Consider the following 64,050-nt stretch of genomic DNA (forward strand, 5'->3'; position numbering starts at 1 on the left):
CAAGGTGAAAGTTGGAGAAACGTAACCTTTGGGGAGCGGAATCCTCTGCGTAGCGGCAGGATAAGGAGGTTGATGACGATGGTCATGCGATGTCTTGCCTTTTCCATGGTTCTTTAATAGGTGCTCCAGATCCTCGCGAGTGATGAAATTCGATGATCCCTTCGCTGATGAGTTGTCTACAGCAGTTTTGTGAACTTCGTCTTCTTCTACTGTATGGATTGGAATTACTTCAGGACCGTCGTCCGAGGATTTATCCTTCTCCTTTACCTTCTCTTGAGTCTTCTCTGACATCTTGTCAGTAAGAGTTTTGAGATAATTACACAGCTCCTTCTGTGTAGCAGCCATGTCAGTCTGGTTCTTTGCAAGAGTCTCTTGCGCTTTGATAAGATCAGCAATGGTAGGCGGTGGATCTCCTCTGACTTCTTCAGGGTGTCGTCCGGACAGTGGATGACCTTCGGCGTGAGGAGGAGTGGTGTCACCACCATCAGTGTTGGAGGTCGGAATTGTCTCCGGAGTATTCTGATTGTTGTTGTTGCTAGTGCTAGCACGGTTTGTGTTAGGATTCGTAACTGAACCTGACCTGAGATCAACCATCTTGTGAAATTGTGAGATTGCAACCGAGAGAATGATCTCCCACTGTAGTCGCCAATCTGTAGATGGGGAAAAACAATTTGCTGGTTTTTAAGGAATTGAGGAGACGACCGTACGGAGGAGACTCCTCGAACCGAGCGAAATGTTAAACCTCACACAGATGCACCGGTGCAAAGGGGGTGCTTTAGATTCGAGAGATCAATCTGTAGTACTTCGGCCTAAATCAAGACAATGACCATTCCAGAGTAAATTCGTTCACAAGAAAGGATGGGTTGATCTGTAGGAGGGTAGCTGAGAAATGTGTGGAATCAATGGTAATCAAAGATTGTGGGTGTGTGAATTCTGAATACGATAAGCTCTGAGTGATTGAAATTGCTCAATTGAGAGTAGTTGCTCAATTGATGAGTTGATAATATCGTGTTGTCGATGAGACGTGAGATTGATGATACCGTTGATGCTGATTCAATCATGATTCAGAGACTTATTTATATTGTTGGAATTATAGACACCATGATTCCATGAAGTGTGACAGTTGATGGAATCAAGGAGTGGGGAAGTGGAGATCGTGTTTGAAACCAGTTGCTCAACATGTGGAGACTTGGTCGATTTTCCACCCACTACCTCGTGAATTCCTTCAACTGATTGCACGACTTGCTCACATTCCATCGTGTATTTGAACACACATGCCGTAGACCGCGAGACCAAAACCCTAAGTAATATCCCCCCAAGTGACACGATTGATGTCTCGTGGTTTGTTAGTCAATTGATGACTTCGTGGTTTGATGGGACGATGAGTCCATGTAGTTGCTGAGTTGAACATGATGTTCTGAAACTCATGAGTTGAACATGTCATGAGACAAAGGTATAGTTCTTACGATGAAGTGAGCAAGTATTGCTCATTCGATGGATCGTTGAATATTGATTATTGAACCAATATCCCTTGGTTTGAGCAAATATTTATCATCTGAGCAAGTGTTGCTCATGTGATGAATTGTTGAATATTTGATCGTCTGAGCATGTGTTGCTCGTTTGATGGATTATTGGCAGCGTACCAAAAATATTAATTAGAATACTGGTCGTTGAACCGAGCATAATTAATAAAATTAATAACCATGAGGTCGTCATAAAATTATTAAGGTTGGAATCTGGAATGATGATCCTTGGATTTAAAAACCCTAATTTGATCAATTGATGATCAATTCATGGTTCGCCGGAATTTCAACCATGGGACGAAGGAGGAAGCGACTACATGGGACCGTGGATCAATCATGTAGTGTCCATATGCTCACGTGAGCAAATACGAAGAACTCAAGAAGAGTTGACGATTTGTTGGTGAAAGAAATGATTAAATGCTGGTTTAATCATTTATTCGAAAATGCTCGTCTGAGCCTTAGATGAGAAAACCTAATTAATTATGACGAGGGGAGGCGAGGGACCGACCATAGAGTCATGAAACCGGCCCTGGGTTGTCCCGTGACCGCCTGACGATCACTTCATGAAAATCCAAAGTGTTTGGGGGAAATTTGGACCTAATACGAGCAATTGTGCAAATTAGGTCAAAACTTGTGAAAATTGATGGGACCGGCTTCCGTAAGCCAAAGAGCATATCTTGGTCGGTCAAGATAGCATGCTCGTGTCCCCAAGGCATCCGAGTCTCAGTCCTGAGAAATTTGATATTTTCTGGCGTGCAATTGAGCATCCATTCGAGAAAATATGTCAAAATTAGGGTTTCGACGAAACTGAGGAAAACACCATGAGATGATGAAAAATAATTATAAAATAAGGAATGAGGAGGCGTGGGACCGCCGTGGTCAAGGCATGGTCGGCCGGTCGTGACCACGGTCCCGTGGTGCCTTTTCCTTAATTTTATAATATTTTGATGATTTTATGAAAAATTCATGAATTTTGAGAAATTTGATGAATTTTGGGAGTTTCCATGAATTGAAGGAGTTTTCATGAGTTCAAGGAAGCAAAAATATTAAAATAATAAAAAACAAGGGCGTGTGGGACCGTGGAAGGCATGGCCAGCTGGCTAGGGCCCGGTCCCACGAGTTTTCCTAATTTTTTAATATTTTTAGGTATTTTGATGATTTGAGGGAATTTTTCCTAATTTGAGAGAAATACCATGAAATCAAGGAATTTGATGAATTCAAGGAAACCTAATAATAAAATAATAAAACAAAGGGGCATGTGGGACCGGCTAGGGCATGGCCAGCCAGCCAAGGCCCGGTCCCACAAGTTTTTATAATTTATTTTATTTTATTATTATTTGATGATTTGTGCAAAAATACCATGAAATCAAGGAGTTTTTTCATGAAATTAGAGAAATAATAATAAGGAACCGTGGGTGTGGGGCCGGATGGGACCAAGGCATGGCCGGTTGGCCAATGGTCACTCCCCGCACTCCTTTCCTTAATTTTATATTATTTTTTATGGATTTATGGAAGTACCATGAAACCGAGGAGTTTCCTCAAGACGAAGGAGATTTGATAAAATAAGAGAATTTTCATCAAATCATGGAAAATAATAAAAATGAATTAAAAATATAAAACTGGTGTGGGATTGACCACGACACGGTCGGTCGGTCGTGTGTCCGTGATCCCAGCACCCTGGTCAATATTTTTAATTATTTATTATTTTCTTCTCTATTTTTCATAGGTTCATCTTTTCGTTGTATTTTTGAAATACTCGTTCGTGCGGTGACTGTTATTGTGTCATCGTTGAATACACCTTCACCATTTGAATCGGGGCTTACTTAGAGGTAGCTCAGACGCACGGTTGTTGATTATTTATTACTAATTGTGGAATTCGGTAGAGAATAATTCACAAAACTGAGTAATAAGATGTTTATTATTAATTCATAGGATCAGCTGAGGATTCGACTACGAATTCAGAATAATAAAGTGAGCATTACCATTCCATGGGATCGTAGATTCAACCATAGAATCAGAGTAATTAAGATTTATCTATTACCATTTATGAGACCAGTTGTGGATTCGATCATGAAATCGGAGTAATGAGATAATATTGATATTCTATGAGATCAAGTCGTGGATTCGATCATAGAATCAGAACAATTGTTATTGCCATTCCATGGGACCAGTCGTGGATTCGACCATGGAATAGGAGCAATTGTAATTAGGAATAATTAACTTGTGGCTCTATACTAGCAGCGCAAGATGTCTAGGAGCATTAATTATCCTGATACAAGCTTGTCGGTAGGTCATATCCTTTATATAGTCAGGGTAAACTTGTTGTTTGTTACTGAAGACGTTATCACTCTATACTAGCAGAGCAAGCTGTCTAGGAGCCGTACATCACGTGATGCTATATAGAAATAATCACTGAAAGTATTCATTATTCATGAGATATGCCGTTGTCCAGTTGTGAGACTACATATCCACATGTACTCTGAGAGAAGGTACTCTCCATTGAGAATTCGATGAGAGACCCGTGTCTCCATACTCACGTCTGATTGCTGAATCAGAGCTTCGTATAATTATGAGTTTACGGATTTATCCTTTGTCGAAAATCCACCATCTACACCTATCGGAGATATAATCTCAAGACAATCTTACAATTGAACTCGTACAATAGAAAATTGCAAGATCAGATTGCTCAACTACAAGTGAAGTAGTTTCTCCTGGCTTCACAATCCCAATGAATTCTTCAAGTCGTTAACCGACAGGGTCTCGAGAAGAAACCTACGGTTAAAGGAGAATCGACTCTTGCAAACCAACTAGTATCACACAGGAGGTATGGGGATTAGTTTTTCCAATTGCTAGATGTCTCCTTTATATAGTTTTCAAATCAGGGTTTGCAATCCAAGTTACCTTGGTAACAAAGCATTCAATATTCACCGTTAGATGAAAAACCTGATTTATCCAAGATAATATCTTTCAACTGTTATATCGAAACTTAGCTTGTCACACACAAATGAAATGTATTCATTTAGGTTTGAGTAACCGTACCTAAACGTGTACACTTAGTTGGTTCATAAATAGTTAACCAATGGTTATCCGTATGAGCACTTTCATATTAACTGTATTCATCTTTCTCATAACTAGTTCAAATGACTCATAAGAACTAGTTCAAGAGTTGTTCAATTGCTTAGATCTTTATACATAGACATAATTGAAACAAAATCGGTTTGATTCATTTGAATCAATTCATGAACAATATAGCCACGGTTTGCAAAGATTGCATTCCTTATTGATTTATTGTTTAAGTTCATGAAACTACCGATTTGAGAAATAACCAGCTTGGGTACGCGTACCTTAGCTACTGGATTTGAGTTGGCTTTTGGTTTCCAGACTCAGTAGAATTTTTTGGGTAGAAAAGTTCCGCCAGTACGCGTACCGGGGTTTTTCTACATTTGCGGTTTCCTCGTTAACAAAATTTATGGTGTCTGTGTTATTTCTTTTTCGCATTATATTTTGTTATATAATTGAAATATCACAGGTTGTGTGTTGAATCGATCAATTGGGAAATCCGACCTTTGGTTGTTGATTGAAATTGATTGATCCTTGATCATTGGTCTTTGGCACCATTCAAGTTAATTTCTCTTATATTCAATTCGCATATTTCTATTTGCTTGAGTAAGTATTGAATCGAGAAATTGAGATATAACTCTTTGATATACTTTTATTAAGGTTGAGTCTAACTGTCTAGTTGATTCTCGTGAAAGTATATTGGAGTTAGTCCATACAGATTGCTAAGCGAAATATTGGGTGAGGTTGTTGTACCCCCACTTTTTCACCCATTTATTGAACGTCCAGGGACTAAAAACTGGATGCAATTCGTTGGCGGGCCTTTTAGGAATTGGAGCATGCTCTTGGCATGGCACACACTTCTGCGCGCATTCTTTAGCATCTTTCTGCATGTATGGCCAGAAGTACCCCCTGGGTAAGTATCTTGTGCGCGAGACTGCGCCCTCCAGAATGGTTGCCACATATTCCTTCATGAGCCTCTGCCAATATCTGTTGTCCTTCCTCGGCTGATATGCATCACAAAAATGGCTCCAAGGCTACAGGTTTGCGGTATAACTATCCCTCGATCATTGAATATCTCCATGCATTCTTTTTCACTTTTGAAGCGAGTTGCTCATCTTCTGGGAGTTCACTGGTTGTCAAATACCGAATATAAGGTTGACGCCAGTCTGAAGCGTTTTCAGCAGGATTGCCTAAATCGTCTATCACTGGACTGTCAACATCCATATTGCTGTCAACGTTTTCGAGATGTTCATGTGCTGATGTAGTTACCCTATCGCCCCCACTAGCGTGTTCGAGAGCCAGAACAAAGTGGCTGTCGGAGATGCTAGGTAACTCTTGGAAATCCATTACAACGAAACGGATGGTATCAGTTTCGACTGCGGAAGACAGATATGCTAAAGCGACTGCGTGTCTGTTTTCCATCTGTGGTCGCTTCCCAATAGAGAATTGGTCGAATTCATTTACCATCCCATTCATACGATCTAAATATAGGGCCATCCTCTCTTCCTTGGTTTTGTAGGTCCCCAGAAACTGGTTAACTACTAGCATATAATCAGTTACCAACTTTATGTTATTCGCATCTAACTATTTGACAGCTTTTAAACCGATAATTGCTGCTTCATATTCAGTTTCATTGTTTGATGCTTGAAAGCCTAATCTAGTCACTTTATCGATCCTTGAACCTTCGGGAGTAAGGATGACACATCCAACTCCAGCTCCACCAACATTTGATGACCCATCAGTAAAGACATTCCATAGTGGCTCAGGTGTATCAACCTCCATTGCGTACTCTCCCCCAGTCTGATTAGTGGTTGACTCTATGGGTTTGTTCAACAACTCCTCTTATTCTTCGGTAACCGTTTATATGTCGTCCACAGGAAAATCTGCTAACAGTGCAGCCAGAGTGTGTCCCTTCTCTACGGTTATGGTTTCGTACTTGATTTCATATTCCCCCAGAAAATTCGATCATATGGCTAGTCGGCTAGAATCATCAGCACGTTCCAGGATTCTCTTCAGCGGATATTCAGAGTAGACTACGATCTGTCTCCCTTGGAAATACGGTTTGAGGCGACGAGATGCATGCAACAGTGCAAGTGCTATCTTTTCATTTTTTTTGTACCGTGTTTCCGCCCCCGTCAAAGATTTACTGACGAAGTAAACAGGCTTTTCATGTGGATCAGTAACAAACAGCACTGCGCTTACAGCATTCTCCGTTGCAGCCAGATAAACTCCAACAGGTTGCCCAGTCTTTGGACTCACCAATACTGGGAATTGACAAATATTGTTTGATTTCATTGAAAGCTTTTTCGCACTGTTCTGTCCAACCAAAATTCACTGCTTTCTTCAAAACGTCAAAGAATGGTTTGAATCGATCCGACGAGCGTGAAATGAAATGATTTAAAGCTGCTAATCGTCCCGCTAGTTTCTGGACCTCCATCTTCGTTCTTGGGGATGACATCTCTTTGATGGCTCTGATTTGCTCCGGATTCGCCTCGATTCCTTTGTGCGTCATCAAGTATCAAAGGAACTTTCCCGAGGATAGCCCGAATGAACATTTTGCTGGATTGAGCTTCATACGATATCGCCTCAAGATATTGAACGTCTTCTGCAGATCGAGAAAATGTGACTCTTTTTGCTCAGACTTTACTACCATATCGTCGATATATACTTCCATCGTCTTCCCAATCAAATCTTTGAACATATGATCTACCAAATGTTGGTAGGTCACCTTACGTTCTTTATCCCGAACGACATTACAGTATAGCAGTAAACTCCTCTGTCAGTCACAAAGGCAGTATGCTCTTGATCTCCGTCGAACAAAGGTATTTGGTTATACCCTGAAAAACCGTCCATGAATGACAGTCTTCCGTACCCTGAGGTTGCATCCACCAAATCTCTGATCCGCAGAAGTGGGTACGGATCACTCGGACATGCTTTATTCAAATCAGTAAAATCGATACAGACACGAATTTTACCGTTCTTTTTTGGAACCGGAACGACATTGGACAACCATCATGGATATTGTACTGGTCGAATAAAGCCTGCTTTCAACAGCTTCTCGACTTCTGCAACAACTCCATCTTTTTGGCTTTACGCCATATTCCTAATTTTCTGACGAACTGGATAGAACTTTTCATTGGTATTTAGCCTATGGCAAGCTACGTTCGGATCTATCCCAGGCATTTCAGCAAAACTCCATGTGAAAACGTCAACGTTTGCCCTTAACAATGTAATCAAACCATCGCGTTCGTGCGCGGGTAGATCTGCCCCTACGAACGTGGTTTTATGCTTCTCATCCCCAATCTGGACCTCGATCAGTTTCTCGACTGTTGGGGGTTCAGCTGTGTCCTCACCCATATATGATTCTGGAGGGAGAGGATTCTGTAATTGCTATTTTTGTTCTACTCTCAGGATATGTTGCCCGCTAACTTCTGATTTCCTATATTCATCCATAGCATTCCCATGACACTTGTGGGCGGCCATCTGGCCGCTTCTAACCTTCACGACCCCTTCAGGAGTAATAAACTTCCGGCATTGATGATACGAGGATGTGACTGCACCGATCGCATGCAGCCAGTCTCGTCCTACGATCGCATTATAGGGAGCACGACAATCCAGCAACAAGAAACTTCCCAGAACGAACTTTTCAGTCATTGTTATAGGCATCTTTAATTTCCCAATCGTCTTTGTAACATCACCACTGAAGCTGATAATTGGATTTTCGTCCTCCTCAAACAAGTCGTGTGAGAGATTCATACAGGAATAGGCTCCTAAAAACAGCACGCTCACTGAGCTTCCCGTATCCACTAGAATACGGTGTACACGGAACATACCAGTCCAAGATGTTATAACGATAGCATCATTGTGAGGAGAATATACACATATCATGTCTTCTTCAGAGAACTCGATCTTTGTGCATCCAAGCTCCAGGATTTCTATTCCATTTCCACTGACAAAATCGACATGATTTGTCACGTACCATTCCTTTAGTTGCCCGGGCTTTCTCCTGGTCTCATCTTCTGATGCCCGTCTGGTCATTAAGTAGATCCTGGCGTGACTGACATTAATAACATGTGGTGTGCTAAATTGTCCCGAGCCTTTCCCTAAATCCTTTTTCACGTACTCTTGCAGCTTTCCAGCGTCTATCATTCGCTGGAATTCGATCTGTAAGGAGCGACAATTCTCAGTCTTGTGACCAATGTCTTTATGATAATTGCGGTATTTGCTTTTATCACGTTGTTGATGGTGGTTTTTAGCTTAGGGTTAAAATTGTAAAACCTTACATCTGATGTGACGTCACTCTGTAAGGAAACAGAGCCATGAGTGTTAACCTCTCCACTGGCATACTTATTGAAACATTCAATATATTTACATGAAATTTATCCAGACTGGCGCATGTAGCGACCATCCCATGTTCTGTAAATTTCGGTGCCTTGCCTATATTCACTTAATATAAGTTTCTTTGAATGCTTTCTATGCTATGTTCCTAGGATGAACCCTTAATGTTGATATGGCATGACAATTCGTGTTCACTCGCAGCAGAGTAGCATGAATTTCCAAATATCAAGGATAAGGTCTTTGCATAAGGTATTCAATAAGAAAGCATGTTGCTCTCTGGCTATGAACTTAAATAACTCTGTGTCAACACATAGAATTCAATCAATCACTTTTGCGCCTTGCGCAGCATACTAGACTTTGCTTGTCGAAAGTAAGCCTAGGCAAACTAGGTAATTAATCCGCCATGGATTAGTAGGTGCAAAACCCTGTCCAGAATCATAAAACAGGGAGCCGTAGCAGCAAAGGGAGGCGTGCCCATGCCTTAGGCCCGCTGGCGCCACTTTTCATTGGCCACGCCCCATCCTAAACCGACCTTGTTTCCCTCGAGCAATCAGATCGCCTCAAACTCGCCACGCGCACATAAGTTATGGCTGGTCCCTTACTTGCCGGCCCCACTTCCCATTTCCTAATCAGGTCGCTCTAAATCCGCCACACTCACACCATAAGTGTATCCACGCCCATGCTTGGTCGGCCCCTCTCCTTCCTACCGACCAATCAGGTCACTTTAAATTGCGCCACGAGCACTAGAGGTATGGCCACGCCTTATGTTTGGCCAGCCCCTTTTCTTGACCAATCAAGTCACTCTGAACTCGTCACCATATATTAAAGGCCAAACGCACCTTGTCGTGCCGCTATACTAATTGGCAAGCCAAACGCGCCCTGCCACAACAACATATTGACTGGCTTTCCAAAAAGCCGCACCAACATGCCGAACGTGCCATGTTGTGCCAATAAATTGAGCGGCACGCCATGCCACTCCGATGCACCAACATTCCAAACATGCCTCTTCGTGGCAACATGCCATAAATAGCGCCCTACATGCTAACCTACCTCATGTTCGGGGCCAACGCCATGATAAGCCCAAATTAGGGTTTTCTAGTCAGAAGCACGACCCTACATTAACCAAAACCCTAATTTTCGCAGCACATGCCACTTCGGCCCCACAACATGCCACGAGCCGTATGGGGCCCAAGAAGCCCTAGGAATGGCGCCATATCATAGCCACCCACGACAACCCTTTCTCATGTGGCCGTTTCCACACTACGGCCTTGCCATAGTTCCTTTGGCATAGCTATGGCACCGTTTACACAAAAAAAAAGTTTCGTCATGCCACGGCCGCATGCCACATGCACCAATTAGGGTTTCGACATGCCAAACCCTAATTTAGGCAAAGTTGCTACGCCAACCAAGCCAAGTAACGTTTCCCAGAGCGTTGGGATTGATGTGGCAACAGGGCCAATGTTTCCACGCCACATGTGGGTCCAACAACAAGGTGCCAAAGTCTAGCGGCCATGGCTATGCCATACGCTACTTCGTGCCACTGGCATGTGCTAATTATGCCAGCCACGCCGCAGTCATGCCGCACGTGCTAAATAGAGTTGTGATGCGCCAAACCCTAATTTGGCTAAAAGTTGCCATGCCAACTGAGTCCAGTGACTCTCCTAAGGCCTTAAGATTAACTTAGCAACAGGTCCAATGTTGCCAGAAGCCATATTTGGGTCTAACACCAATATGCCAAAACAGCTGCCACGGCTACGCCACTGGCATGCCGCTATGCCATGGCTCCGCCAGGCGCCACTTCGCTATACAACAAGATGCAGCCATAATCAATGGCCATCCTTCTTCATGAGATGCAATCTCAGCTATCTAAGTTCGTTAGCGAACTGACAGACTTGTGGCAAGTTTCAGGCGACCAGCTGCCTAAATCTAGTGGCCATGGCTATGTCAGGCGCCACTTGCAGCACCGTTCCACTGGCATGCACGAGCCATGCCAGCCATGCCACATTGCCACTGGCGTACACCAAAACACCACCGCGCCATTATCAGGCGCCAACACAAGGTAGCCATAATCAACGGCTACCCCTTCATGAGATGCGATCTCAGCCATCGAAGTTCACCACTGAACTGACAAACTTGTGGCAAGTTTTAGGTGACCAGCCAAAACGAGCCTAATAGCATTGCATGCTATTTTCCTTCGGTAAGTCCCTTGACTTTGACTTGCCATACGTAGCAAAGTGCTACATGTTTTCCACGAAAACACTCGAGACATCAAACATGTCACAAACTGGGGGATACTCATCAGGGTATTGGTCTGGCGGTTTACAGCGTGTGGCGTGCAATACGCCCGTTACAAGAAAGTGTCATGAAGAAGGGCGGTTAGTAATGGTAAGAAGTAATGGTGTAAACGTTTTCTTCATCATAGAAACATAAATTCTAACGTTGCACGTTACTCCACTCTTCCACCACTCAATCGTTTCCACTTCCTACGAGATCAGGGTACGTTTTGCTACGACTTGTATAAATAGGTTTCACCTATTTCCACCAAACAACAAGTTTTGGTCGGCAACAACACAGTATCTAGAAATCACCTGGTAGCTTTCCATTGTGCTAGCCGGTTTTACTTTCAGATAAAAGTCATAAACAACCATACCTTCAGAATCAGCTATTCTGGCCTCAACACTCTCTTCGCTTCTCTCCCTAAGACCAACCCTTCTCCTTCACTTTGTAACCGAAGCAAGACTGGAACGACCATTTCTTGGTTTAGGCCAGGATTGTACAGATTGATCCCTCAAATCAAAAGTACTCCCGTGAAGTGCAATGTTTAGGGTTTAGATTCGTTTCTCATCCACACACCCAAAATTACCAAAATCAGCAGAAACGGTTTTCACCCACAAACACACGTGTCTCCGCTGGCAAAGTCCGTGGGGGGCTCAAATCCTTGCTTATTTTCTCATATAACTCTGTAAGCCGTATGTTCAATGGTGTCAGCTTCATATCATGATGTTTCTGATATCCAGTTTCCATTCGCTTCCTTTGATTTTTCTCCCGAACTTCACCTCGATCGTTATGATATCCACTCGAACGATTCTTTGACTTGTCTTTCTTCCCATCATTTGGATGATTAGATGATCTGTTAATAACTTCTCTTTTCTCTCGAGCTTTGGAATCATCCTCAACTCGAGCGTATTCTTCTGCTCGATCATATAATTCTTCCAGAATCTTTAGTGGTCTCTTGACCAAGTAACCGTACATACCTCTTTGATCATACTAGTATGCCTGTTTGTAATCCGCGATGACGACCTGATCGTTGGCACCATCCACATCGGAAAACTCTTGCTTGAAGCGTCGAGTAAACTGCCTGATGCTTTCCTCCTTCCGAATTCCCAGAAGGAACAATGCGTGTCATCCATTCCTATCACGTATGTTGTATTTGTAGTGAAAGCAGAATTCGTTACCCAACTTATGGTAAGTCCCGATCGAATGTGTCGGGAGCTTATTGAACCACGTTATTGCTCCACCAGTCAGTGACTGTGGAAACATCTTACACATCAACTCATCGTTGTACTGCCACAAGGTCATGGCAGTTTCATAGTGTAAAACATGCTGATCTGGATCATCTATTTTCTCATCGAATTCTGGCAGCTTGGGAACTTGAAAATTCATTGGCGGCCAGAATTCTCTGATATTCAGTTTGAAAGGATCTCCTACGGCTCGATGCAACCTGTCTATCCTTTCCTCTCTTGAACAATTTTTCGACATTACTTTATCGATCATCTTGCAAAGGCGAACATCTGTTATTGCGCTTACGTCGTCATCAGAATAACTGTCTTCCTGCTCATAGTCCTGATCCTCTGGAATATCAACTTTATATCTTATTCTTTTCCTTTGGGGTCCACTGGACTCTCTTCCAGTTCTGCCTTGTTCCGAACGAGCATAGTAACCGTGCGAAAATTCTCTCTCGCCGTACCGATCTCGAACCTCGTCTTCGTCATTCCTGAGACGTTTCGAGCGGGTGGTAGTTCTGGACGTACTCTACTGAGTTGTAGTTGGTCGTGCTCGGGTTCCTGCTTGCCGGTCTCGTAAACGCCTTCGTCTAGGTAGATATCCAGTGACCAACAGATTTTTCTCTGGTCTATCAAGATTGATCACTTCTCTGTTTTGGTCTGCACCTTGTGGCCTAACTCGACTTCCAAGGCGTTCCCATACAGACCGACCCTTCTGGTTGTTCAGATTACCATCCCTTTGTTGAGATTGGTTCTCACGTTCTAATCTCAGGAGAGCGTTCTCTTTCTCCACCTTGTTCAGATGATAGCAACAATTCTTCCTTTGTACTAGGAGTCGTCGTTCGCCCATCTTGCAGGTCCTGTCGATCGTCATTCTTCCTTGACGGGATGCCGAATACATGCCTTTTGTTTACTCGAACTCGTGAGTTTTCTCCATCTGGTATGGAGTTAACATCCATTCCTTTGTGTTCGATCATCGGTTGTTTTTCGCTTCTCCGATTATTCAGATCTGGGGTTCTCTCACGAACACGATCTCGATCTCGACCACGATCTGAGGTTCTGTCACGAACACGATCTCGATATCATCTACGATCTGGGGTTCTGTCACGAACACGATCTCGATCCGGTCTGTTTCCTGTAGGCACTGCAGGTGCTGATTGGACTGAGTGTCGATGATTGCTAGCAGAAACGATCTTTCGTGCAGTCTGTATTACTTTTTCCATAATCTCGATTCGGGAAAAACACGAACTCTTTTCTCTAATTCCCTTGGTCGGCTCCAATGTTTGTAAGGTAAAATATTTCTACCTCAAATACGAATCTGATGATGATGTTGATATTGATCGAACTGATGCCTTTCTCTCTAAGCGTACAGTGTTGAGGGGGGTACCTTCAAAAAAAAAACTCGATGCTTAAGTTAGCTAGAGTTTTTCATGGGAGTTTGTATAAAAAAAGATTGCATATATGTTAGGGTAGTGAACCCCTGTATTTATATGTTGCGAATTAGGATCTTACTCTAATTTCGAGGTAAGCATGTATCATCTTCATTTGCCATGCATGCCTCCTGGCATTAATCTTCCCTGCATGCCTTCCTGTATTAATTTTCCTTTCATGCCTCCTGGAAATGAACTGGTCAACAAACCTTCTAGACATTTCCAGAATCTTCCTCTAGGGTTATGGAGTTAGCTAAGCAAGAGTCGGTACAATTGGCTAAACCCATGCAGTGGGGCGGAAATATCCACAGGCCAAATAATCAGGGCTGAAACATCTAGCAGCGTTGGCTCGGCTGAACTGACTTGGCTTGGTTCAGCTGGGGTGAAAATATCCTGCAGAACAAATGAATGGGGTGTACAAATCCTGAGATTATGTAAATATGCTAAATCGTGATGCACTGGATCTCTGCCAACTGGCCGGACGAAGGTGGCCGTCGGCAACCTGCTGCTGCTACCGTCACCGGAGAAGGTGACTGTGATGACGTCATGTTGATACAATTAACGGTCCAGTTAACGGCGTCATGACAGAGTTACAAGGGACGTTCCGGATTGGCTAGTTTGCTGACAACGTCATAACATTAATGGAAGATGCTAACAATATTAGGAATATGCCAACGACGTTATAACCTTTGCGGAACATGCTAACGGTGTTGGGAATATGCTAACGACGTTATAACTTTCACAGAAGATGCTAACGTTATTACAGTATATTCTGCCACGCCACCTGCTGACTCGACTTTCATGCTGACGTGGCACGTCGACGTGTCACCTCGTTGCTGATGTGGCACGCCGACGTGTCACCTCGTTGCTGACATGTCACCTCACTGCTGACGCGGCGCTTTATTGCTGCCATGGTGCGCTAACGTGGCAGTGGTGATGAGGCTCCTCATTAGCTTGATTTAGATCTATGCACATGGGCTTCTATGTAAGGTGCTTGTGAGGCCTAGTTAGCCATAATTGGCTAATAAGAGGAGCATATTAAGCCCAAGTAAGTCCATTTTTAGTGTGAAATATTAGGGTACAAACAACCCTCGATCGCCATATGATTATAGACCAATTAGCCTTTGTAATGTTAGCTATAAAGTCATATCAAAAATTATTGCTAACAGATTAAAGCCATTTCTTTCAAGAATCATTTATCCAACTCAAACATCTGACATTGCAGGTAGACATATTCATGATAATGTAATCATTGCTCATGAATTATTGCACACAATGAAGACAAAAAGGATTAACAAGGCTCTAGTTGAACATCGAAAGCATTCGACATGGTAGAGTGGTCCTTTTTGTTAGATATTCTTCATCAGTTAGGTTTTCGTTCTGACTGGATACAACTAATTTAACAATGTAGTACGACAACGAATATTTCTTTACTCACCAATGTCTCTCCTTCAGCTAGTTTTACTCCTTCTCGTGGTCTTCGACAAGGGGACCCTTTGTCCCCTTACTTGTTTCTGTTTATTATGGAGGCTTTTTCAAGAGTATTGCAACATAATGTGGATATTGGACTTCTTCATGGTTTGAAAATTAATAAAATTTATCCTGCAATTAATCACTTGTTTTTTTTTGAAGACGATTGTTTACTTTTTTTTCTAGGCAAACGCTTCTCAAATGAGTCACTTAAAAGAGATTTTTTAAAATTTTGGTGAAGCTTCAGGTCAGATGATCAATATGCAGAAGTCTACAATTTTCTTTGGTAAGCATACATCTAATCTCAGAAAACAAGTATAAATGGTATTCTAAATTTGAAACTGATGGGTATTGGAGAAAAATATTTGGGTATTCCTTTGTTGATGCATAGTTCCAGACAGCAGAGCTGTCAAGGAATTTTGAATAATATGAATCTCAGGTCACAAGGGTGGCATAGTAAAATTGTTAATCAAGATGGCAGGTCTACTCAAGTTAACAATGTCTTAAGTACAATGGGTATGTATCATATGCAAATCTTTAGGTTACCAGATTCTACCATTAATCAGATGGACAAAATTTAACGACAATACTGGTGGCACAACTGCGATAATCATAATCTTCCTCGGCTAATCTCTTGGGAAAAAATGTGTCTTCCTGAACGACTTGGAGGTTTAGGTATGAAGCATCTTGGGAACTATAATTTTGCTTTCTTAGACAAATTAGCTTGACAGTTTCTTCATAGTCAGGATGCTTAATGGGGAAAGATATTGAAAGGAAAATATTTTTCTCATAATGATTTGCAGTTTTTTCCTCCTCCAGATTCAATAAACTCCAACTGGGTTTGGCAGAGTATTTGTGAAGGACTTCAAATTATTCTTAAATATGCTACATGGGAGGTTGGTAATTGCAGCAATATCAACATTTGGACTTCTAAATGGATTCCCACTTTATCGACAGCGATTCAAGATTAGAATGATCTAAACACTTCTGACTATCAATGGGTGTCTCAACTCATAGATTCTCAAACTAGTCAATGGACCATTTCTCTCCTTCGTCATCTTTTCACGTCATCTCAGGTATATTTGATTCTTACTATTCCTATTCAGTTGGACTAAGAAGACAAATTAATCAAGCCGTATACTGCTTCTAGTGTTTTTACTACTTCTTCAACTTATAGAATGTTGTGTCAACAAGATAACATCAATAGTTCAACTCTGAGTCCATCTTCTCAATTCTGGTTAAAGTTTTGGAAATTGGAAATGCCATATAAGTATCATATTTTTATGTGGAAAAGTCTTCATGATGCTCTGCCAGTTAAAGCGAGGTTATTTAGACATATGGGTTCAAGTGATATCCATTGTATTTGAAAATGCGTGGGTCTAACAACCACACCCAACAATTCGTTTGGCAATCTGAGAGGATTTACTCCAATACACTTTCTAGAGAATCAACTAGACAGTCAGACTCAATCTAGAGTAAAGTATATCAAAGAGTTTAATATTGTATCTGTAACTCTTAATTCAATCTGCAATCAACAAATAGAAATTTGCGAGCCCGATTGAATATAAGAGGACGATTGAATATAAGAGGAGTTACTTGAACGGTACCAAATACCAATGTTCAAGTCTCAATCAATGTAAATCAACAACCAAAGTTTGTACATTCTAATTGATTGATCTTAACGCACAACCTGTGATATTTTAATTATATAATAAAATATAATGCGGAAAAGAAATAACACATACACAAGAATTTTATTAACGAGGAAACCGCAAATGCATAAAAACCCCGGGACCTAGTCCAGATTGAACACCACATTGTATTAATCCGCTACAGACACTAGCCTACTACCAATTAACTTCAGACTGGACTGTAGTTGAACCCTAATCAATCTCATACTGATTCAAGGTACAGTTGTGCTCCTTACGTCTCTGATCTCAGCAGGATACTACGCACTTGATTCCCTTAGTTGATCTCACCCACAACCAAGAGTTGCTACGACCCAAAGTCGAAACTTGATAAACAAATTTGTCTCACACAGAAAAGTCTATAGGATTGAATAAATCTGTCTCCCACAGAAATTCCCAAGAGTTTTTGTTCCGTATTTTGATAAATCAAGTTGAACAGGAACAATTGATAAACTAGACTTATATTCCCGAAGAACAGCCTAATATTATTAATCACCTCCCAATAATCTAAATCATATGATGGCGATACTAGATATTGTGGAATCACAAACGATGAGACGAAGATATTTGTGATTACTTTTTATCTTGCCTATCAGAGAAATTAATCTCGAGTCAATTATTTCAATTGTAATCAATAAGATAGAATCGGGAAAGATCAGAACACACAACTACAAGAAAAATAGTTGGGTCTAGCTTCACAATCCCAATGAAGTCTTTGAAGTCGTTAACCTACAGGGTCTGGATAGAAACCTAAGGTTAAAGGATAATCGACTCTAGTTATGCAACTAGTAACACACATGAGGTGTGGGGATTAGGTTTCCCAGTTGCTAGAATTCTCCTTTATATAGTTTTCAATCAGGGTTTGCAATCCAAGTTACCTTGGTAACAAAGTATTCAATATTCATCGTTAGATGAAAAATCTGATTTAACCAAGCTAATATCTTTCAACCGTTAGATCGAACTTAGCTTGTTACACACAAATGAAATGTACCCTCATTTAGGTTTAGCTAACCGTACCTAAACATGTACACCATGTTGGTTCACAAATAGTTAACCGAGGTTAGCCATATGATTACTCTCATATCAACCTTATTCATCTTAACCATAACTAGTTCAAATGACTCAAATGAAACTAGTTAAAGAGCCGTTCAATTGCTATATTCTCATAGAAGTATACAAGAACACAATTGAAGCAAAATCGGTTTGATTCACTCGAATCGATACATGAACATTATAGCCACGGTTTGCAAAGATTACATTCCTTATTTTTATAAATGTTTAGGTTCATGTACAAACAATTTTAGAAAGCAACCACTTAAGTATGCGTACCGGTATGCATACTTAAGTAACCGGATTTGAGTTTGTTTTATTTTTCAAACTCAGTAGAAATTCACGGACGTGAACTTTCCGCCAGTATGTGTACGGGTACGCATACTTTGGTAACTGGTTTGAGTTGGTTTTGATTTCCAAACTCAGCGGAAATTCACGGATGTGAAGTTCCGCCAGCCAGTCTCCATCAACCATTTAGTACACACACACAAGTATGTATACATTTGGTTCCCGGTTTTGGACTTATACACAAATGTGCGAACACACTATATGCTTATATCCAAAGATGGTTACATGATTCTAAGCTCTTTATTTCAATCATTGAAAGATTCTTAGAGGATGACATTAGACGTTTTCACACACTATTAGCATCAAAGCAATTTTCAAGATATTGAAATAATCATTATGAAACATTCCAAGTCTACACCAAATTATTGTATCACACAAACCATGTAAGATGTTACTCGGAAATTTTCTCATGATATAAGATGAACTTGGTCGAAGCGAAAGCTTGCCAATACATATTTCGAGGAATATGTAAGCGAGATAAACTCAGCTCGAAATCTCAAATGTGTATATAGAAAACTATATTGTAATACGACTTATGTCTCTATATAGGAGATAGAGTAGAAATAGACTTTCCAAGTGATAGATGAGTTCAAGTCTCCACATACCTTTTGTCGATGAAGTTCCACAAGCTTCCCTTAGTAGTTCTTCGTCTTAAAATGATGAACGCCGTGAAAACTAAGCTCAACTACACAATCTATGTCCTTGTCTGAGACATCTATAGATAGGCTAGAAATCAAGACTTATAGTTTTGATCACTAAAATTGATCTCAACTATTCCTAACTATCCTAGACCGATACTTAGTCATAAGTATACTAGAAATCAAGACTTATAGTTTTGATCACTAAAATTGACAAACATGCTTGAGATAGCAACGCATGCGAGTTCGACCGAGCAGTGCTCTAACAATCTCCTCCTTTGTCAATTTTAGTAACAAAACTATCAATACATATGGATTACAAAATAAATAAAAATTGTAGCTTCTCATCCAAATGCTTGATCTCCTTGGCATCTTCAACACGATTTGAAAACTTCGTCACTGACAAGTACTCCATGATTCTAAACGTGTTCAACTCAGCATCATAGTTATTGAAGATCCGTAGCGATAACAATGAGAAAACAAATGCTCTCAATCATTGTTATACAGTGTTATAGTATTATTACACAACATTAAGGTTCAATTGTATCACAACTTTGACAACAATACTATGGTGATATGTATCCCTCCCCCTTAGTCAATACTTCATCTCAACATGAAAACCACTCCCCCTTACATAATGATCCGAAAACCATATGTATTTGTAGTATAAAACTACACATTAATTCTCCCCCTTTTTGTCAATATAAATTGGCGAATGTACGAAAATTAGTGGGATCCGCATGAAATTTTCTTAGAGATACTTCATGACCAAAAGAGAATACCATACCAACTTATTTAGATGCAATCATAAAGCCGAAGCTAAATGCATTCATCAAGGAGTTTATAAAGATACAAGATGACCCCTATAATATTCCACAGCCGCACTCCCCACAAAGATTTGGCAATTAAGCACAAGTTCAAAAAGAACTCTCCCCCATAATATGTCATTCCCAAAGGAACAACAAAGGAGACCTTGCTTTTACAAGAAAAGAAGGATTTCTTTGGATATAACCAAATCACATGAAAGACATGAATTTGTATCCAAAATTTCAATTGAAATAACCACAAGAGACCCATGGTTAGTTCAATTGGAATACACAACTAAATTAACCACAAAAAGTGATCAATTCAATTGGCCATGTTCATCATAATAGAACTTACGGAGCAACACAGTATATGCACAAAAAAAATGTGATCTGAGATCGACCAATACTGCGGAATACACAAGGATTCATTCTATTTTCCATCACTATTTGCACAATGACATACATTAGACATAATCCTCGTAAACAAAAGTTTTATTCTTTCTTCCATCAAATAATAACATAAAAGGATTTAACTTATGTAATGTCAAAATTTCATTCTATCTTCAATACTTTCATACCGACATAATAGAGATAACTTTTGAACAAGTATGGGATAGTCACAGATTCACGGACGTAAACAACATATCCCATAACAATTTTCAATACATAAAATCATAAAGATTAAGATTGCAACAATCATCATCCAAAAAACTTAGAATTTAAATAAATAAATATAAAAACATGAAGATGAAAACGTTGGACATAGCTATGTGTACTCACAATAATGGCTATTCCAAACCCTAATTATTCTTCTAAAAACACAAGAAATAAATTCTCATAAGAAGATTTACTAGACATAAAAAATAAAAGTTCTTTGAGAACCTCATACCTTTCAATGAATCCATCATAGAAGGTATCACTGATTTCCTTTACTCTCTTGATCGTAGACACTCCATGTTCGTGAGTTAGAACACCAACTTTTCGATCAACAACCCGAGCAAGTTTTCTAGCTTTCACACAGTCCATGATGAGCTTTTTCTGATTCCGTATCAGCATGTTTTGGTTTGTAAGGATCCTGGATTGACCATCTAAGAGTTGGTTTATTTTCAGTTGGAGGTTTGCAAACTCGACCTTAGAATCGTTCTGAAAACGAGTTAAATCCTTGACGGAATCACCAATCCGGGAGTTGTGATCCTTCCTTGCGAGCATCTTCTTTAGAACCAGCTCTTGAATCGACTCACGTCCTTGAGTGTCTTCCTTCATATCAAGATGCATAATTTCTTGAGATTTTGCAGAGTTCTCCATATAATTTTTGTTAGGGATGGAATAAAACAAGATAGAGTATATGTATATGTGTTTGTAAACAGGAGAATGAAACTCTTATTGTGGAAACCCTATGAACTCACTAGAGGAGGACACAAATGTTCGTGGACCGGTAGCAATAAGAACACAAACAACACAAAAAGAAATATTATACAACATACTTGAGCATTTCTCAATCATCATTCTTGCAGCTCCCAAGCTAGATATAAGGATGAGAATACCTGAAATCATGTGGTAGAGTGAGAAGTAATCCCACTATGATGATTGAGGAAGGAGTTGTAAACATCATCTGAATGTTTGACCTTTGTGCTCTTTGCCGTTTTTCGGTTGACTTTCATCCCAGATGAGTAGGACACAACCTGTTTAACATATCAGTCAGAAGGATTTCTCTGAGGACAAAATCTGAGACCTCTTGAGATTGGTTCAAGAGGGTCAGGATTCAGAGAAATCCATTTCATAGACTTAGATTTACCAGACTCATTCTTATAAACACAGGGAATGTGTTCATTAGTGGCACAAGAATTTATACCATTAAGATGAACTTGTAACCTGTGACGATTTCTAGAAGAGAGATCATTTTTATAACAGTTCCAGTTTTCTGCATGTAAGAGATTCACTGTAGATGTCGTCAGACGATTTACTCAATTGACAGTAGAAAAACGCAAATTATGGAGATTAGCAATTTGTTTTCTCCTGGCAAAACAATGAAGAGCACAGTGATTCTTTTTCCCACAGAAGGAACAACATCGTGGATTTGAAACATGATTTCCTTGACCCAAACCTTCTGCCTGCACATGTAAATTTTGCAAGTGCTTCACCATAGGTAACTCCTTGGAGGAATTTTTCTTTACGCTGAGTAAAACCTTGTGAGTATCAGGAAAAGGTGTAGAAGACGACTTAATCATCAAGACAGAGTTTTCCTTTTTCAAGGTGTTACACTGTTCTTGGGAAAGTTTAAGAGATGAAACTAGATTCTCTTTTTCAACACGATAGCTATTTATTTCTGATGAATGAGCATTGACTAAACGTTTTTCTCTAATCGAGTTTTCTCTAACAATATCTTCAAGAGTGCTAATCTTTTCACGCTGTAAAGTAGTTTCTTGAACCAATTGTTCGATGTTGTTAGAGACAGATTCAACGAAAATGTAGAGTTCACGTTCCCTTTCAAGAGATTTCTCAAATTCATCAATAAGCTGATCATTCTTTTCTTCAAGAATCTTAATTTTAGAAGCTTGAAGGTCAACACAATTTTTTAATGATCTGGTGAGTTCCATTTCATATTCCCACATGAGCTCACAAAACTTGTTTTTTTCCTCGGGATTCGGAACAATCTACTAAGGAGCTATCCTTTGAGGCAAACCCAAGTTTTTGGTTGTAATCGTAATCTGTGGAAGACATATCGATATGCGTTATCTTGTGAGATACTTCTTAGGTCCTTACAACACAGATTGCTACAAACACAGACTTATAAGGTCTTTAATGTGTTTTCCTGCTCTGGTACCAATTGAAAATGCGGGGGTCTAACAACCATACCCAACAATTCGTTTGGCAATCTGAGAGGACTTACTCCAACACACTTTCTAGAGAATCAACTAGACAGTCAGACTCAATCTAGATTAAAGTATATCAAAGAGTTTAATATCTTCTAACTCTTAATTCAATCCGCAATCAGCAAATAGAAATCTGCGAGCCCGATTGAATATAAGAGGAGTTACTTGAACGGTACCAAAGACCAATATTCAAGTGTCAATCAATGTAAATCAACCAAAGGTTGGATATTCTAATTGATTGATCTTGACGCACAACCTATGATATTTCAATTATATAACAAAATATAATGCGGAAAATAAATAACACAGACACCGGAATTTTGTTATCGAGGAAACCGCAAATGCAGAAAAACCCAGGACCTAGTCCAGATTGAACACCACATTGTATTAAGCTGCTACAGACACTAGCCTACTACCAATTAACTTCGGACTGGACTGTAGTTGAACCCTAATCAATCTCACATTGATTCAAGGTACAATTGCCCTCCTTACGTATCTGATCCCAGCAGGATACTACGCACTTGATTCCCTTAGTAGATCTCACCCACAACCAAGAGTTGCTACAACCCAAAGTCGAAGACTTGATAAACAAATTTGTCTCACATAGAAAAGTCTATATGATTGAATAAATTTGTCTCCCACAAAAATACCCAAGAGTTTTTGTTCCATCTTTTGATAAATCAAGGTGAACAGGAACAAAATGATAAACCAGACTTATAATCCCGAAGAAAAACCTAGTATTATCAATCACCTCATAATAATCTAAATCGTATGATGGCGAAATTAGATATTGTGGAATCACAAACGATGAGACGAAGATGTTTGTGATTACTTTTTATCTTGCCTATCGGAGAAATTAATCTCGAGTCAATCATTTAAATTGTACTCAATATGATAGAATCGGACACGATCAGAACACGCAACTACAAGAGAAATTGTTGGGTCTGGCTTCACAATCCCAATGAAGTCTTTGAAGTCGTTAACCTACAGGGTCTCGATAGAAACCTAAGGTTAAAGGAGAATCGACTCTAGTTATGCAACTAGTAACACACATGAGGTGTGAGGATTAGGTTTCCCAGTTGCTAGAGTTTTCCTTTATATAGTTTTCAAATCAGGGTTTGCAATCCAAGTTACCTTGGTAACAAAGCATTCAATATTCATAGTTAGATGAAAAACATGATTTAACTAAGCTAATATCTTTCAACCGTTAGATCGAACTTAGCTTGTTACATACAAATGAAATGTACCCTTATTTAGGTTTATGTAACCGTACCTAAACGTGTACACCATGTTGGTTCACAAATAGTTAACCGAGGTTATCCATATGATTACTCTCACATCAACCTTATTCATCTTAACCATAACTAGTTCAAATGACTCAAATGAAACTATTTAAGAGTCGTTCAATTGTTATATTCTCATAAAAGTATACAAGAACACAACTAAAGCAAAATCGGTTTGATTCACTCGAGTCAATACATGAACATTATAGCCACATTTTTCAAAGATTGCATTCCTTATTTTTATAAATGTATAGGTTCATGTACAACCGATTTTAGAAAGCAACCACTTAAGTATGCGTACGGGTATGCGTACTTAATCAACCAGATTTGAGTTTGTTTTATTTTTCAAACTCAGTAGAAATTCACGGACGTGAACTTTCCGCCAGTATGCATACGGGTACGCATACTTTGGTAACTGGTTTGAGTTGGTTTTGATTTCCAAATTCAGCAGAAATTCACGGACGTGAACTTCTGCCAGTATGCGTACGGGTACGTATACTTAGCCAGTCTCCATCAACCATTTAGTACACACACGAGTATGTATACATTTGGTTCCCGGTTTTGGACTTATACACAAATGTGCGAACACACTATATGCTTATATCCAAAGATGGTTACATAATTCTAAGCTTTTTATTTCAATCATTGAAACATTCTTAGAGGATGACAATTGCCGTTTTCACATACTATTAGCATCAAAGCAATTTTCAAGATATTGATATAATCATTATCGAAACATTCCAAGTCTACACCAAACGATTGTATCTCACAAACCATGTAAGATGTTACTCGGCAAATTTCTCATGATATAAGATGAACTTGGTCGAAGCGACAGCTGCCAACACATATTTCGAGAAATATGTAAGCGAGATAAACTCAACTCGAAATCTCAAATGTGTATATAGAAAACTATATCGTAATACGACTTATTCTCAATATAGGAGATAGAGTAGAAATAGACTTTCCAAGTGATAGATGAGTTCAAGTCTCCACATACCTTTTGTCGATGAAGTTCCACAAGCTCCCCTTAGTAGTTATTTGTCTTCAAATGATGAACGCTGTGAAAACTAAGCTCAACTACACAATCTATGTCCTAGTCCGTGAAAACTAAGCTCAACTACCTTTTGTCGATGAAGTTCCACAAGCTCCCTTTATAGTTTTGATCACTAACATTGACAAACATGCTTGAGATAACAACGCATGCGAGTTCGACCGAGCAGTGCTCTAACAGTATTCTCTGTAATTCATTAACTGTTGAAGATGTTGATCACATGTTCTTACATTGTTCTTTTACTCAAGCTATCTAGAGATACTTATGTCCTCATCATTATACTTCAATGCTGCAATATTCTTCAGTTCTCTCTTGGGTTCAAAGTTGGCAGTCTCGAGATTCTTAGATAAACATTCACAATACCCCTCATCCCATACATATTATAGTTGGAATTTTGCATTTTATCTGGAAACATAAATGTAAAGTTATATTTAGTAATATTACACCTAATCATACCACTGTCATCCATCAAGTTAATTTTTATCTTACAAAACATCATTTAGATAAGATATTGCATCTCAATTATCATACTCACCTGCATTTAATAGATCTATTGTGAATGATACCTGGAAACCACCCGCTATAAATATGTTGAAAATTAATATCGATGCTTCTTACAGTCATAATTCTTTAGTTGCCGGTATTTGAATAATAATTCGAAACTATGCAGGACAACTTGTGGTTGGAATATCAACAGTAAGAAGAGCTATAAATATTCATCAGATAGAAGCTTGGGAATTATTAGAAGTTATGGAATTGGTAAGGTCTAATGGTTGGTCTGATGTTGTGTTTGAAACTGATAATGTGAATATCATCTCTTATGTCAAGCAGCAGTCTTCCCTTCCTCCTTGGCAGAGTATGCCTTTACCCAGATAATGTATAAATATATGTAATATTAACTATGTTTGGTCTTGTGTTTTTGTTTATAGAGGTTGTAATAAGGTAGCTGATGCTTTATCTAAATCTACTAAGAAAGAACATCTTTGTGGGGAATGGTGGTCTAATCCACCTGACATGTTAATTCCTTACTTAACAATGATATACAAAATATTTTTATGTAATATAAGTTGTGCCTTAGTTCAAAAAAATTAGTTCAGGGTCAAGGACATGAGATGAAAAAGAAGACGCATTCTCAAATTACAACCGTTTATTATTTTTATTATTACATGTTTCTCAAATTACATATTTTTGAGATGAGATTCATCCACGTACACTTTTCTACTTATGATACGAAAAGGTAGAGTTGTTTTGTTCTAATGCAATTGTTTGTATTTTCCAAAATACATTTTTCATAAACTAACTGGATTCTATATAAATGTATCATCCATGGAACTAATTTTGACTGTTTATATGCAATTAAAAATCTTAAAATGCAGAATGACCATGGAGCCGGATAAACATAAAAAGTATTGCATCTTATTATGCTTATATGCACAAATTGAGAAAATTTTACGATTTATTAATCATTTTAATATATTCGCAAACTAAAAACTAACTTACAAAATTCGAAAAAAAAATAGGAGCCTTCGCCCGCATAGACAAATCAACTTTATGAGTTTTGATATACAAATTTGACCCTATGATTTTAAGTTTTATCTCCATCCCTGCTTTCTCGTACATATAAAATTAACGTAAATATAGATACATTCGTGCAGTGCTTTGTTTTTCGAAGGGAAAGGCAATGCGTTGCGCTTACCTTGCGCATTTTTAAGTATTTTACTCCATTTATCTTTATCACAATTGAGATGAACGAAATCGGGAATTCATGATAATGATTTTTTCTAGCCTACCCCGATATAGAATCCTGGTTTCATCGCTGACTTTTAGGGATAGCCGGGGCTTACGCCCCGGCGTGGTTAGGTGAAGATTTGGTTTAATCTGAATCATGATATGATATATATAGGAAGTAGTTTCCAAACTTTGTGATATAAGTTGGGGATCCATCTCAAAAATAGCACGCCAGCTCCGATATGGTGATGGATCCGTATACTATTTACCCCTGTATTTGCAGTTTCTCATGCTTATATTTGTGTTAGTTGTATTTTTTTTTTTGTTTATATATGTTGTCGGAAATTATATGTAAAATATGACTAATTAGGAAAAATTGTATGTGTTTTCATCCTAAGTTGTATAATTTCGACATATACCAGACCTCAATGGAAGACCTTAACCTGCAATCTGTGCGTAAACAAAACATTAGATGTGGCTCCCTAATATTTTCTTCGTCGTGAATTAGTTATTACGTGAGAGGCAAAGTGATGTCATCAATCAAGTTACTATTGTAACCTGTGTTAATAGTGAGTCTGGCATAAACAAAACATTAGATAGGGCTTCCTAATATTTTCTTCATCGTAAATTAGTTATTACGTGAGAGGCAAAGGCGTGTCATCAATCAATGCATAAGTTACTATGTCACCTCTGTTAGTGGTGAGTCTGGTGACAAAAGCAAAGAAGTTTCAAGGTAATGACGTGTTATACAAATGCAGAGTGAAGTGGCTCATTGACGTGTGACACCTTTAACACTTCATAGAACCGGGAGGTAGAGAATTTAACGGATTATAGTGAGCAACGCATGCTGAAAAAATAATAAGTTGGTGTCTTTTATTATGGAAGCCGGTAACGAAGGGTAGAGGAGTATTTGATACTAAAATCTAATTGAATTAGGAAATAGATAATGGTTAACTATGATATAAGTAACTCGGTAACAAAGGCCAGCCATGTTTAGTTTTGTTTAGGTCGGGCCAGCGCATTATCTTTACCGTCCCTCTTTATTAAGAGATATAATAAACGTCCAGATCTGTCCTAAAGATAAACCTACAGATTGGTCGGTCCCTGCCATCCGCGACCTATTTTGGATGGTCGGATCTGTCCCATAGACGGACACCACTTCTTTTTATAATATATATATATATATATATCTGTGTGTGTGTGTGCGCGCGCGCGCGTGTGTGTGTGTGATACATGTGATATCACATGCGCTGTAACTTAGTGCAGTTAACTAATTGCTAGAGAAATGCTCGGTTGAACCCATAGACATTGGTATATCAAGTCTATTATCAAATTAAGATGCAAAAATTATTTTTTTATTTAGACTACTAAAGTCGGCTTCTGTTTGGATTAGTATAGGTATGAAAGTCTTAGGAACTTCCAAGTTACTTACTCTTAAAGATTGAAGAATTGAAGATTACACGAAGACACCAATTTGAAGATGATCATATCTATCTATATATTTATCTATCGCAGCATAGTCAAGGATTACAGTAGATGAACATATACAATAAATTCATATCACAGATAAGTTACTGGTAAATATCTAGTGAAATTTTGATTTTGAGTCTTGACTTGAAGCTTTTTGAAACAAGTGAGTACAATTTGTAAGACCTTGTGCATTTGAGTTCGCGATATAAAACAGTTTTGTGAGTTTGGAAACCTATATTGATTTTGAAAGTTACTGAAATCCAATACCACTTTGAATTTGTGAACCAAATGAAATTTTGAAGTTTCTAAACACGGAAACTCATTTGAGTTCGTGAACCTACTCTGTGAATTTTCGAGCCTAAAAAGTGCAATCAAACAAATTTTTAAATCTAGGTCCATACACTTTGTAAATCATCTTTGAATTATTATCTATCAAATTCGTTTTTATTAATGAATATAGTAACATTCAATGTCGCAACACGTGCACACAAATGTTCTCATATACAATTATTGTTTGTGATAACCGAATGCATGGTTGCTAAGTTGAATATGGTCATAATTTTCTGATAGTTGTTCACGACCGATTTTGTGTCATTCTCATTTGTCAATGCATCATTTTGAGGTTTTATAAAAAAAAAAAAAAAAATTATATTGCAAACAAGAAATTGTTGTTATCATGTTGTGGGGACTTATTTATCCTTATGTTGTCTGTAGAGAATGTTACAGCCATTTGCAATATATATCTATAGACTATGCATATAAGTCACATTTATATACACCATGTCATATATTCGACCAAAGTTGTAAGATTACAGGCTACAACCTTCCTTAGTTTAGTATGAAACTTTTGTTCTATTATATTACATTATACTTCTTTTTAATTTTGAAACGTAAAAGAAAACTTAAATTTCGCTCGTTAAGCATGTAAGCATGAAAGAACAAGTGCAACACAATAACAAGTATAACATCACTTCTTCTATTGGAGTAAAATAATAATATGACCCATAATTAATGTCGAACTTCGCAATCAAAATTTCTTGATATCAAGAGAGTTACCGATTTAAGGATTGGCTTGGACTAAAGTTGAATATTATGAATATATTTAGTTATTATCATTAATGGTGCAATTTTCACCTGGAGCGATTTTATACTTGAAGTCTTCAAACAGAGGAGATTTATGCAAATATTTATGTCGTTTGAGATCCGATTTTTTTTTTTTAATATTTTTAGGTGTCATATCCAGCCAAAGTATCGAAGATTCCAAAATAACAATTGGTTTTGTGTAATGACCCTTATATTGACCTTGCAAGGAAACAAGACACCCTCTCGGTACACATGCATGAATGCATTCAAGATTGCATAATAAATCAGAAAAAGCATTTACTTGTTTTGCAGGAGTAGTCAATCAATATCTTTATAATTTGATTTCATAAAAACTTGGATCAAAATAATTGACTAATGTTTCGCAAAATATTTTGAGATTCTTAAATGTGGTACTTTTTTGAACATACAAATGCTCTCATTGTGGCATTAGACGACAACCCATAACATAAGATCCTACGGGCTGCAGAACTGTCATAATATGACTGGAGCGGTTATTCTTTATGTATTTTTTTTATCTACGACCATTATAAAAGTAATAATTCTACGTTGACAACGTTTTCTCCCGAAATTTATCATGAAGGAAGATATATATATATATATATATATATATATAATGATAGTTTGAACATATGCTCTATCATTGGGATATGTGTCGGGCAAATGGGTCTCTCACTATTCACTTGGATATTTTTATTTTTATTTTGTTGAAAAGAGGAATTATTTATATAGGCGATCAGTCAAGGTTTACATATTTGAGGAAGTAGCATTCCTGGTCTTTACAATTGGGTTAAAAAAACATTTTTGTAACCAATTCCCAATTATAAGCATTAACTTTTGACCGACTTGTTCGTTGGTTCTATATCCCCTTGATAGCGTCGATATTCCTGCGAGTCTCGAGTCCTGTTTTGATCCTTGTCACCTGCATAATTTCAACACAATGTTGGTTATTTATTAACTTTGGTGTTTTGGTCCATAGTTGGTGTAGAACACAACAGATATAGCTACCCGGTGTTTGTTATTGGTGTAATGGTGATAAATCCGAAGTATGAAGGTTGTTACACCTTTTTCAATGACTATCCACAAGAATAACCTAAATTTTGACGGATACTTCCTTGTCTTAACATTAAAGTGATCCCTTGGTATTGCTGGTGATTATGTAGCTGAGTGGTTGGTGGATTGGTCGTTGTTGATGCTGTAGTGAGGTGTATGTCTCATGCCCTCTCCTTCTGTGCTCACCTGTTGTCGTTGTTGATTATGATAAACTTATATAAAGGACTCCCGATGTTGATGACTCACATTACCTAAAATATCCTTAATACTTCTAACATACTTGTTTAACAACATGAAGAAATACTAAACCTAACCAGCAAGTAACCCACATTACTGGATTATTCATGAACACGAAGGGAAATACTAGTCTAATTTCCGAGCTTTCCTTAGTAGTGTGCGTAGGACTACGCAGATTTCAGACTGTCAATGGTTGCATCTTTTGACAGTCCTGCCGTATGGTAATCGTTCAGCTTGTGAGAGTCGGACCTTGCCAAACTCTCACATTCTTCAGTGACGTCATGTGTTGATGGGTCTCCCATAGTTGAACCTTTTCTCTCTGCATTCTCCTTGGCTTCAGTTTTACGCATATATGTATCTGGGTCTGGAAAATGTGGTTCGATCGTATTACCTTTAGTTGCGATCATTCTCTTTATGGGATAATAATAAACCACATGGTACCCAATTTATGTCCTACATCCTTCTGTCCAAATGTTTCTACGTGCCATTCCAAAGGACCCTTATCACTTCCTTTGTCAGAAATGAAAACAGAGACATGAACAAGTTGTTTCCCTGAACCAAGAAATGTCCCCACTAGGAATATTGTGACCCGAATCTATTTTACACGGAGTCGAAGCATGTGGGTCTTGATGACTGAGTTATCTTCTGATTCCTCAACTCGGGTTGCCTCTAACTCGGACAAATTGCTCAGCAAAAACAGTGATCCAGAAATTAAAATCATTTTACCTGTAAAAAACTTGAGTAGGAGTGAAAATTCTTTGGCATCTCCTACATGTTCAGAGCTTTGGGGTTGATTTCCTTCGATTAGTTGGAGTTTCAGATATATTCCCGAAGTTTTCAGACAATCACCAGTTTGCGGATGAAGAATTATTAATATGTGTATTTCTTTCCAGTTCTTCTTCCAACCTATATTCCATGTGTGGATCAACATTATTCTTTGTTTGATGATTTACAGGGGACTATATATCCATACTCTTAATCCTCTTTACCCGGATCGGTTTGGAGATCCAGTTTTGGATCCTCTTGAAGGCCAACTGATTTATGTGAAACCCATTATAGATAAACCGATAAATAAAGCGACTAATATGATGAAAACTAAAAAAACGATGGGGAGATGATATTTCAGAGAATAGGTAGCGCCTGGAAGTAGGTAATGTTGAATGAGATTTTATGGAAACTGTTTTTATTGATTTTGGCATAGTAGGGTTAAGAAACAAGAATATAAATAAAACAATAATGACTATGAGGTAACTGCGACTCAGATACAAATCTATTTTCCTATAACAGATAGGAGTATATTCGGCCAAAATGAGTAGAATAGGACCAGAAAATAGTCAAATCTAAAAGAAACAGGCACGATGCTAAAATAAAACTTGTAGAAACTTATAGGAAGGAAAAACGGAGGGAGATTCCAAGAACTCAACCTAGTTTCCGACTTCTGGAAGAGTCAGATATTCAATTACTCTACCAACAGTCGAGTAACTTAAGAGGTATGAAGAATACATGCCTTCTGATTCCATCAGTTATAACGTTATCTCAGCTCAACCACATCGAATTGAAAATCCATCTTGATTTAGGATCGAATTAGCTGATATGTTAATATACAAGTTGAGGCTGTGAGGAAGAAAAATGAGAAAGAAGAATGTTAATGGTGAATCGGTTACAAACTCTCAAAAAATCGAGTTGCAAAGCAAAACTCGATAGAGAGAGTTACAAACCTAGTTAGCAATTCGGTGCATCCTATTTTTCCCAAGATCGGTTATTTTTCTATCCACGTGGCTTTTCAAAATTCTGCGCTTTACAAATGCCCTTGAAAACTGAAATCGGCCTAATGGGTGGCTCAAAAACATAGTCACTGACATGTCAGCATGATTTATCCACGCGTACACAAAACTTCATACCAGCTGCATATATCCCTGTACTGGCCATGTAGAGAAGAAAAACAAAAATCCTAAAGGCACTGTGGTTATCTGGTACATACGTACTCATTATACGTGCTCACACACAGGAAGAAAAGAAGACAAAGAAAAACTCAAAATCTCACCAAAAAGCGTCTTCTGTTTCTGTGTGTAGACAGACAGACTCTTATTAGAGAGACCGAAAAGAAAAAAAATACTCATAATTTTTCCTGTTCAAAGATCAAACCTAAAAGAACCCCAAAATTAGGGCTAAAGTTTTCTCAGTAATCCCCAAATTTTTTGGTAAACTGAAGATGTAATTTCGTCAGGAGGAAGAAGTTTTTTTCTGTCTTTTATCAATTTAATTTGTTTTTAGGGTTTTTATATTCTATTATTTTGGATAATTTTGAGATGAAGGATCCTTCGGATCGAACAAAAGTTGTGCTTCGGCACTTGCCTCCTGCGTTAACACAGTCTGCCCTAATGGAACAAATCGATGGCCGCTTTGCTGCGAGATACAACTGGATTACTTTTCGTCCTGGAAAAACCAGGTTCTTATCTTCTTCTTCTCCGTCTTTTTTTTTGTTATTTTTTTTCAGTTTAATATATTATTTTTTAATTTGTTTTAATTTTTGTGGAGTAATTTACTTCTGGAGTTTGTCTATTATTGTAGTAAGATTGTGTTTAGGGATTGTAGATGAATATAGTGAAAACTTAATTGAATTTATCACTTTTGTAAGTAACTTATTGAAGTAATTGGAGTTATTCTAGGGTTTTAGCAACTTGAAGAAGAGTGATTTGTGAGTAATGTGTATTGAGACTTTAGTTTTGAGATGTACCAATTTTAGCTGTGTGGTTTGATGAGATTATTTACATATTTATCTGTCTGTTCTTTCTCTATACTGTCCAGTTTCTAGTTTTAGCATAAGAATTACATGCATGCATCATTTGATGGAGCTGACATTTGTTATCAAGGATATGTTCCAGCAGCTTATGTTTTGAATTAATTTCTGCAGCCATAAACATCAAATATATTCTCGAGCTTATATCGATTTTAAGAAGCCGGATGATGTTGTTGAGTTTGCGGAGTTCTTTGATGGCCATGTGTTTGTCAATGAGAAAGGTAATAAGCTAATCCTTCTTTTTTGCTTCTTTAGCAGTAGTTATTTGTTAGCAGCATGTGGAATGTGTTTCACTACTCCTTTATGGTATGTGCTCTTGTTTTATGCTACCGTGGATGTGGTTTAGGGGGTTAAGTTGATCATACAAATAACTTGATATGAATGCCAAGCATTTAAATTGCAAAACAGTTGGTTTATTGATAATGTTTTGAATATTTTTTTTTATATCAAAAGTACATTTTTTTCTTGACCGTCTGATTTATTTCGATAGACGGCAAGAGATATTAATATTAAATTTTCTGTAATATTCTACTTTAGCTTTTCGGAAAGCAGGAATAATTATCAACAACTATGAACTGTCATTATATTAAGGAAAAATTTGCCGTGATTGTTACGGAAGTATGTCTACTGTTACCATAACAAACTGTCATCATTCTAGGAAGTATTGTACCTTCGTTTTGACGGAAGGGTATTGTACTGTGGTGATAGCCATCATTCTAAAACGTTGTTTTAAATTAGACGCAGTTTGATAGTTTTCATTGTCAAACAAAACTATTAATGCTCTTGAAAAATCGCTGACTTAAGCCAACACTACTGTGGAGATATGGATGGAGTTTTTCTGTGACAGAATGCGTGAGGCTTAAACCTCATGACACTGGGGTTAAACTTTTCAACATAGTAGTTAACATGAGTTATTTGAAATGAGAACAAAATAGGGATCAAAGGAATATGACATTGGTTTCATATGCAGGACCATGTTTATTCTCCTTTTATTCTTCCTTATCTGTAAGAGTGGGGTTATGTTGTAAAAGGTATTAATGCTTACAGCCTAAGTCGCTAGGGTTTTGTTAAAGAATAAAATGCAAAGTGAATAATCCGACTCTGACTAATAAATGCATTCTTATATTAGTCGTGTGTACCATTGTGTATTTCTATCATCCTCATGGTCGCAAGGCGATCATCTTCAGCACAAGTTTGGAAACAGTTGTGGATTAATTTTCCTAGACCTTAGTCTATGTAAATGCCTCAAGGGGATTTCATGCTCCATAGTTTACTCCTCTTTGAAGCAAGGTTCTGTCTGCACTTGGTTGTATAACACTGATTATTGATATTGTTTACTAACTGTTATTGTTATTCAGTTCAAACTTCTACTTCTATTTATAATGGTAATATTATTGCAGGTGCTCAATTCAAAGCTATTGTAGAATATGCCCCTTCACAACGGGTTCCAAAGCAATGGTCCAAAAAAGATGGTCGTGACGGGACAATATTGAAAGGTATCAATTTGAGTATTCATTCATATATCATTTGGAAGTAATACCTCTACTGTGATGGTTGGCTCGCACATGTCATATGGTTTTTGTATTTTAACAAAGTTATCTTATGATTGACTAGATGCTGAATATTTGGAGTTTCTCGAACTTCTGGCAAAACCTGTTGAGAATCTTCCCAGTGCAGAGATACAGTTGGAAAGAAGAGAAGCCGAACGAGCTGGTTAGTTTCAGTACTAAATTTCTGTTCCAGATAATTGTTCGATGCTAACATTATCATTACAGAAACATGCAAATATATTTTATGATTACTAATACATATTTTTCTACGGAAATATTCTTTATCGTCTTATCGGATCTCTAGGTGCTGTGAAGGAGGCTCCCTTTGTTACCCCTTTAATGGAGTTTATTCGCCAGAAAAGAGCTGCGAAGAATGGATCTCAGGTGATACAGAGTCTTATTCATCTTATTGCGGTGTTCTTTTACACAGAGACACCATTTTGCTACTGTTACTCTGGACAGCAGAGTTTAAGTTTTCTCTTTTACTTAAGGTTGTATATATTTGGCAGGGGCCATCATCTAATGGGAAGCCGAGTAGAAGATCTGGTGGACCATCACCCAGTAATTCAAGACCATCTTCCAGCAAGCAAAGGGCTGAAAAGAAGAAGGCATCCTCGATGGTACATATCTTCCTTCCTGATACTGCTTTTGTTTTTCTTTCTCTATTTTTCTTTACTGTATAGCTAGTTGTGCCAATAATAAAATTTGATTCTATCTATTGATGGATTAGTTCCATGACTTCATTTTTCAAGGGTTGTAAATGTAATGCTGGCATGTCGTTTCTGCTGGTTTGACACTGAAAATAGCTTGGAAATAAGGATTTAAACAGATCAGCTGCTTAGGAAGCAAGGTGTCATGATGCATAGAATAAAGTAACAAGGGATACTGATAATTTCAAACATGCATTTCTCTGTTAGGCTATTTGGATGAACTTATTGGATGTCCATGTACTTATAAACTAAGTCTTTAACTAATAAAACTTCGTGACAGTGCCGTATATCTACAGTAATAACAAATATAGGTTAATTCTGATTAATGTTGTAGAGGTAGGTGCAAAAGTGGTAGCTTGGTAGTTTCCGAACTGCCTTGCCCCAAAAAAAGAACACCAGTTTAAACTATATATGCGGCTAAGTGCCAACTAGATACTGTTATAAGGCTACTGTTTATGGGGCAAGCTAATTGTGGTTAAGTGTTATTATTTATATTTAAGACTTTTTTTTTTGATTACTTTTTAGACTTGTAATTTGTAGTTACTGTATATTAGTTACAGTTTTACATGATATATACTGGGGGTATGTGCTATTACATGGCACCGCAGCTACAATGTGTCGCCTTGCCCCAAATAATGTAGATGCATATGGAATATATTGTCCGTATGTGATGAACTCATGAACTAAGGGAGGGATAATTAAGAGGAATGAAACTGTAATGATTAAACTTACTATGCCACTAGCACTAGCTAAAATATGATGCTTGACTTTAGAATCATGGATGAAGTAGAGAGATCACTTTTTTGGTTAATATTGTCACCGAGGTAATTCAATATATATAAATGTATACCAGTTGAGACAAGTTACTGATGCCTCGTTGTGTCTTCCTGTTGTTAACTTCTTGTCATTTCTGATCTTCTGATATCATTTGTTTTTCTATTCCTCTATTATTAGATGTCAGTTCATACCCATTTTCCTTTTTTGTTTCACAGTATGTTTTGAGGGACAGTCCGAAGAATACGAGTGTTAAGGAGAAACCAAATTACATCTTGGTGCCAAGGCGAGACAACCAGCATCGTTCAGACAAGTCTACTACTGTAGAAAATGGTAGGTGTACAAACATTTTCTCTGTTGTCAATCAACATAACTAAAACCTAACAATATTATTTTGGGTAGTTAGATATTTCTCATAACAGAACAGTTTAGTGGTTCTGCTAAATTCAGCCTCTTGGGAATCAATTACCCAATAAATTAGTGGCAGTTTTTATGAATGCAATTGATACGAGTAATATTATAGTTGAAAGTAGTTAAGTAGCTAATTGAAGGTTGCATGGAGTGATTTCTCAAGTACTGATACACATTATGAGACTGGTATACTGCTCTATCAATCGAGCAAATATCTAGACTGGTATACCACCATATTAAGGTTGACTTAAAGTAATATCAAGGTGGAAAGGTTGCTTACTGAAACAGTAAGACCTAAGATTAGAGGTGCAGTGACTAATTAATCAACAACATAAACTGCTCAGCGATGTCTCTACAAATCTTATCTGAATTGGAATTTTGTAAATTTTTTTCATAGAGATGTTCGATTCGTTGTTGCTTGTAATGACAATTATAATTTCAAGACGCTAGGAATAGGTCTTGTCTATTACAATCTAAAATGAAAGGTAGTAGCTGATTTAGCTACAACTGAAATTGCTGAGCACTTTCTTAAAATCTTACATGAGCTGGAAAAGAATAAAATCTTTCATTTTTTCTCTTTGACAAATATCTCTTTTGTTGTTTTCTTGATAGTGCCTGCTAATATGGTCAGAGCTTTGTTATTGCTATATTTCTCGTGTTTAACTGCATGAATGGTAAGCCTGTTGGCTTGTAAAAGATGGAGATTATTCACGTCTTTGTGCGCTTGCTTCTTGAACGTAGTATTGTTTTCTGAAGCTTAGAGTAGGCTATACTAAATATAATTATTAGTACTGTTGTCACTGTTATTATTAGCACGGCTATATATTATTGATATTGTTATTAATTTCTATAATTATTGTTAATGTTGTTGCCAACATTTTCGTATTGTTAACATTAGTATAATGTGTGCTTTATATTTCTAAAATAATCTTTTTATACGATATCATCTCTTTCGCGTTCTTGCGATGTAAAATTTATGGTGTATCTATTCAATGAAATTGCAGTCCCAAGCACTGCAGATGGAGCTCCTGGGACTGTTGTTCCACTAAGGAAGAAAGTCATGCTTTTGAAAGGGAAAGAGCGAGAAATTACTCATGTGAGCTTTGAAATTGTATTGTTTTCGATGCTTCTACGGCCAGAGTTGATTGTTTCTTTTATCTCTGTTCTTTTACGCTTATAGTAGACTCTCACTTCCAAATTCTTTAGTCATTGAATGTCTTACAATTGCGACCATGAGTGGTTTCCTAACTGAACACATTATGATGCAATTGACAGGCTTCTGGAAGTGGTTCTCAACCACTAGTTGTAACTTCTCCACTGAAAACTTCGCCTGGTGCATCCAATTTCAAACAGAACCAGCGACGTGACTCACGTGAGGCAAGTGCGAAAATTAGAACCATACTGTCCAATAAGGACGCACATTCTGAGCAGCAACTCCAGTCCTTAACTTTCGAGAAGGATAAGCGACCACCTCGGCCAAACAACATGCGTTCAGTTTTGAAGGGCAGTCTTTCTGGTGGTTCACAGGCTGTATCTGGTTCAGATTTCGATTCAAGAAGGGTTGCAGATGAGAAGGTTATTTTGAATGATAACCATGGTTTCGTCTCAGGTAACGAGAAGCAAGAAAAACGCACTAGAAATAAGGATCGACCTGATCGTGGAGTATGGACTCTTCGTCGTTCAGAAGGTTCACATGCAAGTGATGAATCCTTATCATCTTCCTCATCACAGTTGCTGTCGGAATCTGTGGAAGGGATAACAATCACTCAACATGTACCTGTTCATGGAATTACCAATCCTGGGGATGCAGTGGACATTGGGTTCAGTAACAAGCTCAGTAGCAAACCTCGAAACCTGGAGACAGCAGTTAACAATTTTCAGGGTGTTAATTCATCATCTGCCTACGACCACCCACCAAATCATGGAGAAATGAAAGTGGACATGCCTAGTACTAGCCGAAGTGAAGTTAAAGCTTTCGGAGGTGGTCGCAGTGGTTACTCTACTATAGAAAATGGTATAGATGTGCTATAAAAACTAAAGTTCATTACTTATTTCTTATTTTAGCTCTGCCGTTTCTTTGGTTTGATGTCTGCAGCTCACCTTAATTACTCTGTTCAGGCTCCCATAGACATTCTGGTCGCCGAGGATCAGCACATGCGGTGAAGGATGTTGATGGATACCCGAGTCCAAGTGATGGGAAGCCATCCAAAAGAGTAGTCGCCGCTAACTATGGTTCTCATGAGGTGCAGTAACTATTACTTTTAATATTGACTTGTGAGTTATTGATGTACTAGTAGCGCGACTTACACACTTATCTATGTATTACTCTTATGATCATTTTTTATGTATGCACAGAAGCGAGTATGGGTTCAGAAGTCAGGCTCAGGTTCTTAGTACTACAAAAACTGGTATGTCGACTATCATCCAGAACAATTTTTTGTTTTTGTTTTTTCCTTTTTATCTGATTGTAGGTAATTCCATGATTAGGCTTTTGAGTTTTTCGTGTTCATAAATGCGTGCATGTTGTCATGTCTTTTACTTGCTCTATTGGTTGTGACTGTGATGCTACTCTTTACTATTAGATTATTATTATCCCCGGCGAAGGAAAACCATATTTCTAGATTATTATTAGATTGATCTTCACTCTGATATGGGAGTTCGCCACAAATACCGAGGATGCAGGTAACTGTATTCTCAAAAGGGTATACATATTCTTCAAGATGACTAATTATTTTTAAGATCATCCACCTTCCATGCTTTCTGTACAGACCGATTATACCGCAATGCTGTTAGGTTTGCGATTCATTTGTTATGCAGAGTGTTACTGATACTTATACATTTGTTTGGGGTATGGTCTCCTAAAAGAGTCATTAATCTGGCATCCTTGTTTTTTTTTTCACGTGCTTTTTAAAATGATAACAAGCTGTTTAGTGATTTTTTTTTTTTAAATTGGTTTTTCAACTTAGTCATCTCTCCCTTCTATCCAACACTAGTCTATATACGTAAAGAAGGATGCTACTGAGCTGTTTAGTGATTTTTAATTGCTTTTAGAAGTTATGTCACTGGAAACTAGATGTTTATGGTGTCCAGAGTCTTCATTGATTCCTATTAGGTTAGTGATTCTGCTCGAGTTTCTGTTTCAAATCAAACATCACACATTCTCACTGCTTTGAGCTGCAATTCTGGACCTTCAATCCAGGTAATTGCTGGTATTGAGAACATAATTAAACAAACATGTTTGGTTCAACCGGATATGCTGGTTCATAAATCATGCCATTTTTCATGTGTGCATTTTGCTTGGTTTAGATTGTATGGTTTTCTAAATTAATTGCGAAAAAACCCTTGCTATTGTTTCTAACTAATATAATTGCTTCAGCTTTTGACGCGAAGTTGGGACTTCGATTTTGGGTGCTGAAGTGTTGTCTCTTCTGCCATTTTTCCATAAATCATCGTTGGGTCTTCCCTCATTTTGGAGTGACCCTGTTGCCGTATGTTCTAGTCTTTCAAGATCTGGAATTGGTTTTGCTTGGGAAGGTAAATCTCCGTGACTACTATAGGTCATTCCGGTGGTGAGCTATAGAGACAGGGAACTATCAGTTGAGGATCAGAGATCACGAGACTGTTGCCCATTTTGTGGATTAGAGGTTCTATACTTAGCTCGACCAAAGATGAAGACAAACATAAGAAAGAAAATTATTTATAACCATATATATAACAAGGTATATTTTCAGTGACTTCTCCTTGAGACAGACTTGGTGGAGCCTCGGTTGTTGGATGATATGTTAAACTAGTTGGGAAAAAGCTCGGCACATCCACGATCTGACTCAACATTGGTGGGGTTTGGCGAAGGGCAATTCCTGGTGGACTATATTGTTGTCCTTTTCGCTTTAAATCTGTGAATATAACCTTTTACAACAGGGAGTAGTAGTACTGCTCTTTACTTCTCTCACCCATGGCACGTAGTTATATATATAATTTGTGGATATAATATATATTATGTTTCATTGCGAAGCCAACACTAGATACGTGGGTTTGTAGTTGTTGATGGTGAATAAGAGTGACTTTATCCGTCTTGGGTTTTGAAAGTTGTATGGGATGTGTTATTTTCCCAGCTTGATCTCAGTTTGCATTGTCGTGCTTTTCGCCTTTCTGCTCTTCTTTTTCTTTTTCGATTTACTGCGGGAGTGTTGTGATCTCTGATGACGCCAATTAAGCAGAGTATTTACTGTCGCAAATGCATGGTACCCAGTTACAGTGGGAGATACAAGAGTTAGCCCTGTTATGATATCATGATCTGGTCATAAATGCAATCAATCTTGAGCTGTTTCCTGGCCAGTTGGTTCAGTCTCATTTTCCTGAGAATGTGACAGTGTGGGTTTCACAAGGGGTTTATTCTTCAAGATACTCTTGTGAGAGACTCCTATTCTTCATGTGAGTAAAAACAGGCACCCGCGGTGACAATATAAGTGAACCAAATTTGAACCATGAAAATGCAACAAACTTTTAAATTGATTTTTCTATTGAGTAAAACATTAACATGAATTCCAAACCATATGCGGTGCCCTTTCCTTCTTTACGGATAATCGTGCTTCCCTTCCCTTTCCATCACTACGAAACTAAAGTATTATTTCTACTTGAAGAAAAAAATTAGGACACCTCTTTTTCAATTCCCACAACTGACGACATTCAAAGTTGGATAAAAAATCGACACTTTTCACCATTCTCTAATGTACACCGCCTTGGTAGCTGTGGAGTCTGACATTCCTTGCTCTGTTCGCGCAAGAAGCCAGAAATGTGTGTTTGATGTCTAAGGATTTCTTGAACTATGGGATCTGGGCAATTTCGAGTAAAATTTTGTGCAATGACTGTGGCTTTGAGAAGAACGGACAGTGGTCACTGCCTTTAATCTTGAAAATTCCCTCAGGGGGGTTTTCCCTTACTAGCTTCTCTTGGACATCTGCTGAGAGTGCATTATCATCAAGTGTTTGAACGAAGAACTTCCTTGCAGTGCCATAATTCGCAGGGGACAGAGAGAGCTTCTCCATGAGTGGTCCAAGAGGAATCGGTCTCATGGAAACTGCAGCCAAAGCAACATCCTGAAATAGATAGGGATTAGTCAAACACATTGCATACTAACAATAAACAAAAAGAAGAAGAAAAAATCCCATTCTGCAGAATGCGGAGAACCTCTTATTATACCCTGAGCATAATTAAAAGAGAGAAAAGAGAAACTAGCGACCAAATACTACCACATTTCACATGTTTTTACACCTGAATGTGAACTAGTTGTCCTAGACTTAAAAAATCCGAAAACCAGAAACTGCTTTGTATGAATTGATACCATTCATGATAATTTGGAATATAATGATGTCCACATTAACAAAGCCCAGTCCTCTCAATATCTACTATTATGAAGTGAGCTCAAGCTGCCAGATTTATGTACATTAAAGCAGCTATAACTTGATATTCCGGACCTATCTGAGAGGAAACAGGAGAATCTCCAGCGAGGAAACATCCATCACTAATTATGTCTTAAGCAGTTGATCAACTTTACAGTCCGATACTTAACAAGGTCGATGACCCTGTAATCATTGGGTATTCGGATGTTTGACTAAACGGCCAATATATTATTCTGATCAGCTCAAACGACATAATGCTTTGCTGATGCTGAAGCAATACCTGGATCAGTAATTTCACCAGACACATTTGATTTCTGGACCATAAGCTGATATCCTTATTATGTTTTCAACACACTAATAATTGGTACCCAAACCACAATGTCACAAGATTAACTTAATTTAAACACAGTGCATATTATTCCACAGACTGGTAGAGATTACTGTAGAAGACCCTGAAGCATCAGAGCTACCAAGCACCGAGTGATGGAGAAAATAGTGTTATACAGGTAAAAGTGTAAACAAAAGAAAGAGTGAGGTCCTATAAAATTAGTGCTACCATACACGCATTCTTTAATATGAACAGTCAACAAAAGAGACTCTTCACATATCATCATTGAAAGCAGACATAGCAAAAGGCAGATATGGGCTATATGTTTATATCAATACCTTCGTAGGAGTCTGGTTGAAATATAACGCCTTCATTTGCTGTTTCTCAAACATGAGACTAGTAGGAGGCTTGTCTTTACCATTAGCATGCACCACCGACTGTGATTCCTTCAGAAATATTTCAACCGAACCGAGCTGCACGTTTTAATTGCGTCAGAACCACAGAGCAGGAACGTTACACATCGAAAATGCAACACAAAATCCCAACATTGCAAGCCCTTGCTATGGAAACCAAAATTAACATCCAGCTCTATTACATAAATTTCCTTTTTTTTTAAAGTCGACCAACCGACAGATAAATGATTATCCCGTTTGATAAGCACTAGTAACAAATTTTCTTTCTCTCTTTAAGTGCGTGATTTGCTGTCATTCATTAAACTGTTTGACACTATCTGACCTGGTCAAAAGATAAAACTAGACAACTCACCTGCTCTGCGAACACATCAAAAGGCCTTTGGCCATCCAAGACCATAGTAGCACAGAGAAAAATTGCTTTAGAAACCTTGGTTGGATAATGTTCCAAAGCATATGAGATACTTGCACCTCCACAACTGTGACCAACCAAAATAACCTGCAAAGGAACAATATATATGCACAACAATCTCCATGAGCATTACAATGTCTTTGGGAAAACACAGGAACAGCGGAAAATTATATATACAGCCATTCACCTTTTCATCCTCGGGTAAATCACGTAGATAATTAATCAAAGGCTTTGAGTAGTCTGCTAATGTTCCTACTTTATTCGAATCTGTTTGATCAATACCAGATCCTACAAGATCTAAGGCAATAGGAAGCAGACCCACTTCTTCCAACGAGGCAATCGTCTTGTACCAACACCATGCTCCAAATCCTTCTCCATGGACAAGAACAAATTTCTTTGTTTTGAAATTCTCAAGATCTACTGCCTGCACATTACAAGTTACTTAACTTAATCTCACCCACTGAGGATTGGACCAAATACTTCGATTTTGAAAGATGAAACTAGTAATTGAATGTATGCCAGCTGCATATACTTCGCCAAGTAACAAAAGGAGTAAAATACGAAGTAGCTTAGCACAAGTTTGAGTAGAAGCAGCCAAGATAAGTACACCAAGTGAGTCCTTAATGGTTGGATTTTGAGTCAATTATCATTTTTACTACAATTCGACATCATTGTTTTCACCTATGAGAGTTATCTATAATCAGCAGTTGGATTGGATGGCCTTGTTCTTTGACTACGAGTATTATCTATAATCCGTAATTCGATTGGAACCTTCCGCCTGAGAATTATCTATAATCTGCAGCCGGCGTATAATTCCTTTTTGTTCACTATATAAATCTAAAAATAACCTGTGCATCAAAATTTACAAGCTAATTTTAGTCCCTAGTAGACTTAGAAGAAAACACTCCTACCCCAGGAATTTTATGCTTTGAGTCATATATTCTACAGTCCCAACTCCAAAGATGTAGTGGACCATAAAAAGTTCATTTCTAGTCTCCAAATTCAAAAATTTGTATCGTTATTCAGTAAGAACAAACTGAAACTATACGAATCCAGATATCCAAAAACAAAACAAAAACAATTGAAATTAGCAACTTAGAGATCTAGTAAAAGTGAGAGAAATGAGTAGGCACCTGTTGTTTATCATTGGCAAGAGAATCCCCTCCAGGATTGAGCCTTCTGGAACTAACTGATCCATGTCTTCTAGACATTGAAGCACCACCTTCAAATCTTTGAGATAACTGATGTTGTTGAATAGCCATTGAAAGTGCTCTTCTATGAAGTAATTCCTCTTCAGCTGGCATTTTTCTCTGAGATGTTCTTCCAACATTGCTTCTACTCCTATTCTTTGATCCTCCTAATTCTCTTATATCCTTCTTTGTCATGCAAAAAAATCCATTACCCATTCTTAAAAAACCTAAATTATTTCAAACCCACGATTTATTTTCTCCAAATTTCGTCAGAACCAATCAGGAAGTATAAATTTGCATTCTTGATGAAACCCTCTGTTTTGTTTATAGATTTAAGTTTGAACAAGAAGTGAGGAAGGAATGAAGGAGAAAATCGGGAAATGAATCGAGAAAATATAAAAATTGTTTCTTTCTAATAATCGAATTCTGAAAGTCTGAATCTTTAACTTCTTCTTACCTAATTTGACTGTTTTTTTTTTCTCTTTTATTCTTCTTTCTTCTCTGTCACTGCAGACAAGATCTTACGAAACGTCACTCCAGAAACAAGTAGTATTCCATTATTTCGTCGTTCTTCTCTCGTGGGAATTATTGGGATTGGATTTTCACGGTCTTTTTACACTTCATCCTGTTTAGTTTAGTTTTAGTTTGTTTCTAGAATCTAAAAATACTGGACTCTGCTAACTTGCGCACGCTCGCATTTCATTGACTTGGGTTGGTGACACGTGAAATGAGAAAGGTTGCACGAAAAGAGGATGAAAAGGGATCCAAGTACAAAACCCACGAAAAGAGGATGAAAAGAACCCTAGGATTCTTCAAAACAATATCCACAATCATCCTACCATTTCTATTTGATTTTTTGGTTTTAACCATTTCTTGTGAAAGAAGATGCCGGTGGCTGTAGTAAAACAAAGATGTCTTCCTTAAAGAACCCACGCGGCTGGACGTAATACGTTGGCTGATGAAGTAACCAATTTTTCATATTTTCTTCAAATAAAGAAGAACAAGAAATGCTATATATTGATAGAATGGATTTTGGAAACTATATTTTTCAGAAGAAAAAAAAAGAGAAAAAATGATATATATTGATAGAACAGATATTGGGAACCGGAAACCTAGTAGAAATATTTCAAGATCATAATATAATAAGTCAAATTACAGCATTTCCCGTCAAGCATGGTTTTTAAAAGCGTACGTTTCACGCCACGGAGCGTACACTTCGTTTCAAATTTCAACATTTCGCTCTGAAGCGGTCATGTGAAACACATCTTTCATGAAGTGTACGCTTCACGCTTCGGAGCGTACGCTCGCTTCAAATTTCAGCAATTTGCTCCAAGGCGGTCATGTGAAGTGCGCTTTTTGACTTAGTCAACTACTTTTCCGCCTAATTTTTAGAGCTTTTAAAAAAATATGAATGTTTTAAGGGGGAATCAAATACACCACCTCTCACTCGCATGGAGGAGGTTGAACTGGTGTGCACACTCTTTGTTATTGATAATAATTAGACTTATATAAAATTTATATAGATATTATCTTCCTAATAAATTTATAATTATTAGTTACGACTAATTTACTTATAAGAAAACATCCGCTTCAAAAATCAATCATGAAGCGACGCTTCACGCTTCGACATACGCATCGCTTCCTAAGAATAAAAAACGCTTCACGCTTTCAATATCTTGCCACCAAGTCTTGCCTGACAACCTCTTCAGAATTAGAAACACTGGTACAAGACTTTAAAAATGACCAATCATTAAAGGGTCAAACTGGTTTTGAAGGAAAACAATTTATGTCGCTGCAGAAAGTAATAATTAGATCGGATCCAACTCAATGTTTCTCGGAAGAATAACATGAACTGGAGTTTTTATGTTTAGATTGCCTGAGGAAATCAGGGTAACAATGAACCAAGTAATAATAATAGTATCAATATTCAAGGAAGTGTCAATAATACCAACGATTAGAGCTGCACAAGACCCGGTCCATTTTACCTGTACGGGTCCGGAACCGAAAAAACCGGTCTCGTACCGAACCGGAACCGGAATAGCCGGAATAGGTACAGGTACTTAAAACTGAGAACCGGAGTAGGCCGGTATTGGTTCTGGGGTGAGTCCCGGCCTGTCCCGGACCATAAGTCCCGGTGTATAGTAGCCGTAGATTTTTCGATTAGGATTAATCATGGCCATCCGTGTATAGATGTATATCAACACCATCAGTCATTCTTTTTTTTTTCTCGGACCTGAAGAACAGATTCACCATCTCTATGTCCATCACTCTTCTTCTTCTTCTTCTTCTTCTTCACCATCATCTTTGTCTCAATCAGATTCACCACCACCACCAATTACCAACAACAAGTCTACAACAGGTAATCCATCCATCCAATTTTGAGTAATTTAATTGATCAACTTAGGGTTCTTAATAATCAATTGCATGTCTAATTAAACTGTTTAATTGCATATTTGAATCTTGAAATAAGGTTACAACGATGAACATATTGATGAGAAGATGGTGGTGCTACTGCATAAATTCAACAAGAGATTCAGATGGTTGTGGTAGAAATTGATATATGCTGTTGAAGGGGTATTCGAAGTCAAGGTTGAGAAGATCTGTTGCTGATAAGAAACCAAAATTTTGATGTGTTAGAACTTAGAAGATTGGATTGGAACTTTGAAGACGCAGAAGTAAGGGTTCTGTGAGTGTTTGAAGATTTTTGGTATTCTTCTGTGAAGGGATTGAAGACACAGGTGTAAAAATTCGAACTTAGGGTTTCGTGATTGGGGATTTTGTGTGCTTAATTTCTTTGTTAAGTTCTTCTAGGAGATTAGTGGAAGGGGTTAGAAATTTTTCTATGAGATTGCAAAGAAATTTTGGTCTTCGTTGATAGAGTTACAGAGAAATTTTGGTCTTCGTTGATAGAGTTACAGAGACAGAAGAAGATATTATGTATGTGAATCAAAATCATAGGTAAAAACCCGGTCCCGGACTGGAACCGGACCTGTCTTATCGGTACAGGTACAAGTACAAGTACAGGTACATGTACAAGTACAGGTACATGCACAAGTACTCATAATAGAGAACCGGTGAACATAAGGTACAAGTACCGGGTTCCTAGGAAACTCCGACTGTACCGGCCCATGTGCAACTCTACCAACGATAATCTGAATCGATCTTGAAAGGTCCAGATAAGAACGAATCAGACTGACTCGGCTTGGGAGATGTAGTAGTGGATGATGAACTTGATGATGATCTTGATAGAGATGTTGCTGTCTTTTAGCTTGAATTATTGTTATTCTTGTTGTTGATGGTGATTTTTTTCCAAAGAGAAATGTTATCTTCCACTCGAGACAACTCTTCAATTGATTGAAGATAAACAACAATAACCCAAAGCTGGAAAAATCCAAATCGAAAACAAAGTTAATAATCACAAATCGAAAACAGAGTTAATAAACAATTAAAACTATCCTTTCTTCTCTCCCCAGAGACTTTTTCTTAATAAACCCATTGAAACCCTAGCCATTTGAGCGTTCTCATGCTCAAATCGACTCAGAGTAATTAAAGAAAAAATTAGGACTTGTTCAAATCCATAATTTCTTATCAACTTGTAGAAAATATATAGGAAGAACAAGTTATGGGGAAAACGAGCTAGACTTAATGTACAAAGAAAAGTTTAGCGAGGAACTATTCAACTCAACCTAGCCGAACCTATAGTCTTAAAATCAAGTTTTATGGAAGAGTTTACATAGGGATGTTCGGCTAGGAAGCGTGCTAATGGACCTAGTCGAACCTGGGATATTTGGACGCGAAATTGACTTCTAAAACAAAGAAACACGACCCCGAAAGGATTCTAAATCCTATAAAGATAGAAACTTGAGTGTTGAATATTGTATGTTAGAACATTGCTCGGTTAGACCCATCAAGTGTTGGTATGTCAAGGTTGGTTGTCATATTTTGTTTCAAAACTCAAGGTCGCTTGAATAAATTACTAGAGTCAACTTCGTAAAGTTAGACTAGAAAGTATAGAAGTATTACTCTGAAGACCTGGAGAATCTGAAGTCATATTGACATCAGCTAACACATCATCCTTTTGTTCGAAGTTAATAATACATGGGTTGGCTTGTTTCCGTTTCTATCTATATTACTTTCAAGTCGTTTAGATTGATAGCATGGCATGCGAAGTTAAATTTATGAAACTCTAGTATTAGAGAATTGATCATCTTATTATGATCAAAGTGTCAATCAAGAATATACAAGTTGTATCACAACTTATATGTATATCGAATTATGAAGTATAACACATATCTTTTGAATTTCGTAATTGCGACATATATACTATCTTTTAACTTGTTACTATATTGTGTAATGAACTTAGGATTAATTCTATGCCTAGAAAACTATGTTTAACTACATGAGTTTAAGGAGGTAGACTTGCGAAACCGATATCGTAGTTGAAAGGAATCAATGAGATTGGTGGTCTGATTCTTATTGAGGATCTATAGCAGCCACGATCCCTATTGAGGATCTATAGCAAGACTGATCCCTACCTATTGGGGATCTATAGGAGAACTGATCCCCATAAAAAGTTATATTTCCGGTTTGACGTATTCTATAGGGTTTTTGTTATTTTCGGAATACGAGTTTGATATTGAGAAAAGTTCAAGATGTCGACATACTAAGTAATTTGAACATGTGTTGTTCAAAGATATTGCTTGATACTCAAGGTGAGAACCTAAGCCGAATTTTTGAGAATCTTTTTTAATTTTTTTTTTTTTGAACTTTTATGTTTTACTTTTCCAGCAAGTAAAACATATCTCTGGAAGATATTATTAGTAAAGTATACTTGTATGCTAACTAATATAAAGTTGTCATCCATGAGGGATCTCGGTATATTAGTTGGAATTTGACAAAACCGAAAATTGGTTTTTATTACAAATTTTGAAAATATTTTTGGTTATGGAAATTCCTTAGTGTCCAATCTACCTTGGTCTACAAATAGTAGAGTTTGTTCTTCTTACAAACTTTTCCTGTCAAAAGCACTTCATTTTGTAGTCACCGCGGTAGCCGACTAATAATATTACTTGTGATACTATCTTGGAGATGAGAGTAACCTAATTAGGAGAAATCTCTTATGTCCACTAGCTTAAGGACTCTTGTGGGATCAAGAAGCGTCTAGATAGCACTGTTGGTAGGAAGCTAGAATTTACATTGTTTTTAGTTTTCGGTTATTTATTTGGTTGAATAACGGTTTTTAAACTTTGATTGCACCTAGTTTGATTATTCTTGAGAGCTTTATCTTTTGACATAAGGTTACCCACACTAGATCAAGGATTGACGGTGGTTCATATCTGTCTTTAAATCTGAAGATAAACTTATGATCACCCATTGCTAACAGACTCCTTCCAGTGCATGATCCATCATAAGGGGAATCAAGTTAAGTTGTGCAGGTACAAAGAAGACATATGAAGATTTGAAGACAAAATTTCTTATTGGTTTCTGATCTTTTTGATTCATTTCGTGCACATACTTGCTCGACTGATATTCGATTAAGATTTTTTTATCTTTTGATAAATATCCTATTGCTAGTTGTGTAAATCGGCAAGATATCATTTGGTGGTCTTCTTCAGGATCCGAATATGATAATTTGTAAACCTAGATCTAGTTATCTTGATAATATAGATCTTAGTTGATCTAATTGAAACAAAAAAGTTTATTAGATTAAACATAAGAGTCTTTGTTTGACTTGACTCAACTAAAACTCTGACTTAATTCTTGAAATTGTGAGAGAAGTTAACGAAAAAAGATGAGTCCTTTACTGTTTCGGAATACGATCCAAAAGAGTTGAGTGCAAGAAGTCTTCATGACTGGTAAAACAACTTAAGATAATGGACTCTATCTTAAGAATCACGTGTGTTGGCCAGATTGGGTAAAGGCGCAGAGATACTGAGGAAACTAGGTTACAAGGGGTAGTTTACTTGGTCTCAACTATACAAAGTTGGTAGTAATCTTTGTATAGCGGCTTAATTCTAAGAGTATTCAAAACTGGGCTAGGTATCGGGGTTTTACTGCATTTGCGGTTTCCTCGTTAACAAAATCTTGTTGTTATGTTATTTATACTTTACTTCCACATTATTCAAGTTGTCTTTATAATTAAAGTAAATACACTTGTACGTAATCCAAGCACTTGGGTTTGTTCCCTATAATTAGGTTCAGTTTCAGACTTAAACTATATACCAAGTATATACCTTGTCGGTGTTATCTTCTTGATAGTCTGTGTCTATATTAGATCATTCAAGGTATCTGTCATACATGTTGATATCGAATATATTGTGGTTCACTTGGTACCCTCGTCATTTCATTGAAGGCTATAAAATAAGACATCTAATACTCAAACAAGACATATTTATCTCTCACATTAAAATCCATATTCCAAAACCTAGGATTTACCATTTCTTTTTTTTATGTTTTCTTTTGTTAGGGGGGTGGGGGTGGTGGGAGGGAGGGGGCGTTCTTCCTCTTTCTTTTTTTACTCTGTGATATGAGTAGCTAAATATTTTTTTAAGTAAAGAAAAATTCAATGTTTTAGGTGTGAAGATTAATTAGTTATACATGTTAATTTGGAATTTTCATCATTTTATCGCTTGTCTTAATCATACTAAGGTTTATGATTAAGTTCTAGATTGTTTGGGTGCACAACTAAATTAATATTTGGTTATTCCTTTGCTAGACACTAAAGAGTTAAGTGATCCATAATTATTGAAGCGTTCGACTGAGTTATACCTCGAGAGCGTACTTCATCAGATTGAGTGACATAATCGTTTAATCCCCATTAAATAACTAAAACCTCTTCCTACATCAACTTTAATTGTAACTAGAATATCATCAATCAAACCAACTAGTATCAACAGAGTATTAGTAACTAGAAATCATACAAAATCACTACAACAAATATATACATTTTTCCTTCTTGTTATCATTCTAATTCTTCTTCATTTCCATTTTGTTGGATTTTTTTAGAAATCTTTATTAAACTAACCCCTTTTGTTTTCTTCATTACAATTTCTTTGACGATAAAAGACTTATATCTTCCTATACTCAAAGCATAAAAACCACCAAAATAACCCAGAGCAGCACTTATTGTGGCAGCAGTTCCTACTACTATGAAGGAATACTGAGCAGTAGAACCTATATTATCTACAACTTGAAATGGCTTTGTGAAACCAACAGCTTCAACAACCCCTTGAATCACCTATTTTGATTTACTTATAGACCAACTGGAAATATTAAGCTTATTAGCCTCTAAGATCTTAAATTCCATAGTGTCACTCCATTTTCTCCCCATCTTCAAGAAACCGCAAAAATGAAAACAATTAAGCAGAAAAAACTTATAGTTATAATACCAGAGCGCGATCTTGAGTAAGGGAATACAATTTTTAACCCACCATATTCTTCACACCATGGGTGATGAACACTTGATAATCATTTGCTTATGCCCGGTTGATTTTGTTTTTACTTTTACTCCTAGAAGATACTCAATAATACCGTGTGTTTTGTGAAAAATAATGTTCACTTCTTCAGAAGACAAAAAAGCATGTTCACAACCACATGACCACTGGCTATTTTAGCATTAACTTTTATGGCATTATATACCTATAGCCAAAAAAGAAAAGATAAAATTGTTAGGCAATATTTATTTTCATGTTGGTAGTTCTTTCACTTCACAATTATAGATAAATGTATAACAATAAGAACAAGTTTGATCCACAATTTTCTCTTTTTCGTGCCGAACTGAACTTTATTCCCCTTCTTAGGTCTTTCCAATACCATATCCATTGATTTCGGATGATTCACCTGAAGAAGAAAAGAAAATAGAAAACAAGAGTAATACAAGTTAATATGCAAGAAATGTAGATAAAATAAGAATGAAAATGACATTAAAAACACGTAGATCAAGCACTTAACATTCCGTCTAGAGATTTTGGGGTTAAACTGTACTCAACTAAAGTAATAAGGTTAAGTATTTCACTGATGTTGATATTAATTGTGGGGGTTTTTTGTTATAATTTTCAGATAAAGTTCATTCTGCATTTAAGTAGCCGCCAACTAAAAAGTTTGAGTTTATTGGTTTAGTGAAAGACAAGATATAACTTATATTACTAATTAATGATGATGATTTTTTCTATATGTGGCGTAATGGTTATATTGAAGATAATAAATATGTGCATCTATATATGAATATTAGTGATAGAAACTAATGAAAGGTGGTGGATTCTCTCCATCTTCTGGTGTTACTGACCCAAGGTCACCACCTTCTAAGTAAAGAGTATAGGAGTCAGTCACATTAATCCTGGCAATAACATACACACTTGGTTTTCAACACCAACAAATAAGAGGATTAGTAAATCTTCTAAGGAAATCAGAATGATTAGGAAAAGTCATATGCTCATATCTAGGTTTATTGAATCACAAAGCAGGAATAATATGACTAGTACACTAAAACTCTGATAAACTAATAGTCTAAGAACTTCTAAATTCTATCAATCTAGAAAAGTATTAATTTATCGATAAATTAATAAGTTATTAATATATCGAACATGCCAAATTTAAATTTTCAAAAATAAGCGTGTAGATCATTTTCCTACAATAACAAGTATCTAGAGATCTTATTTTTCAATAAATAATGGCATATAGTGCATACTATGTATGTAAGTGTATACACTTTAATGTTAAAATTAAAACAATAACAAGAACAAAACAACAAGATCACTCCATAATTTCTCAACATACTACCCAAAAAAAGCAACAACTAGAGATGAAGACCGATGTTATATAAACGTGAACAAAAAACATACATATTTACTTTCCTATTTAATAAGTCATCAAAATATAATAATATGACATTGTTTATTGATTTATATATTAGTTGGCACTATTGGAAACTTTATATTTTTTTATCATCTTATATATTTAACGAGATTATTGACTTAGCACACTGGCCCAAACCGGGAATGGTGAACAATATTTTTTTAGCGAAGTTATTAATTTATCACAGATTAATTTAACGAAGTTCTATTGTATTATCGTTCAAATGATAAGGGTAGAAGTGTAATTTCAAAACATGTGTAATCCCACACATGTAGAATAGCTATTTAACGATTTTTGGAGTAGACAAAAAGTTATGCTTTTCTTGGAATACTCCAAGGGTTTCAGAAAACCGGAACAATTCTCATGCTTGCTCCACTAATGTGTCCATACACCTTCGTTATTACCGTAGAACGCATCGAACCACATACTTTTCATGTCTCCTCTATACTGACTAACAAATAGGGGGATCTTTGTAATCGAACAACATACAAGTGCATCGCTGACTTAATTACGGAACAACACACATATCGTTTATGCTAAACTCCTTCCTTTTTCTAGAAATTAATGGTACACATAATGAATTATAGTTGCAAACCGAAGCTGGCCACTGCAACACCATAATAAAATTTGGGTATGGAGAAACTTGAACCAGATCTTGACTAGAGATTATAAAAGAAACTACAGGTTGTCTGTAAATCTAGATGATGATTATGAAGTTGGTCAAGGTGAAACACAATTAAATCTGGATGATGACTACAATTTATTTGTTGCTGAAAAATAATATGAAAACATTCAACTTGACAATGATGAGGAAGTATGTGTTATCCTCATGATGATGACAAAAGTCTAGTACATATATTCTGATATTAATGATAATACAGTTGAGAATTGAGTTTCCCACACTGAAATCAGATAAAATCCTAACAACCGGCTCAACACGATGTTTGCACCACTTTCGAAAATCCCAGTGACGCTTCTTTACCATTTCAATCAAAGTTATATGCTCACAGTCATCTGGTCTTCTCAAATATCTTTAAAAAAAAAAGTTCGAATCAGCTATCCCTTGCTCTACATCCTCATTACTTCTGTTCTTCCACTTCGGCAGTTGAGAGGAGAAAAACCTACTTTCACTCAGATTTAACGTAATGAATTTTCTCGACAAGTCTAACATATTCCAACCCATAAGAAAGTGGCACACCTCCTGGGTAGATACATCTCTTTCCGATGCATTCTTAATGAGCTTTCTCTTTACAACATATTCTGAGTCACGACCAGGTCGTAGTAGATTATCAATGATTCCTCGCAGAATGTCGATGTAATTCTTTGAGGCTGGTTCTGCCTTGCTACATACTTGGCGATATAACGGGTAACAGGTTTCGTGGTTGTCACACCAGACCAGTCAATGTTTGCTCTCCATGCTTGTAGAACCGTGCGATTGTTTATGAACCACTACTTCAAGGATGATCATTTTGTTGATTATTTGCTACCTCCTCAGCTGCACAATGCAAGTAATGTTGGTAGTATTCTACTTTTGAAGTATTTTTTACTATCATTTGTACATAGTTGTGTTTGATAATATTTATTTGGTTGTGTTATTTTGTATATGAACAACTAAATCAACAAGAAAATGAATCAGCTTCTACTGATCTATCTTGAAAAGGATAAAGTATTGCTATAAGCGATAATGTGTTGAAGCGTCGCTCGGTCAAACTCACAAGTTTTGGTATGTCAATCTTGTTGTCAATGTTAGATGAATATTAATATATCTTGATTATATAGTCTACTAAAGTCAGCCTCAGACTATAATAAGAGCATGGTAGTTGAGTATCTGAATTCATTGAATAGCCCTTGAAGATTGAAGACTGAAGGAAAATGAACACATCTGCGAGAACTTCATCAACAAAGGTATGTGAAGACTGACTATCCTACTCACTCATTAATTCTACCATTCTATCTACTGAGACAATGTCGTACGACTTTAACATAATTGATAAATTGCAAAGAAATCTTGCCTAAAAATTGCAAAATCTATTGCCATTTCTACCAAGTCTTTTTTGGCAATATTATCTATTCATACCTAATAAAAATTATATAGGAATTTCTCAACCTTTGTTTCTTGTGAAGAAAGAGCACCAATCATCAAAAGGGAAAACTGGTTTTGAAGCAAAACCAGTATTGATCATCGCACAAGAACATGCAAATAACATGTAGTGGAGTTTTTAAGTTTAGATTTCTTAAGGAAATTATGGTAATAGCAACCCAAGTAACAGTAACAAGAAAGTATCCATAACATCAGTGGTAATCTGAATCGGTCTTGAAATGTTTGGATCAGAACTTGATGATGATATTGATCGAGATGTTGTTCTCTTTGTTTCCATAGCTTGAGTTGTTATTAATATTGTTGATGGTGATTTTTCTCCATAGACAAACATTGTCTTCTACTTGAGCCAACTCCTCAATAGATTGAAGACCAACAATAATAACCCAATGCTACAATAACACAAACCGAAAACAAAGTTAATAAACTCAAACAGAAAACAATCAAAACTTTTCTCTCTAAAAAACTGATGTAGTACATCTTTCTCTGTATCAACAATGGTTGTTGATCCTTTTCTTCTGTATCAACTTTAACAGTTTATCCCATGCTTATGGATCAACTATGACAATTGATCCCTTACGCCAGTTTAAGTTTGTTTGCTTTGTAAGTATTTCCTTTTCTAGTTTACGTTAAACTCTTTCATTTTATCAGCTCATGTAAGCCTATATAAAGGCTAGGTCTCTTATTTACAAGAACACATCTTATTATTATTATCAAAATTGATTATCAATCTTTACCTTTAGAATCTTGATCCTAGAATCAGTTTTCTATTAAGTTTCTGACGAAACTTAAGTTCATCTTACAACCTTAGCAACCAGTTTGCTATATATTTATCTGTGCTACACTGGTCGGTATCAGATTCAGCGTTTTTAGATTTTTATCTAGAAACAGATCCTTTACACAGCTTCCGCAACAACTCAAAACCCTAAAATTTCAAACAACCTACCTTTTCGTTTCAATGGGAGAAAAATTTACACAAACTGATATTGATGCCCTTGTCAAAGCATTTTTGAAACCATTATCAACAGCCCTCATCACAGAGCTTAAACCAGAAATTGAAACAAGTATCTCTTCTATCGTAGAAAAGAAACTTGAATCACATGAACACTATCTTGTTAAGTTATTGAAACATACAGGTCTATATGAGGAAGGTATGCCAGGTTTAACTGATGATAAGGATGTCAATACTGAAGAAAATAAATCAGAAGAAACAAAAGACGATGACACAACTAAAAGTAAGAAGAATCCTTTTGTTCAAAATAATTCTGTTCCATAAGAAATTTCCAAGTTTCTTACGTTCGCAAAACAATTTGAGAGCTTTCTTAATAGTCCTTATAAGAAACCTGCAACTGTGATAATAAACAGTGATGAAGATGAAGACAAGGCTGAAGCAGAATTAGAAAAAAGCTGGGAAGACGAAAGAAGATTGAAATATAATTCTTTTGGGTCTTTACCAGATTATAAATTGAAAGATGATATACCCAACTTCCATGGTGGTTTACATATATAAGAATTGTTAGATTGGTTTTATTAAGTAGAGTCGTTTTTCAACTTCATGGAGGTACCTGATTCTTCTAAAGTTAAACTGGTTGCATATAAAATGAAAGGTGGTGCTGCATCTTGTTGGGACAAACTTTGTGATGATCATAGAAAATATCTCAAACCTCCTATACGTACTTGGAAAAGAACGAGACACCTGTTAAGAGATAAGTTTTTACCTAAAGATTATATGCAACAACTGTTTCTCAAACTGCAAAACTGTCGACAAGGAGCTAGATTGGTTGAAGAATATGTAGCTGAATTTTACAGTTTAGTTGCTCGTAACCAACTGAATGAGACTGAAGAGCAGTTAGTTGCGAGTTTTATCGATGGTTTGAACAACTTAATTCAACAGGGGATGACACAATCCGTGTATAATATAGTTGAAGCTATACAACAAGCCATTAAAATTGAAAGGTGTGTCCTCAGTACTTCTAGACAAGCAAATCCACGACAAGCTCGTTATCATCATTATTATAAAGCTTCCATACCATATAATTCTTCATATGGTTACCAAGGTGAAAAGGGTTCAACAGTCGTTGCTGATCCATATTCACAGGGGTCAACTGTCTTTGTTGATCCACATGACAGAAGTGCAAGCCAACCAAATCAGCAACACCAAACAACATATGTTCCTACAGACACTGCTCCAGCGATGAATATATCATCTTCTAAGCTACCTCAGGCTAATCCTCAACGAGATTTTGCTCGCAATCCTAGAGGTAATCAATTTCAACAAAACTTTCCACCATTGTCTAAACCCTCCTATCCTTATTCAAAGTTTCGAGGAGATAAATGTAACAAGTGCAACTAAATTGGCCATATTTCTAGTGATTGTCGCAAGTTTCATGCTTACATTAATGAAGCTCAAGAAGAAACACAAACAGAAGAAGAATTAGGAGATGATGAGTTTAATTATTTACAAGAACATGAGACTTATGATGCTGATTTTCTTGGAGTAGTACGACCAATATTAATCATTGAACCATGTCCTACTCAAAGACATAGTATTTTCAAATCTCATTGTTTCATTGAAGAGAAACTTCGCAATATGATCATTGACAGTGGAAGTACAAAAAACTATGTTTTTGCAATATTAGTTGAGAAACTTGGTTTACCTGTTACTCTTCATCCAAAACCGTATTCAGTTGGTTGGATAAACAGCTCTTCCACTCAACATATAGCTCATCAATGTTTGGTAAAGTTTTCTTTCCCTGGATATTCAGATTATGCTTTATGTGATGTTATTAACATGAATGCAGCGAGCTTATTATTGGGAAGACCATGGCAATATGACATTCGTGCAGTTCATAATTGTTATGAAAATACTTATACCTTTGTTCATGAAGGATTTACCAAAGTTTTGTGGCCTTTACAATCTTCTTCTTCTCTCAAAGAATCAGCAAACAATAAGACAACTGCGTTAGTAGCTACTATTGTTCAATCTTTAAATACTCATTCTTTGAGCTCTCATGAAGTTACTAAACCTATGGTGGAGATTCCAGACAAGGTAAAACCTTTATTGTCTTCTTTTAATGACTTATTTCCTACTGAGTTACCAAATACTTTGCCTCCATTGGGAGATTTACAACATCAGATAGACTTTATACCTGGACCTTTTATTCCTAATCAACCTCATTATAAGTTAAGTCCTAAAGAGCATGAGATATTACAAGGTCAGGTTGATGATTTGTTACTAAAAGGTTTGATAAGACTTAGCAAAAGTCCTTGTGCTAGTCTAGCCTTTTTAGTAGATAAAAAGGATGGTGGACATCGTATGTGTATAGACTGTAGAGCTTTAAATAAAGTTACTATACCACATAGGTTTCCTATACCAAGAATTGATGATACGATTGATATGCTTTCTGGTGCTAAAGTCTTTACCAAGCTTGATTTACATAGTGGATATCATCAAATACGTATTCGTGAAGGTGATGAGTGGAAAACAACATTCAAGACAAAACAAGGCTTATATGAATGGTTAGTAATGCCTTTTGGTTTGTCTAATGCTCCTAGTACTTTTATGCGCCTCATGAATCAAGTTATGCAACCTTTTCTTGGAAAGTTTGTCATAGTATATTTTGATGACATACTGATTTTTAGCAACAATGAAGAAGAGCATATTTCACATTTATCTCAAGTCTTTAAGGCACTGCAGGACAATGTTTTGTATGTGAATCTAAAGAAGTGCACTTTCTTTACAAACAAAGTCACTTTCTTGGGATATGTTGTGTCAGATACTAGTATTTATGTGGATGATTCTAAGGTGAAAGCAATTGTAGAATGGCCTACTCCAACATCTATACGAGAAGTACGAAGTTTTCATGGGTTAGCTTCCTTCTATAGAAGATTTGTGAGAAATTTCAGCACAATTGCAGCTGGTTTGACAGATTGTTTGAAGCATGATACTTTTGCATGGACTGAAGAAGTAGATAAGAGCTTTAATCTTCTCAAAGAAAAGTTGTGTAGTGCACCTGTTCTTGCCATGCCAAATTTTGATAAACCTTTTGAGATTCATTGTGATGCTTTAGTAGTTGGTATTGGTGATGTGTTATCTCAAGAAGGACATCCAATTGTATACTATAGTGAAAAGAATTCAGATACAAGGAAGAAGTGGTCTACTTATGAGTTGGAATTAATTGCCCTAGTTCAAGATCTTAAGAATTGACATCCTTATCTTATTCACAGTGAGTTCGTTGTCAACACTGATAATCAAGCTCTCAAGTTTCTGAAAACTTCAGCAAAGGTCAATAGGATGCATGATAGGTGGTTATCTACTATCAATCAATATACCTTTTCCATTAAACATCAGAGTGGAAAAATTAATCAAGTTGTTGATGCTTTGAGTATGAGAACTCATCTTCTAGTTACTCTTAAACATCAGAGTTTAGCCTTTGATTTCCTGAAAGATTTATATAGTGAAGACAAAGAATTTCGGACACTCTGGGAAAAGTGTGGTTCTTCAACAGGAAGTGTTGATGATTTTCTCATTCAAGATGGTTTTCTTTTTAAGGAGAATCGTTTATGTATACCACAATGTTCTTTACGTCTTCATTTAATCCAAGAATTACATGGAAGTGGTCTGGGAGGACATTTTGGACGTGATAAAACTATAGCTTTGGGTGAAGAACGTTATTTCTGGCCATCTCTTAAAAGGGACGTTGAAAGGTACGTACAAAAATGTATGGTTTGCCAATAGTCCAAAGGGAATATTCAAAAAACAGGTTTATATACTCCACTTCCAATTCCAGATGCTCCTTGGGGTGGATATTAGCATGGATTTTGTGCTTGGATTACCATGTACTTCCAAGGGGAATGATTCTATTTTAGTAGTTGTTGATCGTTATTCAAAAATGTCTCACTTCATAGCCTGCAAGAAAACTACAGATGCCTCCAACGTTCCTTACTTATTTTTCAAAGAAGTGGTACGTATGCATGGAATTCCCAAGACAATTACTTCTGATAGAGACACTAAAATTTTAAGCTAGTTCTGGAAGTCTTTATGGATGTGTTTGGGAACTAAACTTCAGTATAGTACAACTGCTCACCCTCAAACAGATGGACAAACTGAAGTAGTCAATCGATCTTTGGGAAATCTGATTAGATCCAAAGTTATTGGACGAAAAGAGAAGCAATGTGATAATTTTCTCCCAAACATGGAATTTGCTTATAATACTTCAGTCAATCGATCCACAGGTAAGACACCTTTTGAAATTGTTTATTCTAAGGTTCCTAATCATATTTTAGACTTGGTGGTGCTCCCTAAGATGCGTAAATCAAATGATAAGGAAGATAACTTTGTTGAAAAATATTCACTTATACATCAAGAAGTTAAATCCAAGCTTGCAGAATCTAATAACAAATACAAAGAAGATGCAAATCAACATAGAAGACTTAAGAATTTTGATGAGGGAGAATTGGTTTTGATTCATCTCAGAAAGGAAAGGTTTTCTACTGGTACTTACAACAAGACCAAGATGAAGAAATATGGACCATTCAAGATTTTGAAGAAAATCAGTGATAATGCATATGTTATTGATCTTCCATCAAATTGGAACATCTCTAATATATTCAATGTGCAAGAAATTTTTACTTTTCATGGAGAGAATGACGTTCTTTCTATTCATTAACTCGAGGACGAGTTTCTTTCAAGAAGGGGGGACTGATGTAATACATCTTTCTCTGTATCAACAATGGTTGTTGATCCTTTTCTTCTGTATCAACTTTAACAGTTGATCCCATGCTTATGGATCAACTATGACAGTTGATCCCTTACGTCAGTTTAAGTTTGTTTGCTTTGCAAGTATTTCCTTTTCTAGTTTACGTTAAACTCTTTCCTTTTATCAGCTCATGTAAGCATATATAAAGTCTAGGTCTCTTGTTTACAAGAACACATCTTATTATTATTATTATCAAAATTGATTATCAATCTTTACCTTTAGAATCTTGATCCTAGAATCAGTTTTCTATTAAGTTTCTGAGGAAACTACAACCCTAGCAACCAGTTTTCTATATCTTTATCTGTGCTACACTAAAAACTTTCTTCCTATAATCCCACTGAATCTCTAGCCGCTTAAGTCTTTTTACTCTTTGGATCATATATATGAGCAGAAGAATCTCAACCTAATTCTATCTTCTTAATTTTCTTTATTTGCTTTGACTTTTACCGTTTTTGTTTAGATTTGGGTTTGAATCTGTCAGTATTCAATTTTACTTTTGTTCCCTCTTTCCTTAAACTTATTGTTGATTTCTTCTTTTAAGGTTGAAAATTAGAAGATCAAACCCAAGTCTAAAGAAAACAATAAAGGTCAAAAAAAGAAAAAAAGATTAAGAAATTGATAGAAGTTGAGACTCTCCTGCTCATATCTGATATCCAATGAAGTGATAATGCTTGACACAACTATGGATTCAATTCTTCTTCGGGGCTCGTTGTAAGCAAACATCCATGATCTTCACAAACTACTCAACATCTCAAGTATTGATGCAATGAAAGGAAATTATTTAATTTTAATTATCTTGATTATTTTTTTGAAGTTTTGAAGCTTTGCACATATATAAGTTTTTTCTTGTCAATATTATTTGTTCATGAAAAAATTTCAACATTAATATACGATTCATCAAGCTTTGTTTAGATTTTTTTTTGTTCGATATTTGTATTAAATTTTTGTTATTTTCTCATTTGAATTAGCTTTGGATTAAACTGAAAAGTTTTAGTAGAAGATTGTCTTTAGTTTTCCATAACTATGACATTTGGTTTAATAGTCAGTGAAATATGAAAGATTAAATGACGTGTCTCAAATCAGAAAAAAAAATTACCTACCATAAAACGCATAGAGAGACGTATGTAAGGGGGTATGAGACATATATTCTCCAGATCTCAAGAATCCTAATCCAAAAATATATATATCAATTTTTATCTTATTTAGTGTTTGTTGTACGCATGATCTTCTTTTAGATTGGATATTTTATCTTGATTCATTTATGTTTGGTCTTGATTTATTATGTTTGATCTTGATTTGATTACTGCATTTATCTTGATTTTAGTTATTTTTAGTAGGATTTTTTTTTAAATTAATTAGAGATACTATGAAAATTTAACTCATATAATAACTATGATTTGTTTGGTTCAAACCACCGACAAAGTTAGTGCGGAGATGAAAGAAAAATACCTGTGAGAAAACAAAAACAACTTTTGGTAAAGCTATTTTCGGATGCATGTTACATATCAAATTACCACACATAAAATTTTGCTTCTTATCCCTTGCTTTCGGTACGGGCAAAAGAAAGAAACATTAAGGCCGTGTTTGATATAGTTTTTAAAAACAGTCAATTTTAATAGTTTTCAAAACATACTATTTTTATCTTGTTTTTTTTCTTCGTTTAAACTAAAGAAGGTGTTTGGTATGACACTGAAAAATTGTTTTTTCTTATGGTGTTCGTTCGGGCAATTCATCAAACATTATTCACCGCATATTAGGGTGATTATTGGACAACTAAAAGAGAGTAAAAGGAGCGACATCAAATGGGTACCTCCCAGCCTGTGATCAACCAAAATCCATTATCAATTATTTACTTGTTGTATTTAGATCATGCATGAAAGATCGACTAATAATAAAAGTTATGTAATTGTTAAAGTGTTACTAGCGATGTTAGGTTAGATATGAAAGATATGATAAAAATGAAAGGGTAGGGCGGAAAATTGGTTGTAGCAAGTAAAGGTTCTAAAAGAATCAAAACACATTTGAAAAAGAAAAAGAAAATAATAAAAACCACGTGTAATGAACATACTTTCTTCTTGCTAATAAAAGGCCCCGAGTGGCATGTTGATATAAAAACGATAAATTATTGTTTTCCAATTTTTTAATAAGAAAGAGAGTATTATGCCCGAAAGCAAAAACTCACCAATTACATGACATTTAAGGTCTGCATAGCTGACTCCAACATTATGCATAAACCTTTGCGAGCCATCTATGTTGGTAGCATTGTCGTTATTATTATCACTTACAAAATGCATAATCCTGTAAATACCTTTTCTTTTCTTAATATATCCCTTTCTTTCTAGAAAAAATATAAAGATAATTAAGTAAAAGGTTTAAGTTTGAACCTTTCGAATTAAAGTTGTCTAAGATACTGGAATTGGAATTTAAATTAGCTAAATTAACTGCCAGTGGAGTTTTAATCCTTAGTGATTTTGACCAGCTTTTCCAGAACAAAAGAGATTGCTTCAAAATTTCCATCTTTCATTTGATGGTATCCCATGTTGAATCTTCCTTGGACTTCTTACTTATATTCATTATTTTGAGATTGTTTTCGTTTTTCGTTTTCTAAAATACAAAACAAGTAAAAAACGTTTTTTCGACTCTTTTTTGCTTTCAATGTTTTTAAAAACGGAAAACTACTTTTAAAATCTATACCAAGCACCGGTT

The 64,050-nt window shown here is 36.7% G+C and overlaps 3 protein-coding genes across 3 annotated transcripts; 1 reads left to right on the plus strand and 2 right to left on the minus strand.

Moving 5' to 3' along the window:
• Nucleotides 1-7,973: 7,973 nt before the first annotated feature.
• LOC113359631 lies at nt 7,974-8,732 on the minus strand. The gene has a single exon (XM_026603230.1). It carries the CDS (start codon nt 8,730-8,732, stop codon nt 7,974-7,976), a length of 759 nt encoding a protein of 252 aa, XP_026459015.1.
• A 23,934-nt stretch (nt 8,733-32,666) lies between these two features.
• On the plus strand, nt 32,667-41,039 carry LOC113356528 (regulator of nonsense transcripts UPF3-like). Its single transcript, XM_026599687.1, has 12 exons — nt 32,667-33,099; nt 33,565-33,671; nt 34,851-34,946; nt 35,065-35,163; nt 35,305-35,384; nt 35,510-35,620; nt 36,703-36,817; nt 37,900-37,991; nt 38,171-38,909; nt 39,014-39,138; nt 39,251-39,303; nt 40,272-41,039. The coding sequence occupies exons 1-11, from the start codon at nt 32,960-32,962 to the stop codon at nt 39,287-39,289; spliced, it is 1,743 nt and encodes a 580-aa protein (XP_026455472.1). The 5' UTR covers nt 32,667-32,959; the 3' UTR covers nt 39,290-39,303; nt 40,272-41,039.
• A 332-nt stretch (nt 41,040-41,371) lies between these two features.
• On the minus strand, nt 41,372-45,245 carry LOC113356529 (putative methylesterase 12, chloroplastic). Its single transcript, XM_026599688.1, has 5 exons — nt 44,578-45,245; nt 43,632-43,868; nt 43,388-43,531; nt 42,961-43,095; nt 41,372-41,991 (listed from the first exon to the last, which is right to left on the minus strand). Exons 1-5 carry the CDS (start codon nt 44,848-44,850, stop codon nt 41,719-41,721), a joined length of 1,062 nt encoding a protein of 353 aa, XP_026455473.1. The 5' UTR covers nt 44,851-45,245; the 3' UTR covers nt 41,372-41,718.
• Nucleotides 45,246-64,050: the final 18,805 nt, after the last annotated feature.

This window comes from Papaver somniferum, chromosome 3 (assembly GCF_003573695.1).
Source record: "Papaver somniferum cultivar HN1 chromosome 3, ASM357369v1, whole genome shotgun sequence".
In the NCBI taxonomy this organism is placed as follows: Eukaryota; Viridiplantae; Streptophyta; class Magnoliopsida; order Ranunculales; family Papaveraceae; genus Papaver; species Papaver somniferum.

Coding starts and splice junctions, on each gene's coding strand:
- LOC113359631 (XM_026603230.1), bottom strand. CDS start 8,732: ATGATAGACGCTGGAAAGCTGCAAGAGTACGTGAAAAAGGATTTAGGG.
- LOC113356528 (XM_026599687.1), top strand. CDS start 32,960: ATGAAGGATCCTTCGGATCGAACAAAAGTTGTGCTTCGGCACTTGCCT. Junction 33,100..33,564: donor TTTCGTCCTGGAAAAACCAG/GTTCTTATCTTC, acceptor TAATTTCTGCAG/CCATAAACATCAAATATATT. Junction 38,910..39,013: donor TTACTCTACTATAGAAAATG/GTATAGATGTGC, acceptor TACTCTGTTCAG/GCTCCCATAGACATTCTGGT.
- LOC113356529 (XM_026599688.1), bottom strand. CDS start 44,850: ATGGGTAATGGATTTTTTTGCATGACAAAGAAGGATATAAGAGAATTA. Junction 43,869..44,577: donor TTGCCAATGATAAACAACAG/GTGCCTACTCAT, acceptor TGTAATGTGCAG/GCAGTAGATCTTGAGAATTT. Junction 43,096..43,387: donor TTGATGTGTTCGCAGAGCAG/GTGAGTTGTCTA, acceptor TAAAACGTGCAG/CTCGGTTCGGTTGAAATATT.